Source organism: Neopelma chrysocephalum, unplaced genomic scaffold (assembly GCF_003984885.1).
Source record: "Neopelma chrysocephalum unplaced genomic scaffold, ASM398488v2 Primary Assembly neopelma1_97517, whole genome shotgun sequence".
NCBI classification, from domain to species: Eukaryota; Metazoa; Chordata; class Aves; order Passeriformes; family Pipridae; genus Neopelma; species Neopelma chrysocephalum.
The window spans coordinates 807,855-879,943 of record NW_020926159.1 but is presented as its reverse complement, the minus strand read 5'-3'; the positions used below and the strand labels follow the sequence as shown (position 1 = coordinate 879,943).

The window sequence follows — 72,089 nt, the reverse complement described above, 5'->3', positions numbered from 1 at the left end:
CAAACAATCATTAAACCTCACAACCGCCGTGTGCAGATAAATGAAACCAGCGCAGATATTACCATTTGGTTGACACATTTGTTTTGACATTGTAAAAAAGCGTTGAGAGTTGGGGTTTTTTTTATAAAAGTCTTCCTTTTTTTTTTCTCAGAAACAATAATATGTTCCTGCAAATGCTGCAAAAGATCAAAAGCTGTTCAGATCATATTTACAGTACTAAAAGCACAATGAATGCCCCTGTAAATGACATGTAAATTACCAAGCCATGATTCAACTTCAGTCAGTTTTGCAGATGAATTGAAGGACCTTAATTCCACTTTAGCTTAGAAATCTGATTATTCTACTGCTTGTAAGAAATCAGCTTTAATCCTCTTTTAAATGTCATTCAACAGGTTCTTTCTGCACAAAAGATGTAAATTAATTTCCCTTTACAATATCTTTTCAAATTCATTTTCCTTCCACAGGATATTCTTAGAAATAATTTAAACCTGAGCCATCAAACCAATAACTCTGCTATTCCATATCTGTTCAAGAATAATTGTCAGGATACACATCTTAGCTTTGTGATAGCACAGCTCCATTGACCTGCTCTTTATTCCTACTGATGGAAATTGAGACCAGAATTCGACTCCACAATAACATTTGTAGTTGAATATATATTTAAGAAAACAAAATAATTATCCTAATTCACTGTCATATCCCTAAGCAAGTTGTGTCCACATAAAATTGAACACTTAAACATTTTTGATTTATCACTTTGTTTTATTCCTTCAGTTTTCTGCATTCATGGAGTCCTTCTATGCTATACCGAGACGTTTCTAAATTAAGGACTGTCTTTTTGGCACTTAGCAGTACAGTAGGTCCTAGTTCCTGATTAAAGATATCCTTATCACTGGCAAATGATAATGTTATTTTCTGTTCATGAAGAAAACTAAGTGCTAAAAATCACAGACTGGCTGAGCCACATGTCCAGTGGGTGTAAAATCAACACATGTCCTTTGAGAGTTGTGCTGATTTACACCGATGGTATATCTGGTACCCCAGGTTAGAGTGCTGTTATTTAAGAGAAGTGTCCTAGATCATCCACTTATGGGAAAAAATGCAACTCCACAGACCATGTGGCATTTTAACACTTGTTCCTCCCATTTCTCATCAGAGCATTTGCTCTCCTGGTGGCTAAAAGAAATAAAAGTGAGTTCTTGTTGAACTCCGTGAGGTTCCCATGGGCCCACTCCTCAAGTTCATCCAGGTCTCTCTGGATGGCATCTCATCCTTCAGGAGTGCCAGCTGCACCGCTCAGCTTGGTATCATTGTCAAAATTGCTGTGGAAGTATTTGATTCCTCTGTCTGGGTCATTGATGAAGATATTAAATAACACTGGTCCTAGTATGGACTCCTGAGGGACATCACTTGTCACTGATGTCCCTTGGCACTCTGAGTCATCCTACCCTCTGGATGTGATTGTCTAACCAATTCCTCATCCACTGAACAGTCCATCTATCAAACCTTAGGGAAGGGTGTTTTGGGGGACCATGTCAGACATCTTACAGAACTCCAGGTAGATGAGGTAGAGATCCTTCAGCTGATCTGTCAGCTGTATCACCTTCCTAAAGGAACATTCCTTAATTCCTTTGAGATATTTCCCTGTGGGCTCCTATTCCCTGGCTCATGTCTGTAAGACTTATGTGCTGCAGTGTAGCCAGCATATTTCAGAGCAACAAGCTGAGTGCCCTCAATAGGACCCCATCCTTCTAACATTTGCCTGTCATCCCACAGCTTGTCATGGGCAAACCTGATATTGTTGCCTTGCCCCCTTCACATTTAGTTTAAATAACTACACCTACTGTGCAGTATTTCATTTACTGGTGTAGACCAACCAAGAAAGTCCAAATCTTCCATTGGTTTCCACATTTCACCTTTTCAAGCCATGGAGTGTCCTTATTTTCCAATCAGACCATCAGGTTCATGGTCTTTACATGGGCCTACAGGCAAGCTGTGACATATCAAAGCCTCTCAGAAAAAGTTAAATCAGAACAAATCTTTAAGCAAGCCCTCATGATTCAAAGTTTCATCCTGTATGTTACAATTTTCCCAAAGAAGATGCAAAACTTACAGTTTTTGTATTTTGATTTTGACCTCAAGCTCAAATCAAGGTTTCCATTCTTTCAAGCAACAGACAGTCACTCTGCAAGACTCAGTCTTCACCCTGAGGATCTAATATTGCAGATAGGTAAGATATAAAAATAAAAGAAGAAACAGTTATACCACACTTGCAAAATATGAGGAACACAGCAATAACTTGGTAGGTGATTTGTCCAAGGTGACACAGAAAGTCAATAGAAGATGCAAGGAGTGATCTTCCATACACAGCCCAAAACCTTTCCCAACTCCCACCCCAACCATCCACTGCCCTCTAACCACAGGCAGTGCCTCCTGTGTCACATATTGCAGCAGACATCACAGTGGATTGGAAAATTCTCCCCTTGGTCTGTCAAGCATAAACTTATAAAGTGTTCCTGTGACATGGTTCTAAAGGCTTTGAAAGCATTAAAGAGCCTCTCTGCTAAGGATGTGGTAAGGTCACAACACCAGGAGCTGCTACTGGAGAGACATTTTTCTGCATGACTGACAACAAGCAGCATCCACCTCTGCTGTGTAACAGGTGTAAAAGACTTGCACTGACATTTCTCTTCCTAAAGTCCAGGGGCACCACTTGAAAATATAGTCTAGCAGGAGCTGATAAAATTCAGTGACATAAATCATGATTAGTGTGACAATCCAGCCTGCAGGATAACAATAAATAATGCAAAGAAGATGCAAATGCATTGCATTTTAGCAAGCAGTGACACAACCTTATTGAAAATACCTGCATAGACTTGAGACTGAAAGGAGGTTTCTTACACGGCAGAAGTTTTCCCATTCTAAATGATTGTGTATAAGCATTATTAGCCAAGCCTATCTTTGGCCTCATGCTTTCAGTTTGATATGATGTGACCCGAATATCTGCCCTAATGTAACTCTCTTATCTAGTCCTCATCCAAGCAGTCTCATGGGCAGCTGCGTTTATGCTTTGAATACAAGAAACTATTCTCTGCTTTTGAGCGGGAAAAAAAGCACAACAAGGCACAAAGACTCACACAAAAAATGCTCTTTGTGTCAAGGGCAGGGTGATATTCAGACACCCCCAAAAATTAAATTAGGCTGACAGGTCTAGGAGGTAAAAAACACCCTAAACCAGACAGAGGGGCTCCACAAATAAATAAATATTCATATTAGATTAAAAGAGGCAAAAAATTGTCTTCTGAGACACTGTGTAGGGAATGGCATTCCTTATGCTTCTTATATCATTCAGGAATACAGAAAGACTTCTGGTCAACTCCCAGGAATGCTCCTGTTCCAGAGTTTGAAAGGAGAATGATTTGGCAATCATAGAAAGAATGTTCTCTCTGAATCCAAAACAACTCTGTGCCTAATTAGAGGAGTCTTACCCAGGCCTCACCCCACACCTCACTGCTGTAGAACACTGTATTTTTTAGCTCAGATGGATAACATCTCAGATTAAATCTCAGGGCTGAAATTATATTCCAGATTATTGGCAGATACGTGTGTACTTCGGGGAAGAGGAGGGTGCATTGCAATTTTTGTTCTGTATCTCTACACACAGGCATTGACAATACTTTTATTACATTTTTTGACAGGGCTGGCTGTGTTGCTGTTTCTGGAGATTGCCTGACTCAGGATGGTGGCCAAGAGGAAGTACCATGAGATTAGGTTGTACCTTGCTGAAGTCACAGCAGATGTTCCAGTGAGACCAATCCTAACAGTGATAACTCCATTGATACAATGAAAATAGTTGGTTATGGGTCATTCTGCTTTCTGACACTGCAGAGTAAACAAAGAACTTGATGGATTTTGTCTCAATCCCTTCTTCCTTTTCTGTGAAAGATTCAGCCATTCTTTCTTGAAAATACTAAATGTATGTAACTCCACTGAGGTTTTTTTCTTATGAAGTTAACAGAAATTTATAGCAATACACTCATTCACTTAAATGGGACCAGAATCTCACTCCTAATTATTTTTTTTGTTTGTTTCACCTAAACATTCTAGAATATGAATAAACTCTTGATTTGGAGAACAAACAATTTCAGTGATCTCTCATTACTTGAAGTCTTTTTGATTGCATATAGCTGCAGGAAGCCTGTAGGAAGAATGTCAGTGCAGAAACCTCTACAACTTGAGCAAAGCTTTATGGTCTAACCATCCTTTCTCTGACACTGGTCACAAAAACAGCCAAGTCTCACGAGGGTGTCCTCCTACAGATCTGTTGCCCTCCACATTGAAAAGTTCATAGTAAATCATTTCTGTGCAGCCTTCATTAGATTTATGGCCCCTGTGTCTTTAGTTGGATGAAAACCATTTCTTCTGGAGCCTTGCCAAAATTTTAGCTGCTACACCGAAAGAGGAATTACAAAGGAGCTTCATACCTGTCATGTAGGGAAACTAAGGCTAGAAAAAGGAGATTGCTTGAAACAAAGTCACCATCTCCCATGTCCCAAAACCTATGCAATCCACTAAGTTATTCTGTTTTCCTAAAACAACAGCTCCGTACACCTTCATCATCAAAATCAGAAATAAGCAACAGGCAGTGGGAAGGAATGCCACGCTCCAATTCATGCTGTTTTGTTTTGTTTTACCTTAAAAGTCTCTTTGATATTTTTATACCATCAGACAGCAGACAGTTCTTTTTTTTTTTCTTTTTTTTTTTTTTTTAACTTCTTCCCTCTGGACAAGTAGGATATTAATATTATCCCTGTAACAAGCAGCAGAAGGAATAAAACATCTAGGTAAATACTGCAAGTGAGATTAAAACTCTCTAGCTTTCTGATGTAACCCTGTGACATAGCGTTTCTAGTGAATTAAACCAAATGTACAAGTATTTAACGACTAATCCTTTTAAGTATTTTAATGCCCCAATGAAGATTTCTTATAGGGAGAGGCAAAGCATATGTGGTTTCCGTTAGAGTCTGCCTGCAGGCAGAGGATTGAGCAGATTGGCTTTTTTTTTTTTTTTTTTTTTTTAGCTCTCCCCCCCCCTCTTTTAATTAATTAATATTTCCCTGCTTTTGTTGTTTTTGGCGGGCGGGTGCTGAATGGACAGCTCCCGCCGGCGGGGCTGCAGGGGGGACTCACCCCGCAGCCGGGGGAGGGAGAGGGGAGGGGGGGGCACATCGCAGCCTGCTTCTGGCTGCAAGAAAGAAAAGGGATACTAAACAGGCTTTCTTCCTCCCCTGGGTTACTACAAACAACTAACCTGGCTCAGGGGGGCTCTTTGAAGACAATAAAGAAAAGTAACTTTTCATTTTAGAAGCCCATCCTGCAGGGCAGCAGGTATTAAGGTGATGATAACATTCCATGTATGCATCTAAATATATATATATAAATATAGGCACACACATTTATATAGATTCAGACTAGATAAGGATGAATTTTTATATGATGAGGGGGGTGAAATACTGGCACAGGTTGTCCAGAGAGGTGGTGGATGCCCCATCCCTGGAAACATTCGATGTCAAGTTGAATGGAGCTCTGAGCAACCTGGTCTAGTTGGAGATGCTCCTGCTCATTGCAGGGAGGTTGGACAAGATGGCCTTTAAGGGTCCCTTCCATCCCAAACTGTTCTATGATTCTATGATATACATCTTCTTTTTATGTGTAAAACTTCCCAGCCGTAGGGAATAATATTTTCTCCTCTGTTAATAGCCAGACCAGTGTCATGCACTGCAGGGCAAGAAATCGATGCTCATCACTATAAACAAAATTGATCTCCTGTTTAAGCTAATCTTTAAGAGTTGCAAATTTAGGGTCAGGGTTGAGGTCATATGGAAACCAAATGTTCATATTTCCAGCTGAGGGAAATATATCCCCTTCCTATGCACTTTTGGATGCACAATAGCCAAAACAGGATTCTGGAGGGATATGAATGTGGGTGCAAAGTCTAGACCATGCACTTGTGTCTCTGCAGGCAGGTGGGATTGCTAACAACACCTCAGCATTTCCCAGGGACATGGCAAGGAATTGCATGTGCATAAGGAGTGTGTTTGTATATTTCAAAATAACAGACCAGAGGTTCAACTGATTCAGATGGAAGGTGACTCAATTATTGTGTTGATTTCTCAAAAAACTAAGATATAAAATAGCTGTGAAAATTACTGTAAAATCTCTCTCTTTCACTATCATATATACATAAAAATGCATGATGTATCTGCATGATGTATATATGTGTGATATATGTTTACAGGAAGAAAGAGTCAAGGTCCTTATTGTTGTCACAGATTTGTTTCATTAAGAAAATAGAAAAATGTACAGAAGCATTGTTAGAAATAGCAATTTTCAGTCTTTTTATGATAAATAATATATTCATTTGACCATCATTTAATACATGGCCCATGTCCCTTGCCCCTAAAACATACAAACCAAAGTTATATCCTGGTCTCTGCTAATCTGAATACCAGTTTCTGTTTCCATCCTGAATGAATATTGCTTACTGGTGTTAAATCCACTTCCTTGAAATGTTTTTTAACTCTAGAAATAAGGTTAAGCATTTGTTTCAGCACTTTGCTGATGGTGTCAGAAAGATACAGCCCATTGTCTTTAAACTGCTGAAAATGTTGTACTTCAGTGGCAAACATTTTATTGTATAATCAAAAACTGGTGATTGTCCATGTTTTGTTCACTGGGCTGCAAATAATCATTTCAGAACAGCCAGACAGCACAAACTGAGGGGAATTACTGCTGAAAATCACACTTTGATTCACAGTTCAGAAACTGAGTAATTAGGCTGTCCACAGAACATATATGTACATATATATATATATATACACATATATATATATACACATATATATATGATGGTATTGCCATACAGGAGGGATTGTGGGAAGGAAGGAAGGAAGAAAAGAAGGAAGGAAGGGAGGGAGGAAGGAAGGAAGAAAGGAAGGAAGGAATTTTTCTCACGGTTCTCAAAAATATATATTTTTCAGTTTTCAGACAACATAACTAACATTTTAAATTAAAGACATTTTCTTGGCCAACATTATTACATTCTTATTTTCCCTTTTATTCTTCTTATAACACAAATCCAAATATTTTCTTAGGGCATTTTTCTTTGAGTTTCAGGGAAAGAATTCCATTGATTTAAGGTGATTTTAGGATGAGGTCCCTCATTTAAGAGAGTACTAGTCTTTTACAGCCTCCTTCCTTCTCTAGTATGCTCAGGCCCACAGAGGTCAAAGAGATAACTGGCTTAGACAGGGATTACTGGCTTGAGTCAAGGATGCAGAATGGAGCTCACAGGGAGCTCCAGCAGCACATTCATCATCAATCCTCTGGTAACTAGAGGTTGTGAATGATGCCTCCTCTATCAGAGATCTCATTCCAGAATCAGATCCTGCAGAGAAGATCTTATTTCTGGAAAGACAAAAAAAAAAAAAAAAAGCTCCTTCTGCCAAATGAATTTTAATGCCCAATTTTAAAGTAATAGAAATCCCAAAATCTCTTGCTTTTATGCATGAGCTATTATGATCAATTGGGAAATTAAAATATGTTTTTAAAGCATAAATACCTATTCCCTCGGTGGAATCTTATGTCTCTGAAGTAGCTGGCTTCAGTTTTGGGGATACAGCTTATGCATTTTAATGGCAAATGCCTGAATACTGAACCAATGAAAAATATATAGTGGTTTCTTTACACCTTCCCAGGATTCTTGGGTCAATACAAGTCCCATTTTCAAATATGTTAACAAATATATGTGTTCAGTGAAAATCATATATTACTTAACCCAAATACAGATTTATTTGAGCTATTCAGAGCAATTCCAGGCTCTTGAGAAAAGAATCTCTTTAAAATATTAATAGTATTACACCTAATTTTAAAGTGTTAAGGCTACAAATTCAGTGTAAGGGATAAAAAAATCAATGAAAATATGTATCAATGCAGATATATATATGGGGGAAAAAATGGAAGCAGCCATCAATACATGACTTATAAGCTGAGGACAAAGATATCAGCCTTACCTTTGAATTTACTCTTTTAACTTCGTGACAAAACCTTAATGTTATTTAAACACATAGTAGGGAGCAGGGTTTAATTAGGTAAGGAAACTTGCTCAACATTACTGCCACTGCATAAGTGTGTGAGCACAGTGGAGAACACTCAATAATCCAAAGGACCTGACACTGTATTATTTATTGGAATGTCTGCATTAATTATGGATGACTCTAATATAAGGTACATCTTTAATACATCACAGTCTACAGATGTTTTCATTCTCCACTACCAGAGAGAAGTTTAATGATAAGATTTTGCCTCATACATCGAAAGGCATCCAGAAAATAATATGGATAATATCTTCTTAGCCAGTTCATGATCAGGATTATTTCCTAAAGTCCTAGTTTAGCTAGAACATGTGGAGAGTTTGGTTTAAACTTGCCCTGTGGACTAAAACTGGCAAGAGGAAAAAACATAAATCTTTTAATGAGATGCACTAGGTGACTGCAAAATTTCCAGTTTCATTACCAGTGCTTTCTCCTGAGCAGCAAAATCTAAGGTTGTGATGACAGTTCCCACTGAATTTTAATGGCTTGATGCAAAATCCCCATCACATATGGATCTTTCCTGTTGCCTTGGTTGAGAAAGGATATTATGCTACATCAAAGAGCAGGAATATCCCATAGAGCTTCCTCCTATACTACTTTCTGTGGAAGTAGGCTTCAGAACTTTTCTTTGGTAGCTAGTTTTAAAAAAAGACAGTGAAAGTGTCTTATAAATTTTCTAGAAATCAGATGATTTTGAAGGAAAATATGGAATTCAGAGATTCAAGAGCCAAGTGAAAGTGCTGGAGAATCATTCTCCTAACTCTACATTTTTCCTCTATTCCACTCTTGTCCTGAGGAATGTCCCTGTTGAAATCCACAATATTTTACATGAATTATTAGATCCAGGAGACCTAGGTTCAAATAAGTCCATATCATAAAAATCATAGAATGGTTTGGGTTGGAAGAGACCTTACACATCATCTCATTCCAACCCCCTGCCGTGGGCAGGGACACCTTCCACTAGACCGTGTTGTCAGATCCCCATCCAGCCTGGCCTTGAACACTTCCAGGGATGAAGCATCCACAGCTTCTCTGGGCAACGTGTTCTAGTGCCTCAAGAAATGGAGCAAAAATTTGAATGAGGACTCTGGTTAATTTTCAAGTCACATTTTGGGGCTTTTCACCATCATGTGGTTTTCCAGGATCAGGTTTCATTTTGCTCTAGAGTTAAATTTCTAACCTCATCCCATTTCATGAACAGAGCTGTTTATGTCTGTGTCTCCTTTTAAGTTTCCCAGTGTGGTACTAATAGTGGAAATAACTTGCAGCAACAATATTGCTGGAGAAATTGTAGGTGTAACAGCTAGAAAGTGTGGTCAGAGCAAGAAAACACATGATCACAATTTAAAAAAAAAAAAAGGCATTGTTATCATAGAGAAAGATTCTTTAAGGGACAATTTCTGTCTTTCTTGATATAAACTTGAGGGCACAAAATATTGGTGGGACATCTGTGACTGCTTCCTTTCCCAAAATTTAAAAGCCTCAATGGCTTAGAAGCAAGGAGGAATTGGCTGATGAGCTATTGATGTGAAGGAAGGTAGGGCTTTCACATAGGGGAGAAGTTAGCTTCTAGTTAGGTTTGTAATTATAACCAAACTTCCCTTTTCAGAACAGCAAACCACACAGAATATGAGAAATTTACCAAATCATCAGATAGACAGGAGAAAGAAGGAGATTTTTAAAAGATTCTCCAAAATTATCGTGATTCTGTTTCTCACACCAGTAAATACCTTCAGATAGCATCAGAACCAGAAAAGGATTTAAGGGTAAAAAAAAGGTGACACTTAGAGGTGAGATGGATCAGGTAAAGAGAAAAGAGGTCTGAGAGGATCACCTAATGAAGGGGAGTAAATCCAAGAGATGTGAGAGAAGCCAAGTTGAGCAATGAAAGAACTGTACAAGAGAGCAAGATAAATAAAGTAATAGGACATTCTTCAAGTAAGCAGAAGTCACTGGAAAATAAAAATGACCTCTAAGAGGTGGCAAGAGCAATTGACTGAAGAAGTAGTGTTTGCTTTCCAGAGAAACCTGGAAGGAGGGAGGGAGGCTTTTCATTGTCTCAGTATTTGCAGAGCTGGAGCGAGGACAGCTGCCACAGACAGTCAGCGTGTTACCCCCCTAAGGGATGAGATGGAGATGCCGAAAGAAATTAGGAACATGGCAGGAAAAGGCACTTGCAAAACAGCAGTGTTGTGTGAAGATTGAAAGGGGGGAAGTCCCACAAGGGGGTAGAGTGGAGGCAGCCTGTTTTTCTTGTTGCAGGTGCCTAAAGGAGAGAGAAAAGGCGGGCAGACAGCTTGATAACAAAACAGTGGTGATGAAATAAATGCCTTAAAGCAGGAGTATGTGCACGACCAAGATACACCAGAGGCTGTTGTAAAGGAGGACCAGGTGGAGAGGCCTCTGTGGAGCAGGTACAGCCCTAGGAGCCATGTAGGAAGGGGCCCTAGGCAGCTTCTCCAGGAGGATCTCCACAACTCAACAAGCCTAAGCCAAGACAAGCTGCTTTCTTGGGGTCTGGCTGGAGAGCAAAGACAGATGGGATGGGGGACTCAACAACTCAGGGAGCTGTGGGGAAGCAGCCAGAGAGGGAGAAATGAGATGGCTGCAAGACCAGATGAGTGGAGAGGATAAACATGAGGAGCAGCTCCATGAAAGAAGTAAATCTGTGGTTGTGGGAGAGGGTGCTTGAAGAAGAAAGAGAGAAGTCACATCACCAGGACTCTTATCTCAAGAAATAATAGGCCAGGTACAGGAACTGTGGAGTTCATAGCCCTGTTTGGCCTGGAATAGGCAGCAGCCAGCAGGGGAGAGAGAGTCTGAGGAAGATGAGGACAGGGGGTAGTGAACCAGTCAAATGAATGGAAAGGGATCTCTCACTGACAGGCAGTCAACAGGCCATCCTTGCCAAGTATCTGGAAAGTCTTGTTGCAAAGCAGCGGCCACAAATTCTGCCCTCCTGCTCCTTGCATGGAATGGTATGAATGGCATTCACTCCAAGTGAGCATCGGTCTGTTTTTCATTAAGGCAATATTGACCAATATTGACACCTTTCAAGCCATCTCACCTTTCTCTTTACTCTGAGTGACACCAGGCAGCTGCCCTTAAGTCTTCCTGAAAGCCTCAGCAAAGCAGGAAGCCTTGCTGCCATCAAAGAAATGACTGGAGACACCAGTTATCCTCTTTAATTTTTGACTAGCGTATTTACAGTACTTTAATTGCTTGCAAATGCATTTTTCTCTGTCCCATTATGTTGCCTCTCGGCTGTTGTGGTGAGGCAGAATACAAATTTGCAAGGAGGAGGAAACGTGGCGGTGGGCTTCGAAGCTGTGCTCAAAAGGCAGGGAAAAAAATCTTTTGCAGGACATCTCTTGTCTTGTAACTTGAAGAAAACCACTTTAAAACTCCCCACTTTCATTGCCCATAGCTACACTCTGTGAACTTGAGTGTCAAATCATCCTCCTTGGCAGAGAAAATGCAATACAATGTAATTTGTACTCTCAAAATAATGGTTCTTAAAGGGAAACGAGGAAAAAAGTATCTCGCTCACAGAGAGAGGTTCGCTTGAAAATGCAGGTGAGTAATCTGTGGGTGTATGTGAAGGGAGGAGGGTTATCAACTCCCTCTCTCCCACCTGCAGAAGTCTGGACCTCTCCCAGAGTTTTCCCTGCATGTGAAGTTCAGGGATGGTGATGCTCAGCACAGAGGGGGCCCATGTTTAGGTTCAGCCCTTCTGCCAGAGAAGAGGGAGGAATTCAACAGATCAAGAGAAAAAGGTAAGGCAAAGGATCACAGAATATTCTGAGTTCGAAGGGACCCACAAGGATCACCGAGTCCAACTCCGAAGTTATCAGCTCACACAAGGACATAAACCCACAAGTTTGGCATTATTAGCACCGTGCTCCAACCAATGGAGCTAATCTCGGTATCAATAACAATAGATCTGCAAACAATGGCCAGGACCTACTGACTCACAAAAGTGACCCCAGGGCTGCCTTTGTTTTAGGTCAGATGAGCATTCCCAAAGCTCACAGTCCGCAAATTTTAGGAACCGCAGAGGACAAAGAGGAGGGAAAAGCGTATTGAGCAAAAAACCCTTACTGGCTGCACAAGGAGGACTTCTCTTTCCGTCTTCCTCAGAAAAGAGCATCATAAAGGATGGCACTGCTGGCTCTAGCTGCCCGTGATGGCTTCAACTACTTTCTGGTCTCATTCAGACACAAGAAACCCCAGAAAAAGTCATCAGAAGTTTAGGTCCAACAAAGACCAAGTTTTGGTGACTTTCAGTGGAAGAGAAGGCTCTTAATTAAGAAGCAAATTAAACTATTATTGTGCGACCAGCAAAATGCAGAAGTTAAGGCAGGATGGAGAAATGAGAGGAAAAGATGTGATTTCAGGCTCCTAAACGCTGGGAAACGTTTGTAAGTCAAACAGGAGGTGAGAGAGCTCAATCAGTCTCGGGAGCTGCTTTCATACAGCAGCCAGACGTCAAGCCCAGACTGTCCCTGCAGCAGCACCAGACGCTCTGCACACTTCAGTGAACCATCAGGGGAAGTGAGATGATCCCAGGGAAGAACTTCTTATTTTCTTGTTGTTTTTATTTTTTTTCTCCAAAATCCCCACCTTTCAGAGCAGCCCCGTCCGACTGTTTTTCCAGACTCCTTAAAAACACAAAAACAAACCTAAAACCAACCTCCCTTTCTGTAGCTCAGGAGCAGAAGCAAAACTTTAGGCAAGGGATAAACAACGTGCTCAGCCACAAAGAAACTCAAGGCAAAGTCTGTCTGCTCTGCTCATAGCGCTGGTTGGAAAATCAGAAAGCTCCCAATTAACTTTCCTGAAAGATTTTTCTTTGGGAGCAATTAATAAGTGCTTTGCAGTTTGACTCGCGTTATTAATTGGATTGGGGGGAGTTAAAAGCGCAAACGGTCTATATGATTTTTTTTAGGGTCTGTAAACGAAGCTAACAGATGGAACTGACCAGTAACGTGCATCTGGCAAGCCGGGTTTCTTATAAACTTTCCTCCAAACAAAACCATTTTGGTGGCTTTGTTGTTGTTTGAAGCGAAGTTTGGGCTCCGAGCTGGCTGGTGGCGTGGCGGTGGGTTCGTCTGGGCTGCGTGTGCGTGGGAAGGGAGGATGGAGGGGGAAGGGGTCGGACGGGGGTCGATCTCTTACAAAACCGATCTCTGGCAGCGGGGTGATCTCCTGGAAGCGAGTTGGGAAGGCATCAGCCCTTGCACTGTGCGTGTGCTCCCCCGCAGCGCTCAGTGCTGGGTGACAACCGCACCACGGCACCCACGGGATCCAAAAGAAGGGACGCTGTCCCCAGATCCCTCTCCCACACACGTAGTTTCCTGAAAATAAAATAAATAAACAGGTTCGTAGAGGGACAAGTGTCCTGCGGGGTGATTTGGTGGGAGGCGCTGCTGCCCTGGAGCGCCCTCGGTCACAACAGGGGCTCCGTGCGCTTCGCGCTCCCTCTGCTCGGGTCGCCCTCGTCGTGTCCCCTCGCCGTGTGTGCCCCGTTCATGCACTGAGCCGGGCTTGCCTTGGCCAGGTCGAGGAAAACATTTCCTTCCTCCTCTCCCAAAAAATAAATAATAATACCTACACAGAACTAAAGTTCTAAGGTGTAAATAACTGAAAATCAGCTGAGCTGGGGAGTGCACTGCCCTGGGAGTTTTGGGAGGAGGTTTGTCCTTCCTCTCGAAGGGAAGGGACACCTCTCCCTCCTTCAGGAAAGAGTGCTAACGGTGTCTTAACTTTTTTGGTAGGTCTAAGCCTCCTTGCTCAATGCTGTGTGGCTGTTTCCACTGTGCTCGCCACATTCCAAAGGGGTGTTGGAAAGAGCAGAGTTTGTTCATTTCTAGGACTTTTTTTTCTTTAATTCTTTCAACTATCAAAATCTTGAGACGATCAAACAAAGCCTGAATGTAGAAGAATTCCTAGATTTTCTTTCAAATACACATTGGGGAGAAATATTTTTTATTCCATTAACAGCAGTAGAACTGCAGGAAATCCAAATGAAGAGAAAGAAGCAAGTCCTTCCTTCCTTCCTTCCTTCCTTCCTTCCTTCCTTCCTTCCTTCCTTCCATTCCTTCCTTCCTTCCTTCCTTCCTTCCTTCCTTCCTTCCTTCCTTCCTTCCTTCCTTCCTTCCTTCCCTCCTTCCTTCCCTCCCTTCCTCTTTCCTCCCTTTCCCGATGGGCCGGGCGGGGTGGAGGGTCGGGGGGGAGCCCATCTCCTCAGCAGCGCCCTGGAGAGCTGTGAGGTGTTCCCGCTGCCCCCCCGCCCGCCGGGATACCCGCACTTTCCCATCTCAGACAATGTATTTCCATTCCAGTCGTGTGCCTTTGTCCATTTGTAGGAAGAAAAGAGTGCTGAGTGACAGCTCCTGTTAGCCTGCATGAACAGATACCAATAAACCCTCCCAAAACCTGGACCTTAAAAAAAAAAAAAAAAGAAAAAGGAAAAAAAAAAAAGAGGCAAGAGCGAGGCAGGGAGCCACATGCCTCTTTGCCTCCGGCTTATTATTAAGACACCTTCGCAGCTTAAACGCTTAAACGCGACCCAAATTAAATGGCAATTAAAAGGGAGTTACACCCTCTCCTATCTCCAGGCTTGTCACGGGTGGAAGCTGGCCATCAGCAGAGCCTCCCCGCCGGGAAATGCCATTTGGGCTGGCATCTTCTCGAAGGGTGTGTGAGCCCCCCCTCCGCCCCGAGCTCGCCCGGCAGCGGGCGGGCCCCCCCGGGCGCTCCCCGGGCGGAGCCCGCGGTGGCTGCGGGGCTGGAGAGCCGCTACCTGGGGGCAGAGGGACAGGGGGGCGCCGGGCAGGCGGACGGGACTTATTTCCCCGAGTGGCAACTCCTCGGACCGGTGTCAGTAAATAAATAAATCACGTACCCCCTTCAGCTTTGCAACCCGGGGCTACGCAGCCTCCGTGCGTTCCCATCTCCAAAATATATCGGCACTTGGAAATGTCGAGCCAGTGGTCTTTAGCTCTTGCGTCCCCTTCCTTATTTTTCTTCCCCCTATTACAGATGTGATTCCGTAGATCTATATGTATTTTATGTATAATTCCATATCATATGTCACTGCAGTGATACTTTGTGGTCTCACCCTAGTTTTATGTTTGAAAATGCTATTTAAAGAAGCCTGTAAGATAACATATTAGGCAGCTTTAAAAGCAGGTTGGAGTGTGGGGTGGACTTAAATTCGATGTAAATGAAAGGGTAAAAAAAAACAAAAAACAAACCCCAAACCAAAACAAACCACATAGTTTTCATTTAGGAAAAAAAATACAGTTAAACAGACACACATACAAATGTGCAATCTTAGATTCTGGTCAGTAAAAAGCAGTATAATCAACAGGAAGGAGCACTTACCTATTTAAAAGGATGGTTTAATAATATATATTAATATATATTAGCTTTATGTCTTCCCAATAAAATGTACACAAAATACCCCCTTCGATCAGATTAGTTCCCATATTAGCCTGGGTAAGAAAAAGCATTCTAAAGAGTGGAGGAAAAAATGTATAAAAATGTTGAAAGAACCTACAGTTCCTTATTAGGCGAAGATACAATATTTATTCCTTGTCTCCTGGGATGAAGCTCCTCTATCTATTGTCCTCCCAGTTCTCAGTGCTGATGCTTAATTTTCAAAACTTCTATATTACCAAGGGACCTACGACATCAGCCAAAGAAATACCCAGCAAGTACAAAATCTGATCCAGGGAGCAGCTTTTGTGCAGAGGGAAAATTTTGTTCCTACAGGTTTTTAAGGAGGTGCATGGAAAAGCGAGAGATCTGATCTATGCAGATACATTGCAAATTCTCTCTGTCTGTAGAGATTTTTTCTAAAAAAAATTGGGGAAATACATGAACTTTGGATTTTTCAAATTTTTCCTTTTTTTTTTTTTTTTTTTTTTTTTAAATTTGGAGAGGGGAGTTTTATCCAGAGTTGGGGGTTTTTTCCTCTTTCTTTTTTTTTTTTTTTTTTTTTCGGAGAACCAAAAAATGTCAACTACCTTTCCAGGTCTCGTCCACGATGCAGAGGTATTTTGTGTGTGTGAGTGTGTGTGTGTGCGTGTGTGGATGTGTGTGTGCGTGTGTGTGCATATGTGTGTGTGTATGTGCCTGTGTGGTTGTTTCCATTTTTTTAAAATCCATATTGGACCGTTACATTTAATTATAATCCGGCTTCAGAGATAACTTAAAGAAGTATAGAGAGAAAATTCGTTATGACATCTGTCGCCAGCAAGGGCAACTCATTACCACGTTAAAACCGTTGCCAGAACGAAAATCAGAATAATACCCCTAATAATATAATGAAGTGGAGGGAAATCACCACCAGCTCGCCAGGAATGGGGAGTTCTCGCTAGAAAGCAGGACTCTCCTTTCTTTCGAAACGCAGGGAAAGGAGGGGGGGAATTTTGGATCTGATTCGTTATTTTAAAAAGAAAGAAAAATAGGGGTTCAAAAAAAAAAAAAAGAAGGGAAGGAAGGAAGGAAGAAAGGAAGGCAAACAGGCGGCAAAGCTTTCTCAATGTGTAACGCTGTAACATAGGGACGGGACTTGTGTGTATTCTCGGTAGTTTCCTCTGTTTGATGACTTTTTTTTTGTGTCAGCCCCAGATATTACAGCTGTGATCAGGAGGAGGATGGATAGATGGATGGACAGATAGATAGATAGATAGTTTTTATTTCAGTGCGTGGATTTCTTTCACTTTACTGTATTAAGGGCAGGCTGGGCTGTTTATGATTTTTCGAACAGACCTTTATGGCACCAGCCCAAGGTAGGAAAGGATCTTTTGTTGCTGGGGTTGCCGCTCGCAGGCTTAGACGCTTCTGCAGGGGGAGAAGCTATGCAGGACAGCGTGCTTGGAAGAACCGTACCTGGGGCTTTCAATGACAAACCTCCAGTTTTGGGGTCTTCTTTTCACTTCTTCTTTTCAGATACGTCATGACGGATCAAACAGTTACCGTTTGATGCAGCTTGGATGCCTGGAGTCTGTGGCCAACTCGACCGTCGCCTATTCCTCCTCATCTCCTCTCACTTACTCTACCACGGGCACCGAGTTCGCCTCCCCGTACTTCTCCACTAACCACCAGTACACCCCACTGCACCACCAGTCCTTCCACTACGAGTTCCAACACAGCCACCCGGCAGTCAACCCCGACGCTTACTCCTTGAACTCTCTCCATCACTCCCAGCAATATTACCAGCAGATCCACCATGGAGAACCCACTGATTTTATCAACCTGCACAATGCGCGGGCGCTCAAGTCCTCTTGCTTGGACGAGCAGAGGAGAGAGCTGGGGTGCTTAGATGCTTACCGCCGCCACGACCTGTCTCTTATGAGCCATGGATCCCAATATGGGATGCATCCAGATCAAAGACTCCTGCCAGGACCAAGCCTCGGGCTTGCAGCCTCGGGAGCAGACGATTTGCAGGTAAATAGCATGCGATCTCCTTTCGAGGTACCTTCTTCTCCCCTCCCCCCGCCCTGGACCCCCCTAACTCCCCCTCCCCCCCAGTCTCCCACCCCCATTTTCCTCTGCTCGGAATAGCTCATACAAAGGAGGGACGATTCATCCCAAATCCGATCCAGAGCCCGTCCCCTCCAGATTAGTAGCGACAAGCAAAAAATGTGGAGGGAACAAAACCCAAAACAAAGCAAGTTGTCTTTCTTGGCCAAACAAACAAACAAATTAAACAAAAACAACCTCGCTCCTGCCTTCCACGCGTGGGTTGTGTCTCTGTGATGGCTGAGACCATGGGGCTCATCCGGAGATCTGGGGATGCGTGTGTGCCTGTACCAGCCCTTACCAAAGTCACACAGAATCCAAACAAAACCAAACCAAACCCATCTTCCTGTTTTTCCTAAACTTTTACTTTCTTTCGGCGAACGGAACAATTTGCAGCGACAGAGCAGGAAAATTATTTAAGAAAGGGATGGAGTAAGAAAAGAGGAAAAAAGCAGGGCAGGAAATAAATCTGCTTTCCGACAGACATACAAAGGCAAACCTTCATAGGTATGAGGCAGGAAAGAAATAAACGGGAGCAATTGTTCATCAGAGTCAGGATGATAAAAATCCCTCACAATATCCGATCTAGGCGTTAATGAGGTGAGAGATAAAGCAGATAAAGCTAAATTCACCTATCTATCTAATCATTCGTCTACTCAGCCCTAACCGGCATCTGGATCCATTCTAAAAATTGTATTTCTGTGTATCAAAACCTCAGCTTTATCCGCTCAGAAATCCTTTCATCCGCGCTAAAAATTCATCTCCGCTAAATTAAGCCGGTTGCTTAAATGAAATTGGTTTCCAAAATTGCAAACAACGCCCTCCTGTATCTAACACCCATTTCGAAATGTCCCTCAAATCAAAAGCAAACCTTCCTTCTCCCGACGAGCTGAGGAACTATGGGCTTCCCCATCAGCAGGGCGAGACAAACGGGACCGTGTTTACTGTACTTACTTTTTCCCCAAATCTCGCTCCCAGGAACACAAAGCTGGTTGGTCTTTCCAAACACATGTAGCGGTCAAAGGCTTGGGGAAAAAAAAAAAGCTAAAACAAACTTAGAACAATTCTACCCGAAGTTCGTTAAACTAAGAAGGTTTATTTTCTTCCTTTAAAATCAAATCACGAAAAAAAAATCAAACCCCTCCATTTATCAGAGAAAAGAAATATTTCTCTTTTTTCTTTTTCTTTTTTTTTTCTTTTAAGGGAAGAAAATAGACCCAACAACAAAGAATGTTATCTTTGAGGAGGAAACCTATTTAAATCTAGTTTTCTCCATTGAAATTCACTATATAATTTTATCCTCTCTGGCCATTTTTTGTTTACATTTTTCACAAGGATCTCCTTATGTTACCCCCCTCAAAAAAAAAAAAATCTGCCATTCACTGCTCAACCCAACTAAAACCTATTTACTCCTTTTTATAACCACGTCTGCTGCTGATTTTTTTGTATCTGTACAAATTTTTTTTCTTTGGCAGGCACAAAGCCTTGTATTTTTCAAAAGAGGGGATTAGGAACGTTTGCAAGACAGCAGACAATGCCTAAGTCCCGGGCAAAAAAGCACCATAGTTTATCCAATTTTCGACTTAGTGCCATTCAACTGGTCATTTATGCAATGTCATCCGACCAAACAACATGTTTCCCTTAAAAAAAAAAAGGGAGGGGGGATGGTTAAGCTGCTAGAAGGGCATTCTCTTTTTGTTTATTTAAAGGAGAAGAAAATCAACAGCTTTTCTTTAGAAAATATTAATTTTTCGATCACGCTTTATTATAAACTGAAAGACTTTGAGTTTTGTACCTAATCTTATCTTTATTTTGCCTCCTCCCTCTTTTTCCGAACACAAGAGGGAGTGTGTAGAGGTATCAAAAAGCCTGAGCGGTGAGAAGTTGAAAACATTCATATTTGTCGTTGCGTTTTAGATGATTCAGAGCAAACTTGCACTCTCGCGAATATCACTTCGGGCTTAGTGAAGGGAAAGCATTTTGGTGGCGAGCAGAAACAGGACTGCTCACAAACACTTTTAAACCAAAATTGTGGTCTAACCAGCCTTCCCCTTTCCCCTTAGCCTTTCTTTTTAAAACGTTCATCAGCATATGCCTCATTTCAAATGCAACAAATGTAAATATACTTTTCCCTGCACAGAATTTTAAGTGAATGTCCAATAGTTTCGAGGGCGGTTTAAGTCAGCCTAACAGATGCAAACAGTCTTGGAGCTGGAGTGGCATCTTTCAGTGCCCTAAAAAGATTTTCCATGGGCAACAAAGAAAACTGTCACACCTTTTCCCATCACCGCTTTAATTTATGCTCAGTCGCCAAGTTTTTTTCATATTGATTTCATAATCACTTTAAGGCAGAACACTTAAAATAAAAAAGAGCCTTGAAAAGGAAGGTCTTACAGGGCCAGCGCCAATATGGTGAAAGTGGGGGAGAGAGCCAGGACTGTAAAGATTGTTTTGTAAAGTGGGGTTTTTATTATGCACCGACTCTCTCCGCATTTACTTAACTCTTCACGGGCTGTTGAATAGGTTAACACCCTTAAAGGCCTCTTTCATGTCCAATACCTCGTTTGTTTGTAGAGGAAAATGCGTCTTTAACACATTTCCACTGGGCAAAGATTTAGGTTTGGTTTGTTGTGTTTTTTTAACCCCAACATAAGGAAAAACCCAAAGAAAACCCAACCCTTTCAAGTCTTTTATCACTCCAATAAAAATATTTATTAAGGAGGGCGAAGATCCCCAAATAATCAGCCTTGTAAGAGAAGAATAAAGAAGTGAGATCTCTTCGGATGTGCAGCAGAAGCCCTAGGCAGGTTTTTTGATGGTTCCTCACCCCACGCTCACACATGGGTGCCTGTGTGTGTGTGCACACAGATGCATATTCATCCCCACCTATGTGCGGACACACGCATTGTTACAACACCCTTACGACTCTGTGTAGCCGGCAGAGCCCAATAGGTCATCTGTTGTTTGCGCTCTTTGTCTACTTCTGTGCACACTTTGTAAGTCGGTATATACGTGTCACTAAACATAGATTTGAATTTAGCTGCGTGTCTGTACATAAATATACAGCTAAACATACAAAAATACTATATATAAGTGTATTTTTACCTTTGTGCGTGTAGAGCGGGAATACACGTCTCTCAGGAGTACTTGTTTGTCTCTCTCTGTCCTGCCACGTAATTGCTGGTCTAAGTTTCCAGTTCAGGATAAATTCTTATTTACATGGCAATGAAAGGAAAATTATTCTGCATTTGGAGGGGTAGGGGCTGACGGCACGATGGCGGGGGGATTTCACCAGAGCACTTGAGCTCTCTGAGAGTAACTGGTTTTCCAGTTCACCTTAACTATTGTTCCTGAGCGAGTCGTGTAACAAAGCAAAACCGTGTGATCTCTCTGGGTTTCTGTGTCTTATTTCTTTCTTTCCTTTCTTTCCCTGTTTTCCCCTCATTACTTAAGAGCTCAGTGGAGGCCCAGTGTGGACTTGTACTCAACGGGCAAGGAGGTGTGATAAGAAGAGGTAAGAGGTTACAAATCCTTGCGTCTATCAGCTTTTGCCAAAATACATCCCTCTCCATTTCTCCCTGTCTTTCCCTCCCCCACTGTTTAGCGTAGTTTGGATTTACTGCCGAAATAATGATAATTTGTCAGAAGTACGTCCAAACTCGCTTAGAGCACTTCACATTTCACAGTCCATTTGCACTTTGCAAACGATCTGTTCTTCGGTAGCTCTGGGATACTCCCTCTGAATTCAGAGTTTTCCTGACTCGTTGTATCAATCCCCGTTTAACCGAGATGATCCCTGATAGTTTGAGAAACGTGTTCCCTGGCGCCGGGCTGTTAAATCGGCAGTTTGATCTCGTGTGGGGAAAGGAAGGAGTTTTTTTGGAAATGTCGTTTCAGTAGCGCTACAGACCGGTGTGGAAATCGCTTTTTGAGTGTCACTTCATTTGATAACCATCTGTCAATGTAAATATCGAACGTCAAAGTTAGAGGAGAGGTATGAAACTCGTGTTAAATAAGCGGCTCTGCAGCGTTTGCGAAATCTGAGTGTCCTGGGGAGTTTGTTATTACCGTCGTTTATCCTGAAGAGAAACAACATTAGTCTAAAGGCCTAACGCAGGAACATATTTTCCTAACAAGTTTAAACTCTTCCTCTTATTCCCGATACAAACTGAATAATGCAGTCGGGGAGAGGGTACTCGGCAACTCGGCCTCTCTCAATACGCATTTCCTGTGCTATTATCCCCTTATTCATTACATTCACCGTGAAAAAACGATATTTATGAGATATTTGGGGCGATTGTGGCAGGGAGCTGCTTTCAGCCTTTTCACTTCCCTAGACAAACTTTAGTCCCACTGAAAAAAAGTATTTATTGCTGAAACACCAGTCCCGGTGGGCGGGGATGGGGAGCGGGCTCACACCCTGGGGAGGGGAGGTTTTGGGCTGCTCCGTCCCTACACCGCCTCAGACCAGGCTTTGTGCGAGTGTTGTGCAGGGCGGGCGAAGGGAGCAGAGGGCTGGGGAGGCGGCGGGGCCAGGACCGGGGAGGTGACAGCGCTGTCGCGGTGGTGCTGAAGGGACAGCTCCGTGCGGCCGCCCCGCTCCGCCCCGCACGGCCCCGCCTCGCCCCGGCCCCCCGCTCGGGGACAGGGATGCGGGGACCCGGGGGGGGACACTCCAAATGTGCAGTCCCCTCCCTCGGCGGGACGCTGTGGAGAGGAGCTGCCAATCTCCTGCCCCACTCGTGCTGCCGGTGCCCGCGCCCGCCCCGAGTCCTTGTCTCTCGGATTTCGGAGGGTTTCTAATTATCCCCAGGAAGAAGGATAATTATCCCTAGGAAGGAGGATAATTCTTTCGGGTTTGATCCGAGAGCCGACCTCCGAGAAGCGGGGATCGTTAGCTGAAAGAGAGACAGACACAGTCCCCATCAGCTGGGTTCTGTGCCTGTCGTGTTTGACGGCGGTTCTCATTTCCCAGTTGAAGAGCGGCTCAAAGCTCAGCTCAGCTCAACTCCAGTTTATTCAGCTCTCCAGCTCCTGTTAAGGAGATTCCAATTACCTGTGCAGATGATGGTAGTGGTGTCTCTCCCTTCCCCTCTCTCTTTTTTTAAAGCGATCAAATTATTCAAGGATTTAAAGCTTGATACTAAAAGAAATCCAGCATGAAAATGCAAGGTCTTCTCAACCCTGATTTAAGTGCTGAACTACTCCTGCACTGCTATCTGTTTCTTGGCATATTCAGGGAAGATATCAAAGGCAAGAGTATAAGTTTCAAATGTATATTAAAAATACATAATAAATATTTTGTCCAACTTCAAAAAAAGCGATAGGTGTTAGCAGTAATCAAAACACCCTGTGCCTAAGCGCTGTACAGTATCCCGTATAAATAAATCACACTTCTTTTCTAGTAATACATCAATAAGAATATATTAACTCGAGAGTGGCTTCCCTAATATTTTAAACATCTCGTGTCAGACTTTTTATTTTATTTTTGTCACTAATATATACATATATTTTTTAAAAGGTTGCTTTTGAGTGTTTTAGATGCAGTAGCAGGAGGAAAAGGGGAAAAGGAAGGGGGGGAGGTAGAAAGGGGAAAGAAGAAAAGAGGAAAGAAGGAAGAGAAAGAAGGAAGAGAAACAAAGAAGGAAGGGAAAGAAAGAGAAAAAGGGAGAAAGAAAAAGAGAGGGAGAGAGAAAGAGAGAAAGAAAGAAAAAAAGAAAGAAAAAAGAAAGAAAGAAAGAAAGAAAGAAAGAAAGAAAGAAGGAAAGAAAGACAAAAAACTTCTCAGATACTTTCCCAGAGGAACACACCATACCCTAGTCCTCTACAAAAAAAACCCCATCCCTAAAAAGTGTCATGGTTTGCAGTCCTGGTGTTAATACTGATGGAAATGACAAACATCCCAAACACTGCTCTTCCCTGCTTCCATCTCGGTCTACCATTGCACGTATCAGCTGCTTTCGAGATTGTTTAGTGCAGTGATTTGGTGTTTGCTTTTAATGAGGCTCGGAAAGTAAAAGATTTTTGCAAGGCTTAGGTGCTGGCGAGCTAATTACTAGCTAGAGAAAATATTTGCCACCGATTCCAGGGCAGAGATCCCCATGCTATCACTTTCAGTTAATGGTGTGCAGGATTTAGCCCGGAGCTTCCCTGCTCTAACCATCAGAACCAATAATCTTTACTTTTCCTACTGCTCGTGTATCGATAGCTTCTCTAGCCTCAGGCAGCGGCTTTGATATGTTAATATTTCTGAGTACCAAATTCTGCAGAGATCATATTAATGTTGTACATACAGAGTGGAGCTTTGCCTTAAAGTTGAATATTCAGATCGCTCGTTTCAAAAGAAATCACTTGAAGAAATGAAGCTTCTATTTACAGGAGTCGTCTGTGTTTTTTAATCATTAAAAAAAATCCCTCCCCTCTTATACTTTCCTATTAATCGTCTCAGGCTTTTATTACATACCATTCCCTTTTAATTCCTCTCTAGGTTGCCATTTTAAAAGCAGAATAACCTGATTCCTGTTTGATTTTTCTCTCTCTTTCTTTCTCTTTTTGATTTTTTTTCTTTTTCAGGGGGTTGGGAGGGCGGGAGGACCTACACGCTTCTTTTTGAAATGCCCTCCAAGCCCCCTTCCACACCCATCCCTTCCCCATTCCTCGGACATGAAGTGTATGCAGGCTTGGTGTCCTCACCTCCATATATTTGGATTAAAAAGACAACACGGTGACATTTGGCCTGCATCGTTTTATGAAATCGAGATGGCAAACTCCAAAAAAAGCTCTTGTTTCGCTTTGTGATCATCCATCGTTCCTGCCCCAGGCTAATTTCAGAAGCTTAAATACTGCTATCGCCTCTGGGCCATGAAGAGAGAAGGGCCAACCTATCGGCAATAGCTCTTTTTCGATTGCCCTTGGCAACATAAAATACAAACTACTTTGAATCAAAACATTTTTGGGGAATTAATATGATCTGAACTCTGCACGTTTTAAGAGATCTTGAGTTTGTCAAATCGCTTAGAGGTGACTGACATCCGAATGCATTAGTGTCTGGCTAGGAACAACCCTCAGATCTTATTTGATTAGAAAAAAAATATAAAATAAAATAAAAAATACAAGAGGAAAAAGAAGAAGAAAAAAGAAAGAAATAAAATAACCACCCTCTTCTTAAATGCTCAAGCATCAGTCACCATAAAGTCTACCAATAAAATCCAGGGAAAGACGCTCCCCTTTCTTCCCTCTCCCTTTTATGCACTTAGTAGTGGCATCACCTCTCATTTGAAAGGCACTCGTTGAGTCTTGATCCTCTCCCTCATTCTAATTTTAATTTTTGACACTCCAAACTACCGTCTAATGACTCAGTCATTAAGGATGAGGCTTTGGGCAGAAGGTTGGAGGAGGCGGGTGAAGGCAGGGGCTGAGGGCTTTGCACCCCGCCCCAGGAGAATCTTCTCCCCTGCTATTTTGTGTGTGGAAACGAAAGGGGAAAAAATAAGGTGCTGGCGTGTTACCACCTCCTCAGGCATCCCGGGATGAAAGAATCGGCAGCGGGGACACAGAATCATAGAACCATAGAATAATTCAGATTGGAAAAGACCTTTAGACATCCTCCTTCATCTTGCTATCCCCTGCTGTGGCAAACCGAGTCACCTGGCCAGTCCTGTCCCTCTCTAGCCCCAGAAAAGTGCCCAAGGACCCCCATCAGCCCCCCGCCCCCTCCGCCCGTGTCCCGACCGTGTCCCGGCCCAGGTGTCCCTGCCCACCGGCAGCTCCAGGGGCTGGAGCGGTGCTGGTGCTGCGGGTGGGGATCCCCGCCGTGGACCCTGCCCTTAAACCCAGCTTTGAGCCACTGCGGGTAGAGCAGTCCACCTCCTTGTCTTCCCTTTGTTGTCCCTTTCCTTCCCCTTTCCCGGCTCTTCTGAACGTTACAAGAGCTTCGGGACTCCTGTAATAGCCCATCATTGTGTTGAGATCTTAGCGCGCTGTCATTAGCGCTGTTGTCTTCTTCTTTTCTCTTCTTTTCTATTCCAAGGACCAATTTAAATCGCATTAAAATCCTAAATAGCTGGCTTAATTAATGGCTTTCGCGGCTCCAGCTGAGATAATCTCCATCCGACTAAAGCCAAATCGTTCGGCAACTTCCAGCTCGCCAGGAGTTTGGGGACGGGGGAGGCTGAGCAGAGGGTTTGAGTGGGCTCTGCCCGGACACCGAGCGCTCCGCCGGGCCGGGAGGGAGCGGAGCCTCCGTTCCTGTCACCAGCCAGGGAGAAGTTTGGTGAAGAGAGAAGGCTGGGTTTTGAGAGCTTTTTTTGTTTGCTTCCCTGATGGTTTGTTTTATTTTGTTTTGATTTTCCAGTGGGGTGTTGTTTGTTTGAGGGTTGAGTTTTATTTTTTTGTTTGTTTGTTTGTTTGTTTGTTTATTTGTTTTCCCTGCTGATCTGCAAAGGGATATTTTCTGTCTGTGGACAGAGAGATGATGGAAAGCCCCCGGGTAGGGATCTCACCCTCTTTGGAGCTCTGTGCTCCTCCACTCTCCTGCTGGGGTTGAAGTTGTGTATTTTATCTTTTCTGTGTCACTTTGCTCTGTTCCAAGCTGCGAGGTGTCATGATTTGCACAGTCCCAGCTTGGCTTGCCTCAGTGGAGATTTTGGAGCCACACACACACGGGATGTTCCACACAGAGCTGCCCTTGGGATCCCACAGCCTCAGGCACACACACAGGGAGCAAAGTGTGTAGAAGCACATGACAAGTGGACACACAACATACACACAACACACAGAGACACGACACACAGCCAGCCAGTGCCTCCTGAGAGAAGGAGACAACATCTCTCACTTTGCCCTGCACAGACCCCACTCGTGGGACACCACGGACAGAACCTCAAACCTTTCCCACACCCTCACACACACAACCCACACCTCGGGCAGGCTCCCCAAGCCTTCATCCTGCAGGAACCACCAGCACAGGGTCACGGATGCTGTCCAACAGTGCTCAGCAATTTTCCCAAGCCACTAGTGCAGAGAGGGCCGGGAGAGCCATTGGAAAGTGCTGATTAGTTCTTATGGCTTGTGTACAGAAAAGAAGAATGAAACAGATTTCTTGCCTTTTGGCTCTGGTTTGGACCTTGTCCTTCAGCCCAGGAGCTGTAGAAGTTCTCCTGTGTCAGTGCTGACACATCTTGATGATGGACGGCTGGTTCTGGGTTCATGAGATCTTCTTACATGTTCATACAACCTTTAGAGTTGAGTTCCTGTAACAATCCTCCTTATTTGTATTATTCTGTTTTCAACCTCCCAAGCTATTTTTAAAATATTATTTAAACTTAAAACTCTTATCACTCTTAATAACCTTAAAAACACGGTGTAGGTAAGAGACTGGTCTTAAAAACTGCTGACAATACCCTCGCTTTTACTGAATCTTTTGGTTTCTATTTAACAACACCCCCATACTTTGTGCATGCAGGTATGTCTTTGTTTTCTTGGCATGAATGTTGTAGTGAGGGACATCTCAGAATTGTTTCTGTTCATGGAACAAACCGGTTTTTGTGACTAGTTACATGATGCAAAGTTTATTAACTTAAAAGAATAACTGGGGGGGAAAAAAGCAGCACTTGGTATTTTTTCTGACAAATGTAGATGAGTTGTAGAATTTTGAATATTTAGCTCCTGATAATAATGACTGGGTCATGTGAGGATAATTTGGAGAATATCTTAAATTGTTTATAGACCTTTGAGAACTGAACATGGTATTAAATACTACTGATAAACTCTGCACTGTTTACTGCTTCCTTAGATTTACTGTGTGCTAGGGAAAAAATGTTAAGGAGATGTAGATTCTAATGCCTTCATTTTGTAAGAAATTGCCAGAATTTCAGAACAGGGTGGAAAGTGTACTGTAAACTGAAGACTCTCACAAACAACACCTGTAGATATAAATAATAGACTAACAAAAAGCATAACATGCTATTAATATTTTATATAAGATTAATCTCTCGACATTCAGTCACGCTTATACTTAATAATATACACAAGTACACAAACGCATATATCCTGAAAAACAAAATAAGCAGTGCTTCTGCACTGTTGTCATCAGTATATTATGATGTTTGCTTACATGAGTGCATGATATTTACAGGTGAATATCTTGGAGAAAAGGGCTGCTATTGAATGAATATAAAACACTCATCATATTGTACCTGTTATGATTAGCAAATAAGCAATGACTTTGCAGAGTGTAAGGATGTATCTATACAAAATTATAGACACACAGTTTTAAAAAATTTTTCTATTTGAAGAACCATCTAGTGACATCAACTGATATTTCTCTCATTACAAATAAAACAAAAACATTGTTTGTGAAAAGCATAAAAATATGTCAGAATATGAGTTTTATCAATGAAAGGATGCACAGATATTTCACTGTGACGGTGTCAGGGAGCCTTACATTTTAGCAGGTGCCCAAGTGCATAAGTAAATCAGAATAAATCACCACTCTCCAGCCACCCTGTTGTCCTCTTCATCCACACAAAGGGAACCTGCAACTAAAACAGTCCAAGCTCTCTTTGATTTGTGGGTTATTGGGATTTTCATTGTGTTGACAAGACTGTGGGGTCAGAATTTGGCTCTGTTGTTCTCGCTGCTGTCACCTACACAACCCATCATCAGCTCGTGGGAGCACTTTGTACTGACGTGCTATTTGATGGGGAGACAGGAATAAGGAAGGGAAAATACTCTCCCAATGTTTGCTCTGACTACCTTTTTCAGTATCACATGGTCTAACTTTTGCTTATTCTTGGCTTGGCAAACAAAGCCAAAGCGCAGTTCACACGAAGGAGTTTGTTGTGTTGAGCATTAAACAGTCAAAGGGAAAAGGGTTGGGCCCCAAAAGTTATCCAGCAATTATGAACTTAGTCTTTTGTTATTTCTCTCCCTTGGATCCCTTCGAAAATCATCATAGGTTGGAATCACAGAATATTTTGGGTTAGAAGGGACCTTTAAAGGTCATCTAGTCCAACACCCTGTAATAGGAATATCTTCAGCTAGATCAGGTTATATATGATCCCCTGAGGTGATTTGGTGATTCGGTACATGGCAGTTTGGGGTCTTTCACCCTGATGTGGTAGGCTGCACAAAGCATAGCTCTTCCTCACCCATCTTTTTCCTTGAGACCAATCATATTTATTAAAATCAACATGAAGATGAAAGATTAGAGGGTAAAACTCTGTCATGAAGAAAGAATTAATTGAGTAGAGTTGGATGAAAGGAGCCCAAATGAAGGGTTTGTGTGCCTGAAAGCTTCCCTTCTTTCTTTTTTTTTCCTAATCTATCAGTTGCAATATAAAATATATTCTCCCTTCATCTAAATCTTGTCTTTCCTGTGTTTTCAGGCCTCTGTGGCTGTAAGAACACAACCATCACCATTTACAGTCATCTCTAACATAGTATCTTATGGCAACAGATGAAGTCAGACCAGACCATGTAATCACTTCCCTATGGGAATAAACAGTTGTCCTTAAAAGAGTCTTCTTAACATTCACAGGCCTATTTCACGTGGTACTCAGAGCACAAAATTGCTGAGGCAATTTGCTGGATGATCCTACCAGTTATCCCTCTGTCTGCCTGCTCTAATTTCTTTCTCCCAGCTTTGCCATAGGACCAATGTTGTGGGTAACCAGTCAGCGAGCAGTGGCCACAGTTTTCCCTTCTCCATGCATGCTGGTGGGCACATTACTTTGCTGTTTGTGTGTGTGTGGCTCTTCCTTTGATGAGCTGAGGGGGTTTTATGTATCCTGGCACCAGAAGTTAGTCCGTAAAGATTTTTAAAGCCAGTAAAAGCTGTTAAGAGGAATAGAGATCTCCAAGTTGAACTTCTAGACTCACAAAAGACAGTATTTCCATTCTATTTGTCAGGACATTTTTTTTTGTTTCTTTGGCTTGTATCTGTTAGCATCCCACCACTCAAATACCCTGATGGGACAAAACTGGCTCAACAATTAAATGAGAATTGATTTTTCCAACAGCAGCTACAGTGGCGCTGGGTTGACGGGAAAAAAAGCTGGTCGTTGCCACTGCTGTTTAGTGTAACTTCAAACATATCTCATCATCTTCATGTTGAGCTGCACTGCTTCAGAAAATCATTTTTCCACTCTAACACGTGATCAGAATATGGGGGAAAGGAATACACCAGAGCATGTGTGTTTAGCACGAAACCTAATCCTTTATCTGTCTGTGTGGTTGCCCTTCTCCTTTCCTTTTTCCTTTCCATCAGCCCTACGTGCCTCTTTCTGTTTACCACGTGGTGTAAAGGCCAAGACTTCATCCATATCCTCTCCAAGGTGGAGTTTGTGGTACAGGATATTTGTGCCTTCAAAAACACACACAGTTTGTGACAAAGAGCTCCGTCTAGAAAGCACTACACCACTCTCTGTTGCTGTGTCAATGAATAATTAATACAGTGAAATAATTATATGCAATAGATTTTGCCTTTTTGTAATTTACAACTTGTTTGCCATGTTTCTGGAAAGCAAATGACCTGGACTTGTTGTTTTCTTTTACTTTTAACCGACACCTGGCTTACCTGGAATTGCTTTGTTTGAGGTCACGTTGCTCAGGCATGATTTTTTAAAATATTTCAGACTGTAAGCAACTTTCTACTAAATAGAAAAGAGAAGTGTTCCAGTAAATTCTGGTTAAGGTAGGAGCAGCTGCAGGTAACAGGTTTTTGGATTAAAGGAACAATTATTTATCTGGCATAAAGGGTGCACATATTGGCTTAACCTGGCAAGAAGATAAACTTTAATATGACACTGATTTCAGTACAGTCTCACTCATTGTAAAATCTACAGACTTCCTGAAGTAAACAAATATGTACACAGTGCCACTGTTTTCTTGACACATATATACATACACGTGTGTACATGTATTGTGTGGCAGATGCCAAACAAACAGATCTACTCAGTGTTAACGCTCTTCACAAATGTACCTGACAGACCAGAAGTTTGAAAACGTTGCTTGAAAATATTTACAGGTTTCTGGGGAAAAAAAAATCCACTCCCCCACCCCCCCAAAACACCAAAACAACACAAACTCTAAATTATTTCAGGCATGTGGCACCAGATTTTTGTATTTGAGCATATGAGCTCATTAATTGCAGCTTTGAGCTGTGTAAAAATGTGCATCAGTGCCCTTGATGTGTGTATATGTTTGGTGATGCACGATTTGTCTCTATATCCTGTTTGAGAAGTGGACACTAATATCTGCCCTGTAACATAATTAGAAAAGTCATAAAATACCCTGCTGTAGTGAGTCAGGATCTCATCCATCTGGGATTGATACCAAGAGATGTTCTTTTCTGGTGTTGCTGTCAGCACAAATGTTTAAATATACCTTCAAGAGCTGAAATATTTGGAAAGAAATTCTGTTTGCCTTATGTAAGCAAGCAATGGTCTGCTTTTAATGAAGTTTCATCCTTCAGTCTGTCTCTATGGGAAGTGGAACGGAGTCACCTTAATTTTAAGAGGGATTGCATGTGGAAGAAGATAAAGGTGTAGGATCTTGTCTAAAGTGATCTTTTTTCTTTTCTTTCTTTTTCTGTTCTATTCTATTCTCATTACATAATTTGGATTATAAACTAAATTTTTTAAGCATAAAAAAGTGAGATCTTGCAGTGAAAAGAGATTAAGGTGTTTGCAGGAAAGAGGAAAATATCATGGTAGTTTAAAAAATACAGTATGTTTCCTTTAAATATGAATGATAAGCACAGCTTAATTTTGCTCTAAGAAGGTCTCTATATCACCGTCCTCACATAAACCACCTGAACTCCTTGTAGTAGTGCATTGAATTATATGATATTTTATATCACTGTCATATGCAGCTCATTCTTTTTTTCTCATCTTTTCCCCAGGGAAGAATTGCGCATGCAGTGCTAAGATTTATTTCTTCCACAGAATTTTTTCTTGTAGTCAGGTTGGAGAAGGCAGGTCAAAGAAAAGTGTTTTGCACTTGGTGATGAAATATGTGTTAGTCCTTAAGATTATTTCTTTTTCCCTGGGAGTTTGTTCTACTCTCTTGGATCAGTTGCAGAGAAAGTTCTCTCTCTCTCCCCCTCTCTCTCTTTCTTTCTCTCTCATATTAACTTTAAGTTAAAAGCTCAGTTTTGCCTGAGGAGTTATTGATCATAGTCTTGACTGAAAGATTTGGTGATCATTCAGCACTTTTAGACCCAGGGCAAGTAATTGCCACTCTCAAGAAATAAACAATTCCAGAAGTAACCTTAGATAAACTGGTGTAGCTCAATAGATTTCAATCGTTAATATCAGCTGAGGATTTGACCTAACTTTGGAAGGAATTTATGAGAGTTCAAAGGTGTGCAAAGCTGTTCTTGCTGCAAATCACTGCAAACCTACAGTGTTCTTGCATCTTCATAATCTTAAATACTGCTGTGAGAATTAAAATTAACATTTCTCATTAGAACCAACGTCCTAAATTTTTCACCAGCTGTGTTTTTGAAACCATGAGTGATACTTAAATATGTTTCAATCTGATTTTGTTAATCATACTAGACAGAATAGACCTTAGTGACAATAGGTACTTTTTACTGAACATGAAATCAAATTATATCAAATAGCCATAATGACATACTTTGACTTTAAAGTTTGTGAGATTTAACAATTCACTCTTCCCACACTGAAATATCAACCCATTCATCTTTCTCAAAACAACAATACTATAAAAAAGCAAACCACAAACACTACAGAAAACCAAACCACACACCCCCTAAGAGAAACCAAACCCAAACAAAACCAACCACAAGAAAACAACAGAATTGTTCTTCACGATTGCGTTTGCCAAAACACGGAATATGAGGTTTCCTCTGCTCTAATATTTCTTTTTTTTTTGTAGGTGGCACTTGTGTGGTAAATCCCACAGACCTGTTCTGCTCTGTCCCCGGTCGCTTGTCTCTCCTCAGCTCCACTTCCAAGTACAAAGTGACCATTGCAGAGGTGAAGAGGCGCCTTTCACCCCCAGAATGCCTCAACGCCTCCCTCCTGGGAGGGATTTTGAGAAGGTAAGTTGAAGGTGAGAGTAGCAAGTCCTAGACAGTGCTGTCATTTCTGTAATATTATTTTCTACAAAGAGGCTTTTTTCTCTTTCCCTGCTTGGATAGGTGGTCATATTTGGGGCAAACAGGAGGGGATGGATTGGGAGGGAACACTGGGAAGTTTTCAATAAATTAGAAAGTTTAAATTTTTCATCAAACTGATTTTTTTTTTACCCCCTCAGTTCAGTTGTTCACAGACATGGGAAGGTGTTTCTTTGCCTTGTTTTGAATGGAAAAAATGTGTGGAAAAATGTGTGGAAAATTTCACCAGAGCTACAAATCTGACTTCTTGCTGAGAAACCACCTCAAAGCAAATTGTTTTACCAAGTGTAGGTACAGCCCTCATTCAATTAAAACCTAAAATATGGAGGTGTAAGGATGCCTTTTTTCTTCCCTTCTCCTTGACGTGTCTTTTGAGCACAGAAAAGACAGAATAGGCTGGTTTGACTTTTCTCGTTGTGAGATACTGGAGGAGAAGCAAGTAATTAGGTGCAGTTTTGCCTCTGACCCTTGGCTGACCAGAGCAGACACCTGCAGAGAGCAGGAGAGAAATGAGGAGAGAGGCAGACTGTGCCTCACATTGCAAGTGGCAAACAAGGAGGCAGCTGTAATTCAGGCCGGCATATCTGAGTCGCGGTGTCCCCGAGGCGTCAGCTCAGATGGCATGAGCTACTTGAATACCCTTTGATCAAAACTAGCTGGAAAGTCATGGGCTATTTCACTGCTGTCACTGAGGGCCACACTGATCCTCGCACTTATACTGAAAGTCATTTTAACCAACCTGCAGTATTCTGAGAGATGTGGGCATTCAGGAGCTGTCTCGAGCCATCCTGGAGAATAATGACTATAGATCACAACATTTTTTCAGGGCACAAGCCCCATTTAACTGCCTCTGTAGGCACTGAAATCCAAAATCTACATCCACAAAAACTTTCCTCTTCTTTTTGTTTGACACTGGAGAAACCTCCAGTGAATATTCACTTTCAATACTCACACTGCAGACCTCATCACTACACTGCAAGCTATTGAGAATTCAAGGACATGGATTTGAATGCAGGGGTTCATTTCTCTCTTCTGTTGAAATGCTAGAATGTTCCCCATAACTTTTTGACCCAAACTAAATATCCCCTCTCCCAAATCAACCCTGGCCGTGGTTCAGCAGTTAGCAAAAGGCAGGGACCAGTCCCAGCCAGCAACTTGGATGTGCTAATTCTGTTTTATGAAGCAGAGAGTATAACTGAACAGATTTGGTCAGGTTATAACTGAGGGTTTCACAGCTAAAGAATAGGCTCAAACACCCTGTATTTGACCAGCAAACATATAGCAAAACCAAATCTCATTGATGATTTGCCTGAGACCTGGCAGGGCTGGTTTTGCATCCTGTCAGCAGCCACTGGCTACGTATTTTCCCAAATAGTTTGCCTTCGGAATAAAATGTTCTTCAGAAAAAAGTCTTCTCAGAAGACATCTCCTGACAAGCATCATGGCCAGAGTTGTGGTATTTCTTAATGGGTAAAACCAGATATCCAAACAGTGATATTCCAAGTTTGGTTCCTTCCTCTGCCTGAAGCAACTTTAACCTGCACCTCAAAACATCTGGTTAGTTGTGCTAAATACTCACCAATTGTTTTTTCTAAGCTGATGGCCCCCCAGTCTCATTTGGGGTTAATTATTTGTTGTAGAAAAGCAAAGGTATAACTGTGGTGATGACTCTTATCTAGTGGACAAGTCATTCATTTGGGATGGGAGATATCTGGGTTCCAGTCACTGCTTTCTTCACTATTTAAGCATTTTAACATCAGTTATTTGCTGGCAGCTGGCTGCTGCATCCTGTAAAAAACACAGGTTAAAATTCCCTCAGGCTGAGGAAGAAATCATACCTATTTCTGCTGCATAAGTGAATATGTCTCAAATGCTTCAAACACTGAGGTGCTGCAGAAAAGCAGCACCTGGATGCACCAGGAACCACTTTGTGAGAAAAAAGGCACGGGTGTTTGGGATAGGGGCATAAATAACCAATGATGGCTGAGATTTTAGCTTCAGCATTTCCTGTTGCCTTATCCTTTTTCCTTGTAAGATTTGGGCTTTGTAGACAACATTTTTAAGTACCTAGGTCTCTACATAAATTATTGAGGGATAGTTAGATGTGGGTTCCACACAGACATCTACATTTAAGTAGCTCTCTGTCTTCTTTTAATGGTCAGATGAGCCAGACAAGTAAAGTCCACTCATGCTGGATATCTATTTAATGTAATTCTAGAAGGTCATGTTTCTCTCTAGTTTGTCTTTGAAACCTGGCTTGACTAAATCAGATATAAGCATTTGCACCGTCAATATTTATGTTTAGTAATTGTAATCCCAGGCTCTGTGCCCAAATCAGGATACTGAGCTCCACCAGGTGGAAAGCTGTCTGAAGATCTGATGCCCCCGTGACAGGCATTAAAATGTTTAACTCTGTCAAAGAACAAATGTCAAAGACTCACACAGGGCAAGCAGGACATTAAGAATACAGTTCTGAAACATTTTCCACCGATGTCACTGTCTCAGGCATTACCCCACACATTTGTCAACAAAGTGTGTACAATTTCTGGAATTATATTAACATGGGAAAAAGGTGCAGAATAATGAAAAGTGTCTCTCTTTCCTGCTGTTCTCTCATGATAGAGCGAAATCTAAGAATGGAGGACGCTGCTTGAGAGAAAAATTAGACAGACTGGGACTGAATTTGCCTGCAGGAAGAAGAAAAGCAGCAAATGTCACACTCTTGACTTCCTTGGTAGAAGGTAAGGCTTCTAATGTTGCAATACAGTATAATCATAATTTAAATGTTTCATTGTATCCAACTCTTTTCAGCCACTGTGTTAAATCCCATAATCTGTATTTTGTATACAGAGGAGAACTGACTTGCCTAAAGCCACAGACAGAATGAGTGACAAAATGGAAGTTCATTGTGAGATATCTTGGCCCCCAGCAAGTGTCTCGGTCCTGCAGTTTCCTCAGCATTGATCTGTGCTTTTTGTGCTGGGATCTGACTTACAAATCGATGATCCAAGTGTTTTTGTGAGAGAGATTAATGTCTTATACCAACTCTATAAGTAGGTTTGTTTATCCTCCTCTTTTTTTTTTTAACTTCTGAATTTCCTGGAGCTGATCCAAGAATGTGATGATTTTTTTTCCTCCCATAAGAAAGCACAATATTTAGACAAGCCTTTCCCCCCCCACACACAAATGAATGAAATCTGTTTTCAGATAAACTCTAGACAGGCCCAGGAGATACTTTCTTGGCCTTTATTTGTTGTTTAAATACCATTCACCAAATACTGCCAGGCTTTTCAAACCTCCAGCTGGGAGATGCAGGTTCAAACCCCTCAGGCAAAGGGAAGAAACTCTACCTGCACCTCTTCTATTCTGGGTGAATCCACTAAGTAACCAGTTTGTTGTCTGGCTGCAAATACCAGCTCTGGGAATTTCAGATCCCTCCTCCTTGATGTTGAGAGAACTCAACTCATCCTAAAGGTCAATGCCTTCTACAGTCATACCCTGAAAGATCCATACAGATCTGGGCAAGTAGGCTGAGGTCTCAGCACATATTACCACAGAATTAGAGAATTAATTAAAGGTTGAGGCTGGAAGGAACTTCTGGTCATCTCCTAGTCCAGTCCTCTTGCTCAAAGCAGGGTCAGTTAGAAGAGGCTGTTCAGGACCTTGTCTACTGAGTCTTTTTGTTATCTCAAAGGATGTTCAAGGCAGAAATAGTGTTGAATCCTCAACACTGGAGGTTTTTCAGTGTCTCTGACAAGGGACTGAGGTTTTCAGGGCCCACTGAGCACAAGGAACTACAATGGGGCTGCTTTGAAATACAGGTGCATCCATAACACACCTGCTTGCAATAAAGGGAAAGCCATAATGGATTTACAATCTTAGAAAAGGTACCAGGTTAGAGGACCAAGCGTTGTTCTGACCCTCACAGTTCTTCAGGCACCTCGAGTCAGGAAAGAATAAACACAGCTATGATTTTTATTAGTGAACAGAGCAATGGCTTTAAGCTGAAAGAGGGTAGATTTGGAAATTAGGAGGAAATTCTTTACTGCGAGTGTGGTGAGGCCCTGGCACAGTTTGCCTGGAGAAGCTGTGACTGCCCCACCCTAGGAACTGTTCAAGGCCAGATTGGATGGGGCTTGGAGCAACCTGGGAGAGTGGAAGAGGGTTGGAACTAGACGGTCTTTAGGGTCCCTTCCAACCCAAACCATTCTATGATTCTGTGGCCAGTTATTCATCAGAAGGGACTGAAGGTGAGGTAGCCCTCTTCCAACTGCTGACCTGGGATTGGTGGCAAAGTTCCTTTACTGTAAGTCAGGATTAAATTCCTGTTTCCCAGGAATGGAGCTGTGCTCCCCTCCCTGTCCTTTATTCAAAGCCAGTAGCAAACCTGTTATCGAGCCTGTGGTGTTGCTTTTGTTCTCGGGCTGCCTTTACTGTGAGTCCTAAAGATAAATACTGAGGTGGCTGAGCTCACTTTGACAGAGACCTTTTTGCCTGGATATGCTAATAATGAATTTTATCTACTGGAATTTTTGGGAATGGCACCACCAGGTGTGTTTATATTCCAACAGAAAACAAAACAAAGCTCATTTTCTGTTTGTGTAACCAATCCTGGGTCAAACTTGTCAGTGTTTATTGAATTCTTTTTTGTATAAGCTGTTCCCCCTTTGGATATGCAGATACTCCTTCCAAGGGTAACTGAATTATATCACGGTTTTTGCAAAGAAACCCATCCCTCAATGGTTCCTGCTGCTGGAAGAGGCAGAAATGGAAGGACAGAGGTTTATTCTGTGGTTTAGAGAACCCATTAAGAAAGCATCATTAGCTTTTTCTGTGTGATTTCAATACAGAAATTGAAATAATAATTGATTGGTCTTATTAAATCCTAGACTGTGTGAATATCTCATAAGGATGCAGGATTGTGTCACTCTTGATTATTTTAGATGGTTCTAAGTTTATTACTATTAAATGTCTTCACAGTCTTCAGTATATTAAGGCCTTTAATATCTATGAAAGGTGGGAGTGTGCTCAACCTCAAATATCTGTTTGATGTTAGAAAAGACAAAATTAGCTGTATGGTGAATAGGCATATTGACCAAAACCATCTCAAAATCTCTGGCATGACTAATGTTTCTTTTCCTCTAAAACAGACTAAAATAATTGATTTTTGGGGAATACTGCTAAGTGACTTTATGAAAATGAATTTGTGTCCTTTTGTTTTCTGCAAATGTATTTCTTTTGGAGTTCAGCATTGCTGCTGGATGTTTACTCTTATTCTTGTTTTGGTCAGGTTGTATCTTTAGTGTCTTTGGTAGGGACTTCTGGAGCCCAAAGTAGGAATTGTTTGACAGATCAGCTCTGCTCTTTTTGTCATCCACATAAATCAGTACAATGGGTGGGAAGATGGACAGGGAGAATGAAGTCAGTATTGCAGGACTCTCCTCAGCAGAGTGGGACAAATCCTTGTGCAACCTGTAGGCGAGGGATGCCCTCTAGTGCCTGGATTAGGTGCAGGGAAAGGTCATTTTTCTTACCAGCTCCAAAAGAAACATTCCTACATCTTGGCTAATGCAATCAAGGCTCCTTCACTAAATACTAGTATTGCCAAGGCTGAGCCTTACTGCTGGTTCAAAAGAGTCAAAAGCCACTCCAATGGCAGTAAGGAAGGATGTGAAAAGAGGAGAGATGTCTCCTTCTCTTTGGACACACCACTTCTAAGGCAGAGACATAGCATAAATGTGATTGCAGATGCAGGTAAAAGAAATGCATGAATGATTTTAAAGCCATCAGACAAAAAAATAATAATAAAAAATTTATAATAACTTACGAAAATATCTATAGTTTGTTTTCCTGTCAAACCTAATTAAGACACTAAATTTCCTAGACACAGAATAAATGGCATTCCTCATTTGGGGACCAAAACTCTGGAGAAAAATAGGTCAGTGGTTACTTTTTTCATCCTGCTCTCAACTGTCACGCTTCTCCCCCACCAGCCTTTGTCTAAATACCCTTCCACTTGTTCCTCCTCCCTTCTCACCCTACAAATAGAATAAACTTTCCTTCCACCTCCCGCCTGTCCCTCCTCCCCCTGAGTAACGTTTCTGCTGGGTAGAGCATCCGGAGGAGGCAAAGCCGAGGGGAGAGTGGGAGGTTCAGACGCCGAGTGTCCCCCTCCCGGGACACAGCTCCTGCCTTCACTCCGCATAGGAGCATCTCTCACTCTTGCAGGACCCAGGGGACCCTCACGCTGCTCCTTGCACCTGCCCACAGAAACATTTCAAGGTACTCGTCTGGTCTCTCCACTGAGGGTTTCCAGAGCTGTCTCTGCCAGTTCTGCTCCAGCAACTGTCCCTTTCCATCATGGAAAGCTCTCGGGTCAGTTGTCAAACTGCAGAGCAGAGGCAGCGCTGCCGGGAGCTGCAAAGCCGAGTGCTGGGTTTAAGGAGAGTCCACGATCCCCAACTGCTCTTTGTCTCTGCAGGGAGGAAGAGCTGGGGATGTTACACACAGGGGAATTTGATTTTTAGACTGGATTTTCAGATTGAAATGAGGCAACTAACTGTAAAAGTCAGGGATTTTAGAGGTTTCTACCTTTTAGTGTGACTCCTGCCCTGATGTCAATAACGAGGCAGAAGGCAGCAAATCTAAGGCAAAAGAGGTCAGTTCATCCACATTTCCAACATTTGCACATTCTCCTCTAAAATAAATGTTTGTCCAAATTATGATGTAGAAAAAGAAAGAATATATTCTATGGCAATTTGCTTTCCCCCACCAAGCAGATTTATACCCTACTATACAGTAATCCAAGGGACCTTTAGTCACAAAAAAATAAATATATCACAGTCCACTTCTAAATATCAAGTCATCACTGGGTCCTGGTTCAAAATTACATCTTTGCTCAACACAGAGGTATGATAAATCGTGTTCTGCAGAGTGTTTTCATGTCCAAATTTTTTATTTTTATTTTTATTTAGAATTTAAAGATGTAATTTAGGATGTCTACTCCTTATGGCATATAGAAGTGTATGCTTATATAAATAAATATACATAGCTCTAATGCGTAATTGTGGTATACATCAGCTTTCTATTTCCAGTAAAAATATTTTTAATTTCTATTTAAAATATTTTTAATTATTATTTCACCAAAAAAAGTGCTATATCTGTATATACATTTTTACCTGTATATATCCACAGTAGATTAGTGATTTCGTTTCTTCCTCTTCATGATTTTTTCTCTTCATATACCATTAGCATTCAATCACAATCCCTGCTGCAGACAAATTTCATACTTTTGAATAATTTTCTCAGATCATCAAAACAGTTTAGTATAATTTTCTCATCTCTACTAAATAATATAAACCATCTTTGTAAATATAAGTTTGAATGACAATTCACATTTTCTTTCCCCTTTTTTTAACAGTAAATGAAAACATACAAATTTACATCACTTTGTTGTTGATTGTGTTAAATAAATGCCTCCATTTCATCACATAAAGTTTTGGTCTCTAGAAGAAACTAAGACTTTTCCAATGGCTAAATATTTAAATTCTTTGCTGTCTACATTCCTTGTGTTGTTACTGGGTCTGACTGGGACCACGACAGAGCTGTCTGGAGAATTGTAATTCCACCTGCTGACAGGTCCAAAAGGGTTTGACTTTATCTTCCTTCCATGCTGGAAGAAAGAGAAACCTATCAAGTATTTTAATGGAATTTGGTTGAAAACAAAAACCTGGTGCTCTTCTACAATTGATTTACTCTTCAAGTCTTTATTTGAATAAGAGTAAAAGCAGAGCAGATATAGAAATTTTGAAGCACCTCTACAGGAATTTCATAGCTACGGCTTAAATATGTACTCTTTCTCATCTGTGAAAAAGTCTGGGACAGACGTTTTAAACACAAAGGTGGCAGTCAGCTCTATGTCTGTTCATTCTGATTCACTTTTAACATATCACTGAAATCCATTTTGTTTTCACTGAAAATTACTTTTCTGGAAGCTGTAAACTAAGCGGAAACCATTTCTGCTTTCAACTCAGTGAGAGTGGTTGCTTGTTAACTGATTCTTTTTAGGCATGCTGGAAATCATGTTTTAAAAAATCCAAATGAAGCAGATGATTTTGATTATAATCTTCATTTTTTGCTGTAGAGTTGGTTACAGCTGCAAAGGTTGTTGTTGGTTGATATCAGCAAACAGGTTGCCTGGAAGTGGTGCAGGTATTTTGCTACTACCTGAATTCAGCTGGGTCAGACAAACACACAGCAAAGTGTTGGTTTATGGAATCAAAACATGTTTTTCTCTTAAAAACTCCAGTGGTAGAAGGGGAGACAACAAAATCTGAAAAGAGGGAAAATGGAGTTGGAATAAAGGTCAGTGAATGTGGTTCCTTATTTTTGTTGCTGTCCCTGGCACAGGACCACTGTTTCCATGGAAGTTCTCATCTTCCTTATCTTGGCCAGGTCTGTGCAGAGCACACCCAGCCTTGCTGGGGATGGGATTTGCCTCACCATCTCCATTGCAGTTCTATCTGTCCTTTCATGTCAGATTGTAGCAAACAGGGAGAAATCAGCACTGGGGAATTAATGATTAAATTAAATTAATAATTAAACACTTGATTAGGTTGCTCAGAAAAGCTGTGGAATCTCCATAGTTGGAAATATTCCAGATTAGGCTTGAAAACGAATAACCTAATCTAAGCCATGCTTCCAGTAGAAGGTGATCTCCTGAGTTCCCTTCTAATCTAGATTTTTCCATAATTCCTCTGATTTCCTTTTGCCTTCTATTCTAATATAGGACTATACATGCTTCAAATGCTAGTTTGTCTCCATTGATTTGGAAGTATTAGGTCAGACATCAATACTTACAGTTAATCAGATGAATTTCACATGTTCTCAAAGGGAGGAGTTACAGATCCTTCATCCCTCCGAACTGCTCACCTGGAGCATCAACATGATCTTCAAAGAGCCAGGGTCCAATGTCACTTCTCCTGATGGCAATCGAACACACAACTCTGAAAGAAATAAAAATAGGATAAACCCTCACAACACCTGAACTCCAGATCTGTTCTGGAGCAGATCTCCGCTTGTCACTCATGCAGATGTGCTTCAGCATATGCTTCTGGTAGCTGACCTATTTCTTCTTATTCAGTGAGATGAGAGCAAGTGTCATCTGGAAGTGCCTATTTCCCACCAGGGAAAGACTAATTTGGGCACAGATGTTCACAATCCAGGCAGCTGCTTTTGATCAGATAAATCCCACGCCAGGATTGTCAGACTCCCAGTGTGCAGGTCAGTGTTCAGTAAACCCTAAAATAAAGTTCTGGTTTCTCTAAGGTAGTAAAGAGAGTCAGGTTCTTCCAGAGGCATTTGGCAGCCAGTATGGAGCTGGGTTATGGTGTCCCCGTCTCTGTAGTGAGCTAGAGAGATGCTCAGTGTCACAGATTTCTCACAGAGCCTAATGGAGCCAGTTACTTCTTTTCCCTTGATTTAACCATCTATAAAATAGCAACTGTCTTCTTCATTGTCCTCCCTGTTTGTTTTGCCTGGTCTATTTTGTTTGCAATCTTTTTGGAAACAGGTTCATTTCTTGTGTTCTACTCTGGGGTCTACTGATCTTTAGTGTGGGGCCCTAGTATTGTCCTGTTGTCTCAACCCCTAAGCAAATATATGTATGTTATCCCTATGGCTCTCTCCTGGTGCAGAGGGCCAGAGTTCCATTAGACACTGGGAAGTGATGCACCAAAGGCTGACTCAGCTCTTCAGAGTTATTTATTCCTACCTCCCACTCCTTTCCATACCTTAAATATCAGTGATGAACTGGGCTTACAAAACTGGAGCAGTTGCCCACTACTCACTGGTGGGAAGGGAAGGAGCTAAACGTAAGTGTCTTGGCTAGTATTTTCTCATGAAAGTATTATCCTTCCTTCTCATGAGAGGAATATCCTTCCTATCTTCTGGCTGGCACCATCTGATGACTAAGCACGAACAGGCCAAATGGGCTGGAATGTGTAACTGAGTTGAGAATGGCTGTCTACAGAAGTGATTTGCTATTGTTGGTTTGTTTGTTTAAAGAGTGAAGTAAATCTGTGACAATAATAATAGTAATAATAATAATAACAACCCTAAAAACTGACTGACCCCTTTTGTTTGGCCACAGGGGAAGCACTACATTTGGCCAGAGATTTCGGCTACACCTGTGAAACAGAGTTCCCTGCCAAGGCAGTGGGAGAGCACATTGCCAGGCAGCACATGGAACAGAAAGAGCAGACAGCGAGGAAAAAGATGATCCTAGCGACAAAGTAAGGAGGGGGAACGAGAAAAGAAATCTGTCTGTCACTTCTCCATGTTGGATCTGGGGGCTGGAGGAGGGAGGGGTGGGAGTATGGAGCTGGGAGTGTGGTGACTGCTATCACAACAGTGCTCAGTGACGGAGTGAGAGCAACCCTCGCCAGAGATACTGAAAGAGGGACCTTATTTACTACAGGGAGGCTTTGGTGGCTGTGCTCTCTTTGCCTGTGGTTAAGGGGGCACGTAAAACTTCTCAGATGCTTTGGTTTAGATGAGAGGAGGGGATATTACATGGCAAGATCTGTAGGAAGTCTGACAGACTTTGTCTCCTGTTTGCATGTCAGCACGAGATCTAAGCTCCTACCGAAGTACTGGTTACCATCAGATAATTATCATTAGTCTGCTGAGGGAGTGTTGGTTTTTAGAGGGATAGATCCTCTCTGGATGGAAATTGCAAGAGCTCCCCTGAAGTCAAAGGCACTGGAACAATGTACAACAGCAGGGGAGCTTTGCTAAAGACATTAAAGACACAAAGAGACACCAGACATCACTCTAAACAAGCCACTCGCCTCCCTGGAGCAGTAACAACATGTTAGGATAACATTTCATCTAGGTTAATTAGCCTTGATGAGGGAGGAATTAGCCTTCATGAGCCATGGGAAACAGGGATAAATAGCCTGCATGGAACAGTGTAGACCTACCCTAGGTGTGTGGTATGACCACATGGGGTAACCTTGAACACATTCACACCCTCCCTGTGTTTGCTGCAGTGTTACATGTGAGGCTGAAGTAGAGCTGAGGCCACAAATCCAAGCCCTCAAATCATCACCTCAGTGCTGGAAATGTCTGGAAATCATCCAGACTGTGATACATCCAGCAGAGAGGAATCACCCTGCAGTAGGGAAGAGGGCTGACCAGCAACAAGATTGTCCTCTGTATCCCAATGTCCTTCTGTTTTGCCAAGACTCCTGGCCTTGATGTATCCCTTTGTACCCAGAGCTCTTTGCCCGGATGATGATCCAGACACAAGATGCACAAAAACATCCTGGGCTTGTGAATCCGTGTGATCCTTCCCTGGGGTGATAAAAGGATCCCCATGTGATTCAGGGGGCATTTTCTGGTAGTGAAGGCTGTGAGACACCTTATGTATCATGTTCCTAATTTGTTTGTACACTAAAAGGAATAATATAAGTGGAATATGATCTCATTCTGACCTCCATCCACATTTGTTATAAGGGCTCAAGGGGTTTCAGAGGCGTGAGAATAAACCAGCTGGCAAGAAGCAGGAAGTTGTGTCTCCCCATTTCTGTGTAGCCCACTAAAAACCTGCCCCCTAAGTGTGTAAGAGCTGATTGTACTGCTGGGCAGCACAGCCTAAACAAGACTGAAGACTGCAAGTTGCCCCAGCTGAAGGATTTGACCCATCTATGAAACACCACTCAACCATAATGATGCAAATCTTCCCCATTTTTTCCTTGCTCTAGTGAGAGATCACATTGCCGTGAGTTGCAATAATCAGTGGCTCACTGTTATGTCCTGTCCCCAAAGGCTGTCAGGTTGAGGGGCATCCAAGAGTCTCACTACCCTTTCTCACCACTCCAATACCTGCTTTCTCACCCTCTTTACTGCTGAAATGGAGAGTCATGGGCCCTCATTACCCCTCACCACCATGAACTTTGGGCTTGTAGGCCGTTATCCTGCGCTTGTAAGGAACAAAATTACTTTTCCCCCCTCCTTTCAGTTAAAAGCACCAGCAAATTGAGCAGAGAGATCTGTCGATAATACGAAGGCCACATCCTACCGCAGTCGGTCTCTAGTAACAGGGACAGGCGGGTCAATGTGTGTGCTACTACTGCCCTCTCCTGCCTGCAAGGAGAACAGTGATTCCCAGCCCGGTCTTGTCCAGGTGTTACAGGAGAAACAGGTCCATGACATCATGGCATTTTCCAGCCATGCTTCCACATATCTGATACAAGGTACTCCAGACAATCATCAGGAGTTTAAATTGCTCACTAGCCATACCTAAGCTTTAGTTTTGCAGTTTCATTAATTCCACAACTTCCCTGACTCACAACCTTGTGAGTTATAACACCAAAAATAGTGGTGGATTGTTATGCTGCCACCAAAACCAACACAGAAATCCCAGGGTGGTAAAATCTCTCAGGGCAAGCTTTGCCTATGGAAAGAACTGAAGTGCCACTGCCTGTGTGTGTTGCTGTTGTCCACTGTATCACGGAGCCAGAAGCCCATAGAAGTGCCTTTGGTGAGATCTTTCCCATGTGGGGTATTGAGGAAAAATAAAGTTATTTCCACAGTTCCTAGAATATAGGTGAAATTCCTTTCTGGATTTAAACATCCAGCTTCAGTGGCTCGATTCAGTTGCCCAAACACAAGCACCCAATTGCCATTTGAGTTGAACTGGGTTATCCAGCTTGGTTACCCACTGCTGCTCCAGGAGCACACAGGTCTCTTTTTGTTACTGTGTTGTATTGCCAGTTATTATGGATGTCTTGGGTTTTTGTGTGTGTACCTAAACAGAGCCCTTAATGTCTACAATGATGAAGTCTCTGGTGCCCAGTAGGAGCTCTCAGGCCTCCTTGTCATCAAGGGCATCTACACCTTGTACTCAAGCAATCCGCCCACCCTGAATGGAAGTAGTTCAGCTGCCATGCTCAGAATGGTGGCCCAGGGGCTAGTGAAGGCTAAAGGTTGCTGCTTCAGGTGCCAACAGCCCTCTTTAACACATGGAGGCCACTGAGCTTAAGACAATACTTTCTTCACAGCACAGTCCTCCACATGAGGCAGAGGCAGGGATACACACACATTTACACAGACCAAAACAGAATACTGTGAATAATGATTTTATTGTGGAGTTGATTACAACCAACACAGAATAGTTGATATCTGACTCACGACACTCCTATGATATCTGGTCCTTGGGTGCCTGGAAACTCTGCCAGGAATAAATCAGACTCAAGAGTTCACATTTGCCCCACTCTTGTACTCAACACAAGGCATTTTCTTTGGTCACTGATAGGGATCATGGACTGGATGGGCTCTTGTTCTGACCCAGTACAGAATTTTTTATCTTTTGCTGGCCTTACTGGATCATCTGACCATGTATCACAAATCATTAGATGTCTCCCCTGCAGGAGTGGCCAGGACTTATTGTAATTAATCTGTTCCCCCTAGGGCAGCACAATCATCTTTCTTTGCTTTTTCAAAGTCACAGTCCAGCTCAGCAAATAACTGTCAGCCCCTCTCCCTGTCACTACCCCAGGTGATGTTTTATTGGTAGTGGAGGCTCTGAGACACCACTTTGCCTAGAAATCCCCTTGAAAAAAAAAAAGTAGGTTACTGCCTTTTACAGGTTTTCATGTATAATAAAAAAGTTTTTTCTTTTCTTTCTATCTGCCAACATTCAGTAAAGACTTTTGACACATGAAGATAGAAGGGAACTTAATTGCACACTTGGTTCTGACACTTTTCTTTGTCAAAATAAAAGAACTTTTAAGATGAACTTTCTCAACAGGTAGAAAGTAAAGGTTGGAGGAAGGAGAGAAGAGCAGTGCTGACAGGGCCGACTGGGGATAGTAGATTGTTTAGAAGCCAAAATGACTGACTGTTTTCAGTTGTTGAAAGGAACTGTTTTTCCTCTAAGGACCTGATTCATTAAAACTGTATGCTGCATTTACATACATTTCTGCTGAATACCTCTCTTTGTCTGAAAGGCTAAGATGATGCTGTCTTTTCAAGCAGTCAATGTCTGGGTCCATACAGATGACAAGCATTTGCAGAAATCAGGCTTGGATGGGGTCCAGCAGCACAGCAGGAAATAGGTTTCTGCATCTCCTCTCCTCTTAGTCAAGAGAGAGCTGTAGGATTCAAGGTCTGTATCCCCAACTTGTACAACAGTGATATAGTGAAGGGTAAAACAAGTTTAGTATAATTTTCTTGCTGGTAACTCAGCAATGAAGGACCTTCTAAAGACCAAGAAGCTGAGTTTACTGACTTCTTCTTCCATTATACCCCTGTCCCAAAAGACAAGACTTACAATGAAGAAACCAAACTTTATCTAGGACCAGATGTGCAATGAGTCTTCTAACAGAAATCACAGACCACAATGGTGCTCTTCAGTATTAGAAACTGGCCCCAGGCACAAGGATTCCATCTATGCTAACAAAGTAAACCACACACACACAGACTTATCAGATTTCAATTGTCCATGTAATTAAAATGTTAGAATGGCTCATTGAATTCTCCCAAACATCTTCTGGGCATGTTCTAGACCCCACAACAGGGTCTATTCTCAGGAAGCCACAGGGTTTAGGAGACTAGAGGAGCACAACTACGCTGACGTTATCAGATGATGACAAATTGCTTGCAGGAATGAGGATGACCCCTGGCACTCTGTACTTCACTGGGTGGCACTGTTAACTAGGTTAAATGTAGTCACTGTGACCAGTATTAGGTCAATCCAAGCAGTATCAGGCAACCTAACTGAGTGTCCTGATCATCTGGAGGTGATCATGCCCTCCTGCCCCCCTATCAATGCCTATATTTCCAATACAGGCAATGGAGAACTAATTTGGAGAGGTCACTTTTCCTTTTTTAATTAACTGTATCATAAACCAAGTGAAAGTTAATGATGTCTAGTCATCTATGGTCGAGATAATATTCTGCTGAGCATAAATGGAGCTGATTTCATTTCTTTTTTTAAGAGTATATTGGTAGAATATTCCTAAGCTAATTTGCAAACTGACCCAATGCAACAACATCACAGGAATGAAAAGGCCTTATTCTCAGGTCTTTCCTAGTGTTAGGTCCTATATTGAGGAATCCCAGGAGATAAATTTAACCCTCAGGTGCTGAGGCATCCTGAGAAGCCTGAGGGAAGGCTTGAGAGGGAGAGGGAAGACAATAAGACCATCCATCCTTTACAGAGAAGCTGGGCTTCAATGCTGGTGGGAGACTAGACAAGACAGAGCTTGAATTCCCACTACAAGAGGTCTTTCCTTCAGAACTCCTACTGCTCAATTTACCTTAAGGGTTGGGGGTCAAGAATGCAAATCCAAAATATCCAGGACTTCGACTTGCAGATGAACTGGTGCACACAAGCAAATGTACAAGTGTTGGTGCATTTACACAAAGTAAATAATAAAGCAATTCACACATTTCAGGCATTTTCTAATGCTAGTCCAATATTTTCTTAAACTATAAGCCTTGCTCCAAATGTAGGTGAGCTAAGCCAGGCTTAACACTTCCAAACTGGGGCTAGTTCAGGAGAAAAATCACATTTTAAAATGTCAGAGTTAATATGTTTCCAGAGGGGAACTATTCCTGTTCAAGAGATTCTGTATGTTGTTTGCTCTGAGCATTTGGGGCAGGGAAGCAAGAGATGGATTTGCTTGCCCTTAGTTTCTATAACAGTACTTCTGCCAAGGAATTCTGTTATGAATGAGATCACTCAGGATAAGGTGACAATGTTATGGGAATCAGCTCTAAGGAAAGGATTACACCTGTCTTATTTAAGGATTTCTATTTTTCCATATAGACAAATATGTAAAGAATTCCAAGACCTTCTAAGTCAAGACAGATCACCCCTCGGATCCTCCAGACCGACTCCAATATTAGACCTTGACATCCAGAGACATTTAACACATTTCAGGTATGATTTTGAAAGAGGACCTAAATTAACTAAAATCTATAATTTTGATAAAGACTGCATGTGATGTTTTGATAGCATTTGTTCCCTTACCTAGAAGACATCCAAATAAACAATTAACATCCATAATCCCTGTTATCTGTACCTATAAAAAGTGCAGGTTTGCCCAGCAATGTAGTTCAAGCTCACTGCACTCAACCTGCTTCTAGGACCACAGTCTGAGTAGAGTAATTTTCTACATCTACTGGCCAAATACCCTCATCTGGCCAGAAAGTTGTCTTGCTCTGGGTGTGACCCAAGTCACAGGTCACAAGTGGATGGTCCAGAAGTGTAGAAACTCAAGTTCAGAGCCAATATAAATTAATCAAAGTAGAAATAAAAGGAGGGACAGGCTGCATCCTCCACAATTACCTAAATAGTTCCAGAACCTCTTCTATGCCACTGAGACCATTTGACATCATCTTACCATGACCATACTATTAACCCTTTGGCTTCTGAATCAGACTGGTCTCAAAGTATATTACTGACTAAAATAGTTTTACTGCAATAATTCGCTAATTTACTAAGCAACACCACGGAAAAGTCTGGGAGAGTGAAAGCTGGCTCAAACTAAAAAGCCAGAGATTGCTACTATATTTAGCCTCAGCTCCCGGGCCTGTGCCCTAGAAATATTTAATGTACTGGTTTAAACAGCCTAAGAAGCTGTTATGAAGACAAAGACCCATGGTACGTGCACATCAACTCCAAATTTCATCAGAATTTTATCCAAGTTATGGATAAAAGTGTGTAGATGTTTTGGGATCAGAAAGATTTATTAGCCCAGGAGTTGCAGTGCAATTTCCTGTTTTTTGCTTTAGGCAATGTGTTAGATACAGTGAAGAGTGAGGTGGGAACTTCCAGAGGGCCACTTTGAAATAGGGGTCATCTAAGATATTTATCAAAGATAAGTTTGATGAAACATCCTAGAGGTGCTCCCATCTTTGCTCAGACCACAGAGGGGAATACACAACTAGATGAGGCTACAGAATTTTGGGTTTTTTCATTAATTAACTGATATATGAAAAAATCATCATGTAAAGGATTGTTCCAGAGGGTTGTTTACAGAATATAACACCAAGCAGATTTTATAGTCCTATATAGTCCTATAAAGACTGTTGTATATTCTCTGGCACAGCCAGCTGAGCCACTCTTTTTCATTGGCTGGACAGACAACTTCTGTGTCCCAATATCCCAACATCTGCTAGTTATTAAGATTCTGATAGAGCATGAGGCACCCAGCAGCCAGATACTAATGTTTAAACTAATGTTTAGTCCCTCAGACTTTTAATCAAATCCAAAATACCCACCATCCCAGTTCTTCCGTCTATCTGTTGGGGTGTGGGGAGAGGCAAAGGTAATTCCTGGTCCACAAATGCACACATTCCTGTTTGTTCTTACATATCTGTGCATCCTATGCATATAAAAACATACCCAGACTACCCCACTCCTATTCTCATGCACATGCACACACATACCACTTGGATGTATGTATACTTACTTTCCTTCATGTATACACACTCCAAAACACCTGACTACACTTGCACACCAAGGGAAAAACACTAATTTATGCAGAATACTCATAGAGGGATTTTAATGGGCTACCTAAGCTTGTGGAAAAAAAAATAATTCCCTGTAACATCCACATAGAGTACATGTGATATAAGGTAGCTAAACCCCAGGGATTCCTGTGTTTAAAAAAGAAATAGCAGTCAGGATAAAATGCTGAATGCTTCAGCTGCTAAAGCTGTCAACTGGTACAGCTGCCATCCTTCTTTCTCTGCTGCACTTCAGTAGGTAGGAGTACAAAGCTTCTGCAGGCAGCTCCTGGATCATTCAATCCTTTCTTTCAGTCTGCTGTGGGCACTAAGTGTTGGACTGAAGATGGGCACCTGGACAAGTACAGGTCTTGATCCTACACAGACACTTCCCTGGATTTAAATCAGTCTTCTCTAATTGTGCTTGTGGAATGATGAGTGTTGACAGGTCCACACACTGAGCTCAGACCATATTCCTTTTCCATCTAGTGCAGAGATGTTGAGGTCAGATCAACTCTTGACCCAGACCTCTAAGTCTACTCTCCTACATGCAGGTGCCTCCATTTCAGCCAGCTGTGGATCTTCTGCCATGGTCTCTGGGCATCTCAGGCCTGTATGGTCTGGGAGATCTGCATTACAATTAAGCAGATCTAACATAGACACCTACATCAGTGTGGCTTAAATTTCCCTCTAAACTCTACTGACTGAACAGTCTGGTCTAGATCTCCAGCTGAGTGGGAGCTTATCCAACCACACTAGACACTTATACTGTAAACAGCTGAATATAGTGTAGGCAAAAAAATCATTATTCCCATCCCCTAAATCCAGCAATCTTCACTCTTAGGTCATCCCAACCCCTTCTGCCACAATTTGTCTTCCTGAGACTACATATCATAGAACCATAGAATCATAGAATGGTTTGAGTTGGAAGGGACATTAAAGCTCATTTTGCTCCAACCCCCTGCCATGGGCAGGGACACCTTCCACTAGACCAGATTTCTCCAAGCCCCATCCAACTGGGCCTTGAACAATTCCAGGGATGGGGCATCCACAGGATGCTCCAAATATCACAGAAGGCATTTAAGTCTGTTTTAAATGCCAGAGAAGGTGTGAGGATGTGATTCACCATGTTTTCCAGGACCATTACCTATTTTCTGTGTCAGGTTTCCAACACTGACTGGTGACAAATCACCTGGTTTCTCTGTATTTCTCTGAGGGATGACCCTCAAACTCACCCAACCTGTGTCACAGGAAATTGGACCTGATCAGTTGGGGATGAGAGAAGAGGAAGAAATTCATGGTACCCCAACACACAGAGAAAGCTTGATTGTCTTAATAAGTGGCTGGTCCTGATTATACATATGAAATTAATGTTATTTATGACCAAAATGCCCAAGAGTTGTTGGTGTTCTACAAATAGGTCTATAGCAGAGGAGACATAGGTCTGAAGCAGTGACTCCATACAGTCATCATAAATTTTATAGCATATATATGTTAGATATTATCTATCTATATACTTGTTCAATAGTGAATTTTTCATCTTCATTTATACCCTTATACCTTTATTCCAGAACTCTCTTTTTTTTTCCCCAGTAAATTCTCTGTTTCTGTGCTGTAGAATTCTCTACATGGGTATGGGACCAAAATTTTTTATTTGGCAAGGATAAGTCAAAACCTTTCTCTGGAATCTCTGATAAGGTTTTGTGAAGGTTTTTAGTGTAAAAATAATATGTTTTTCAACCACTATCAAATATGAGCTGATTTTTGATCATGAGAAAGCTCGTATGGTTTCCTGCTGTTCATTCAGATTTAATACAAGAAGAGGTTCAGAAATTTTGCCTTGTAAATCATAACAAAGGCGACAAAGAACCAAGATGATGATAAGTTGGTATTTTTTACTTTTATGTATGTGCCTATGCCATATCAAAAATGTTCAAAGTTTAGATGGGGCTTGGAGCAACCTGGTGTAGTGGAAGATATCCCTGTCCATGGCAGGGGGTTGGAACTAGGTGATCTCTAAGGTCTCTTCCAACCCATGCCATTTTATGATTCTATGACATGACGCCAGAAAGACAAAGAGATTTTTTTATGACCATAAAAATTCAGAGGAATCACACAAATCTCTATTATTAAAATAAGTACTAAGATAGTGAAAGACTTTTTGAAGAGCTATAACATCTGATCCATACAGTGGAATCTGATCCAGCACTACTATCTTGGGGTGAAAGGGAGTTTTCTTTAGGAATAAATTACCCTACAGCTTTTGAGCGTGGAGTTATGTGCTCCACTGGCTTCTGATGTTACTCAGTGTTAATTATTAAGACCAGAGTTCACAGACTGGCACAGGTCAGTTTGAAGCAGTTTTTCCTGTTTCCTCTGTTTTAAATCTTCAAGCCCACACTTCTCTCTGAAGTTTTTCTGCTGAGTCCGAATTCACCAAGATCTGTAAACATGTGTCCAACCTGAAGTACAGGATAGTCCCCGTGAAGGGATCAGAAGTGCTGGGCTTGCTCAAACTCCAAACTCAAAGTTCACATAAAGCATAAAACAGGGGAAATCTTCAAAGGAGCTGCCAGTGAGCCTGAAAACTGCTGAATTTTGCACAACTTTATGCAAAAAAAAGAGGCTTCTCTACACCCTTGGTACAAGTGTTTGTGCAGCTGCTCTCTGAGATGTCCATCCAACCTGAATTCAGAAAACTCAATTCTCCATGAAGTATGATTTTCCAATATTGTTTGATCAGGAGCAGACAAATCTGTAGAGCCTTAAATTCATAGCAGCAATTGTTGTGCACTACCTGAGCCAGGGCTGTATTATGTTTGCTTCATTCAACATTTCTCCCTCTTCAATATATTTTGGAGGATATTACTGCAGAGAAGTTATATTGACAACTTCAGTTATCAATGTGCTGTTGAAGTTATATTGATAACTTCAAATAACCTCAAATATATTAGTATTAGCAAATAAAAGTAGTGCCAGGGCACAGGCACTTGCTACCCGTGCTGCTCTTTATTTGCAGAATTTCTGGGGGTTTTTTGCCTGGTCTAACTAACACTGTCTCAAACCATTCCTGAGCACAGTGGTGCATATAATGTCACTAATATATGTGTAAATTGAGATTTCATGGAAGCACCAACCCTTATTACAGCCCAGTCAGGTGCCTTACCTGTGCTATAAATTTAGATTTAAAGAAGTCCAGTCTTATCAGAGCTGGATCATAAACCTCATGGGCTAAGTGTTGGGACAGCTTAGATTTCTAAGTATTACATAAGTGTGTATGTAATGCTTAGAAGACGTGATATGTTTTAGGGCTGCCCAAGCTGTCTTTCAACTCTTCTGTGAGCTGAAAGGGTTGGAAGAGACCTTAAAGATCATTTAGTTCCAACTCCCTGCCAGAGACAGGGACACCTTCCACTAGACTGGGTTGCTCAGAGACCCATCCAGCCTGGCCTTGAACACCTTGAACAAAATTAATCCTGTGGGTTGTATCTGGCCTGAAAGTCATCACTTGAGTTATCCCATACCTAGTTTTCGAGGACAGAATAAGGACTAAGCCACAGGGCAAACAAAATCCTGGAAAAATTAATTTCTGTTACTAAGTGCTGAGACTTTTTGTCCAGATACATGAGCATCTCGTTGTCCTCTAAAGGCTCCCCTCTAATGCCTGTAAAGGCATTTATGAGTTTGTTACAGAAGAGAGCAAAGTCAGCATATCAGTATTAGAAAAGAAATCCAAATTTTCCATAGCTTTAATGATAAGTACCTATTTTTCTCACCATTTGCTTCCAAAGTGGAGTGAGCAACAGGAAAGGGAGAGTTTATGTACTCTCACTTTGCTAATGAAGCTAAAGGTGACTAAAGACATTCCCTAGCTTCAGTTTCAGAACCTTAGGGTGACTCACCTGATTGGTGAATCTGGAGATCTAGGGTCACTTTAGGTGTAAAAGGACATCCTGTCTCACATTCATCTACTACTCCCTCAGTCCAAGGGTATTTTGTGAGTCCTGCATCACATCTACCAACCTTATAGATAACTTTAAACATCTCATGGCATCTCTGGCTACATGGATTAACTTGTGTGTTCACTTTCCAACCCTCCTCTTGAAGCTGTTCCCCTTTGCAGCATGAAGTTTAAGGCTGGACAGAGAATGAGAGCCCTTGAGTATCATTATATCATATTGTAGTATTTTAACTATCGTAATGTAGTGGCTTCTGCATCAAAACAAAGCTGGAGTTCTGCATCTACGATCCTATTTTATTCATGTCACACTTAAATCTATTGATAAAATACCAAACCAGACTTCAGTTTGTACATTCTCTCTTCTATTCCACTGTTATATCTGAGATTCCTCCAGAAACCTGAAAGTCACATTGACATGTGTCTTCATGTCTTTGCCTTCATAACCTGCCCTTGCACCAGAACAGATCTGAGAGGTTTTTTTAAATTTTTGGCAGAATTTTAGTTCCCCAAAATCTCATGTAAACTAGAGTTACCAGAAAACCCACCAAAAGTGATCCACGTTCTGTGCTGGAAAGCCAAAAACCTTTCAAAGAGAAGACTTGCTGAGATCATACTCAAGAGATCTGTGTTTGTGTCTTGGTTGGTACATACAGGCTCCTTGACCTTGTTAATCATCCTCTTAGTCTCACTTTCTTCACTTCTAAAATTGGGTATAGACATTTCTTCTACATCTGCTTTTGGGACACTTGTGTCTATAAGAATCTGGGGTGCTAGGAAATTTCAGAAATCCTACTAATGCCATCCATCATATAGGGAAAAATGAACACCCACCGATTACTGAAGCTGTATTTGATCCTTTAACTTCAAGGTTACATTTCATCAAGATGCAAAATCACACCCAGATCTTCTATTTTATATATAAAAGATAAAGACAGTAAAACAGCAAAGAGAAAACTACTTTCTTGCAAGTGACATTTCTTTCAGTGCAATGACTTAATAAAAAGAGACAAAAAAACATAATAGGTTCGGAATACTAAAGTTGGGTAATGAAAGCAATCAGCATCCTCACAGATTACTCTGTGTTCTGATTCATATCCAACTGATATGAAATACCCTTTCCATGAAACTGTTTGAGACAGGAGTTTTGTCTCTTAGCTCCTCACTGAGCCTGGAGCTGTCAGCCTCCTGCCAGAGCCTGGCATCGCACTGACGAGGTGACACAGCAAGTGACAGACAAGAAACTGGAGTCACAGACTTCGGGAGCAGCGAGAAAGTAACATCCTTCCTTCTGAAGGGAAGAAGGGAGCAATGAAATGGGTTTTGAAGCTCAATGTGTTTTTTAAATTGTAACAAGGAGCCAAGCCCAAAGCCTTACCTGCCTGTAAAGATGTTCTCACCCCCTTTTATATATTTATAAACGTTCTTGCTTTTTTTACGCTTCTTTGCTTATCAGAGGGTAGAGGAGCTGCTGTCATAATTCCAGTCATCTCGATTAGTAGCAGCCTTCTGTTTGGAGGCACGGACTGGAAGAAGCCCGATGCACAGCGGAGTTTGTGGTGAGACACCTCTGGTGCCCTCTAGAGTTCCCTGATTTCAGGAGCTCTCTCAAACAGACTTTGGATTTAGCTGAGGCAAAACACTGGTGTCAAGTGCTGAGGCACTAGGAAACAACAAATTGATTCTTTCTTTTCTCTCTCTCTTTTTTTTTGTTTAATTTTATTTTTATTTCTTTTCTTTGTCTCTTTATTCACCACAAGTATTAGTGTGCCTTCCTCTGGGATTTTTCCCTCACTCCCTTTCCAAGGGATTCCTTCTTTGATCTTTCCATAGCGAGATCTCAATCACCTTCTCCTACTTTGCCCATGAACAAAATCCTTTTGGAAGGATGTGAATTTCTAATATTGCTTATGATTTTTATCATGAGTTTTATGATACCATTAAAGCCACAATTTGAGTCAAGAAAACAGATGAAAATCTGTTTTCTTTATCCACTTCATTAACAAATTAACAAATAAGTTCCATAATCATGGGGGAAAAAAACAAATATACTGTCATCAAGATGTCCTTGATTTATTCTTCAGTCCAGCAGTTCATATTTCTTGAAACATTTAAGGAACTCTCACATTTACCAAAATAAGGAATCTTTGGTCTACAGCTTAGAAACACTACAGAATACTGGATGTTTCAGATATGTCTTGGATGTTTCAGATGTTGTCTACACAATCCTTCTAGTGTGGAAAATCAGTCCCAAGGTCAAAAATACACGGAAATTTGGAAATAGGGAGCATCAGCTCTAGCTCTCTCTTCTTACTTTCTCTGTTGCTTTTACACATGGTAAAAGGAGGTCCATCTGCTTAGGAGGACAAGTGTTAATACACTTGCTTGGTTATAAACAGAAAAAAAAGATGAGGGCCTACTTTGAAGGCAACTTCTGTATGTGTTGTTTGCCACTCTGATCTATAAACTACTTATTCCTGTAATATATACTGGCCACATTCCAACTTTACTTTGAATATCAGTCTAAGTTAGGCCTAGTGACCTTCTGAAGGAAAATTATCACTTTCACAGGACAGATCTTGAAATCAACAGAAGCACCTCAAAGTCAATATACTCAGCTCTATCTTCAAATGTTACTTGTATTAGGGAGAGATACAAACATTTTACCATTTCCTTTACAGCCATCAAAAGTCTTATTAGACCTTACTATCTGTCATCTGCTGTGAATTGTTGAATTTGGATAATCACTAAGCAGTTTCCACATTCAAAGTTCTGAGAAAGTCTGACCAATAAGTTCAAGCTTGCTTTGTCTTCATTATCATTGTTTTAAAGCTCTTATTTATTTTAAATGAGGGTGTAAACATTCAGTGCAGATGGCCCTTACCCCCCCACTGAGAGGGAAGCTGTTTCTTCTGCTGCCTGTCGGAGCTTCAGCAGCCTGGGGTGTGGAGGAGTCCTTGAGGTGGTTGCCAAACAAGACTCCAAGCCTTCAGGCACACTTGGATCTTTTCACTTTTAAGTAAGGCCATCATTAAAACATGAGCAGACATAATTGCATCATAGCACTGGGCAGAATTGCAGGTCTGGATGTCCTTAAGCATCAGGATTCATAATATGTTGGCCTGATACCCATTGCCTTCTTCCTGCAGCTCTCCAGTACCAGACTCAGAAATTTCAGCCTTGCCTATTAGAACAATAAAGTTGGTTTATAGGAGCTGTAATGGGATGCACTACAAAGCTGAGAATACCCAGAAGACTCCGTTATGAAACCACCATGTTTAATTTTAGACTTATAAACCCAAAAGAAATTATTATAATGAAAGCAACTCCTTTCATAGGTGTGAAGCACACCAAAAATGAACCAATTTCAGGGTGAGCTCAATTAGCCTGGAAAGTCAGACAGCTAAATTTGACTTTCAGGAAACACATTTGAATGCTTTGCCATTAATCTTCCGTCTGTCATGTCTGATTTAAATGTAAAATCAGATTTTATCCCCATCTTGAAACTTACTTTCATCAGCAAAGGGAAATTATCCAGCTTTCTTAGATTTTTCAAAGACTTTAACTTGCAGAGAAATAAAGTCCACCAAAATTAGAGCAAGGGGAATTACTGATAGAAATGTAAGATAAAGTAGAAGATAATATCTCTTGGCCTTTTTATGCTCATTACCTAAAGTGAAGCTAATAAAATACACCCTCACAGGAGCTTGGCAAGAAGGGGTGGTCAGAAATTTGGTATAGAATGGTTTCTCTTAATAAGCTTCATGGGAAAATTAATAGGCTTTGCATATCCCCATCTGTGGAGAAGCATATACTCATCAGGAACTGAAAGTAGAGTTGCCATGAGACTCTACAGCATCATTTCACTAAAAAAGAGTTGGCTTTTTAATAAGAAATACAATGTCACACTGTATATGACATATATAATGATTACTGGTATTTAAGAGGCTAAACTGGAAAGAAGATCCCATAAAATCCTTTTTTTCTATGAGCACTAGTTTTCAAACCAAAAGTTTCATATTCTGCTCAGGATAAAGGAGCCATATCTAAGTGTTTCTGTGTAAGCTGGATGTCTAAACTTCCCATGTAGTCAGTGAGGACCTAGGACAAGATACAGCTGAGCCTTTTTAGAAGCTATCAGGTATTCCATCAGTCCACTGCTGCTTTAAAAGGGTGCTGTTCTCCTATAAACCCTCTGCATTATTACCTGTTCACCTGACATAGATATCTCTGTACCACAGAGCATCTCAAATATCACCCGACTCACATTTTTATTCAGCTTGACGGGGCCCTCAGTGTAGCCAGAAGGATGGTGCAGCTCATCCTGAAGGAGGCACATCCATTTAAGGGGCTAAATCATTCTCCAGACTTCTCTGACTGTACTGAATGAAGTCCCAGGGCTCAGTTCAGTTGCATAAACGATGGGAGATGCACAGGGGTGACCTGCCAGTGTCAAAACACCTAAAAGCAAGGTGGATTTCAGCCCTATATCCTATTTAGCAAATCTGTGCAGATATTCCAGATGTCATGGGACATCTCAAATCACTGTAGATTCTTGTAGATAAGAAACTATCTAAAGTCCCCTTTGCTGGAGTTTAGGCACCATTGATGTAAATACCTACAAATTGGTACCTACACTTACATACCTTAAATTTTTGTCCTATTCTGATATTTTCCACAGTCTTTTTCAACATTTCAGAACATTAAAGTTTGTTCTGACCCCTACAGATTATTTCTGAAGCAATCCCTGTAAGTTTTCAAGGTAGCATTCCCACTTTACTCTTCAGGATGCATTGAGCTATCAAATGAACACAGTATTATTACTTTTGTTCACAAATTGAAAGACTTAAAGACGGAAGACCAGAAAGTTTCTTTTCAATTTAATCCTTTGATAAACTTACTATTTGCTTTACCTTGTTGATCTCTACATCTCCCTGAAAGGAGGTTGTAGCCAGGTGGGGGTCAGTCTTTTCTCCCAGATAACAAGGGATAAGAGGGAACAACCTCAAGTGGTGCCAGCAGAGGTGTAGATTGGATATTTGGAAAAATTTCTTCACTGAAAGGGTGATCAGTCATTGGAAAAGGCTGCCTAGGGAAGTGGTAAAATCACCATCCCTCAAAGTGTTCAAAAATATGTAGATGTGTTGCTGAGGGACGTGGTTTAGTGGTGGCTTGGCACTTGGTGGTTTAGTTCTGGGTTCATGGTTGGGCTTAATGATCTTAGAGGTCTTTTCCAACCTAAAGGATTTTGTGATTATATGATTTGCGTCTACTGGAAACAAATTATTTCAGATACTACCTACTTCTAAAATAAATAAACTAATTTCTTTTGCATGCAAGATTATAAATATTTTTTTATATGTCTTGGTATAGTCAGTTCCCCAAATCAAGACCCGGAAGATCACACAAGCAGTGTAAAAATCTTTTAAGCTCCATCACGTTTTCATTTCTCTGGACTTAGGAAGACTAGAAAAGATGATAAAATACAACACAAAATCTTGAAATCAGCTGACTCTTAAAGCAATTTGAAAGCTCTTAAAATACTCTTATATGTATGTTTCTTCTGGTCTAGTTTTTACTACTGTCAAAAACATGACTTACAATGGTGATGATGATTTTGATTTTTCTGGTGTGCCAGGCATTTCTAAAAAGAAAATAAAATTAAACTGAGGTATGTTTATCTCTTTTTTATGCTAAATTATAAAGATCCAAATATTGCTACAAGTCCAGGCTTTAAGTCCAAAATTCATTTGGTATTATTAATTGATGTCTGCAAAATACTCCTTGTAAATATTTAATTATCATTTTCCTCTCATTAATAACTGGGGTAAACATAAATTCCTGCTTTGAAAAATGCCTGGAGACTGATGGATAAACATTCTAAATTCAAGTTATTTGTTAATAGCCTTTTAGAGACCTTTTATAAAAGGCTGTGCCACTCCCAATCTGAAATGGGGAGATACTTCCAAATTAAGCTCTCATTTTGGTTAGGATTCACATATCTTTGGTGTCTTTCCTAGGATATCAGCTTTCCTAGCAAACAGGTTTCCCATGTCTAGCAGACAGAAAGGTCACCCTAAAATAATTCCAGCATCCTGGCAGTTGTCCGTGTCCTGTAAAACCTCTTTCCCCTTGGTCCCCACTTTTGCACTTTTTTCTAAAAGTGCTGGAAAGACTGAAAATCCAAAGAGCGGAGGAGACAGGTTGTTACTGAAGTGAAATGTTCCTGTTTCTGGCCCACACATGAATTAAATTAAATTAAACCCTACATTAAATCAGGGTTTTCTGGTGTGGTGCCTGAGACACCCAGAGAGTTACTGTAACGAAAAAGTCTTAATTAGCATGGGATGGGAAATAGTTGGGGTTTTTTTGTCAGAATCACTGTGATGTGGATTTATTTTTCCCCCTCACACAAACAAATATAAAGTATTGATTACTCAAAACTGTCCACGAACTCAAAAATCAGCTTTTGTTCCTTTCTTTCTTCCCTGAGCAGAATTAGAATAACTGAAATCACTTTTAAAACTTCAATGGTGTTTCTAATTTTGAAATAATTTTACATTTATGTTTCTAAATTAAAACTAAAAATCAGAAGGATTTGGGTAGGGTTTTTAATTTTTTTCATTTACCACTTGTCAAAATGAGTCATTATAACAATGGCAATAGCTTGGTTGCCCATAGTAAGACGTGTAATAAAACTTGAGTTTCTGTGGCCCTTCCATGATCATCTTATACTGTACACATAATATTTACGCAAATGGGATTGAATTCAGTTGCCTAAAAACTGGTCTCTAGCGTAATTTCTGATATCCTGAGGTAGGTGAGACATCCTGCAGTGCTGCATCCAGCTCTGGGGTCCCCAGCACAAGAAAGACATCACCCTGTTGGAGCAAGTCCAGAGGACTCCACAAAGATGGTTAGAGGGATGGAGCCCCTCTGCTGTGAGGAAAGGCTGAGAGAGTTGGGGTTGTTCAGAAGAGAAGAGAAGACTCCAAGGAGACCCTAGAGCCCCTTACAGTACTTAAAAAGGCTCTAAGAGAGCTGGAGAGGGACTTTGGACAAGGACCTGGAGTGACAGTACAAGGGGGAATGGCTTCCCACTGCCAGAAGGCAGGGTTAGATGGGATATTGGGAAGAAATTCTTCCTTGTGAGGGTGGTGAGATCCTGGCACAGGTTTCCCAGAGAAGCTGCAGCTGCCCTGTCCCTGGAAGTGTTCAAAGCCAGGTTGGATGGGGCTCAGAGCAACCTGGTCTAGCGGAAGGTGTCCCTGCCCATGTCAGGGGATGGAACTGGATGGGCTTTAACTGTGATTCTGTGATCCTCACAGAGACAATATCCAAGAGACAGGACATGTGGGAAACTTGAACACTTCTGGATATGCAGGTAGAAGCCAGGCTGAATGCCCAAAACATCTCAAGTCACTGCAGATACACGTGTGTGCACTGAAATCCTTCTCTAAACTGAGATGAGATTAGCCTACAATAGCTGTGCCTGGCAACTGCATTAACACTTCATTTCAGTACCTATTAAGTGAAGAACACCAATAAAATTCAGCTACTTTGCAGTGCAGGAACAACGATAAAAACTCAATGTTATCTTGAAAAAAAAAACCCTTATTTCAATGAAAGGTGCAACAGGATAAATCTATACCAATAAATTCAACACTACCAGGCCAGCATTGTTGGAACTGGGTTATTCCTGCTATTAATCTGTTAGGATGGTCCATAAATTCAGCCTGGCTAAACTAACCCTGTGTGACACATTTTCTGGTCATTGCTTGGGTCAGGGTCTACTCCCAAGAGGCAGTTCAGATTTCACTCTGTTGGATACTCCAAGAGCTTAACAGCATGGGTATGACCAAACCATGCCAGTTGTGCTGGGGGTTGGAGATTGTATCCTTGGCATTGCTGAATTTCCTGGTACAGATTCAGTCACACCTCCACGTATGGTCAGGTCATGTTCGAGAGCTATAGAATCATAAAAATTGGAAAAACACCTCCAAGATCATCAAGTCAACCAAGTTTGATCTAGAATTGTGAATTAATCACACAGAACTCCTTTTATTTGTGTGAGAAAGGGGGAGCCAGACTTTCTGGGGCTGGAAATTTATCAGTGTTGGAGAGCCAAGGGCACAGATCCTCTCTTGGCTCTTCTGAAGTCAACAACCCAGTGTCAGTCTGCAGCAGCCGAGGGTCTGTCCCACGGTGTTTCAGAACTGAGGCTCCTTCCAAAACCCACCTTTGAAGCTGTATGCAGTCTGCTCTTTGGCTCTACTCCTTTCTTTTCTGTTTCTCCCACAGGTAATAAATAGTTTAGGGAGCAAATCTTGAATTTCACTGTAGCAAAATGAGTGTACTGTAAACTCCTCGATGAGCGCATTGATATTTATGCGCGTGTGTGTATTTCTTTTTCTTTTTTTGTTTCCTCTCTCTCCTTCCCATTTGCAGTTTGATCACTCATGGTTTTGGAACTCCTGCAATATGTGCTGCCCTAAGCACTTTCCAAACTGTTCTCAGTGAAATGCTGAACTACTTGGAAAAGCACACGTCGCACAAAAACGGAGGAGCGGCGGAATCCGGCCAAGGACACGCCAACTCGGAGAAAGCCCCCCTGCGGAAAACTTCAGAGGCTGCTGTGAAAGAGGGCAAAACAGAAAAGACAGACTAGCTACATCAAACAGAATCTATTTCGAGAGAGTCTTGCTGCTGATATTTTTTTTAAATATATATATCATTGAGGGCAATTTATCTCCAGTGGACCAAATCCCAAAAAAGAAAAAAAAAAAAAAGGGGGTGGGGGGGAGAAAGGAAAAAAAAAGGAAAAAATCAAAAAAAGAAAATAAAAAAAGAGAAAGATTAAAACAGAGAGAAAGAGAGCGTGAGAGAGGAAAGTATTCAACCCTAAGAACAGCAGTGTACAGTAATTGTGTGATGAAATTGTCACTTTTTTAAAGTTTATGTTGCTCTAAACTGCTTTTTTGTGCACGTAGTATTTGATTGTTCTGAATGATACACTAACACTGTTTTTTATAAGCACTTCTGGACTTGGCTGAGGTGGCACACGAAATTTGAAGCACTTTCTTCTCCGGCTGCAGAGTTAGGGTCAGTGCATCAGTGGTGGGACACACAGTTCCAGCATCCTGACTTTGCTTGCAGGCTGGACAGATTGGAAGAAGGGCTTCCTCTGATCCATCGGAAATGCCTGATCTGCTCACCATTGGGAAAACAATATGGAAACCTGGCAAAAAAAGGAATTCTTGGGTCACGGGACAAATGAACTGTTCTGTGTTGGGGGCTGCTCATCCCCACATGGGAATGTACAACAAAGCTGCGCTGGAATGAGGCCAGAACCTGTTGGGGATCTGTCCTGGCCATTCAAGCAGCAGCTGAGGCGTCTCTTGTGAAAAGAGCATGGCAGACTAAAAGAAAAACAAACCTTGCTAGTTTCAGTGAGAGCCCTGATCCCTCTGTGAACTTCACTTTAAATGACAGCACGGGCTTCTGTCCCCTATTTTCTCAGTCCCTGGTCCCACAGCACTCTGCCACACCTGGGTCTCTGTTCAACACGATCAGTGCAGGCAATTGGAGTCACCTTTTGTGTTGCCTTGATTTTATGATGCTTTCTTTTCCTCAACAGCTTGTTTCTGCAGCTTTATTGTCTTTATAAATCTAGCTGAGGTGCAGAGGTCTAATAGAATCCAGTCACTGAAAATAAAATAAAAACAGAATGACTAATAAGACAGATTGGCTTAGTCCACAACAGCTTAGCGGTAATAACCTTGCTAATGTGCTTTTAAAATATTCCTTTACCACCTACCACTCATCCTCACACAGAAAACATGGGACTCATAGTTTAAGCTCAAAACTCTTTGAGTCAAGGGACTTTTTCCAGTCACATTCTAACTCCTTCTTCAACAAGACCTTTATTCCATTCCTTTTCTTGTTTCTCTGACACCACTTTATTGAGAAAAATAGGAAGGAATGGCATTACAGGGAGAGCTTAATGTTTTCCATCTATACTCTATTTAAGATCAGCAGAACCAGACCTTTTCTTCCAAGGGACAGTTCAAGTCTTTCTTGGTAGGAATGGTAGGAAATAATATAGTTGTCCACATGCAAAAGTTTAGAGCCATTTGTGATGTTTTAGGCATCTAAGACAGCCAGAGTTTTGCCAGATATGACATGAAACCTATAGGAGAACTGGACTCAACTAGAGGAGGAGCTGGAGGATCCCAGAGACAGCACTAGATAACTACAGGTGTGCACTTGACTTGCATGCCAAGCGTTTAGGACAGATAGAAGGGATCATCTGGAATAACAGATGAATAACGGATAACAGTTGGAATGTAACAGTGGCATTTTGCATTGTACCTCACCACAAATGGTCTAATCATCCTCCTCTCCCTAAAATCAGTGGAGAGAGAAAGGCACTTATAATACCCAGAGTATCTCACCTCAGGGTGGTGAGGAATGCCCTGAAAGGATGTACTTTCCTCAAGTAGGTATATATATGTATAAAGGAAGCCAGGAAAGGACAAAAGCTCTCTACATTTTAGCTGTCTAGAAGTTAGCACAAGTTACACCTTGGAGCATCAGCTTTAGACTAAACCATGGACTGTAACAAATATCCAAGGGTGTTTACAGCCAGGATGTGAGGAGTCAAGCTCGATTAACCAGGTCATTCTCACCTTCCAAATGTATGGAAGGAAGTTTATAGTGCTTATGGCATGATGCTGTTCCTCTGGAGGTCAGTAAGGACATTGCCATCTCTGCAGGAAAACATCATAGAAAATAAGGAGTCCCTGTTTGCTTATACAAGGAAATCTGGGAAAAAAATCCTATGCTTTTGCCCAAATTTGTCCTTGCTCATGGTAGGTAGGCTTAGATACCTACTGTAGTGCTATCCAGGCACCATCCATGCATTAAAGGTATATCTCCATTAAGGCTTATCTCCATTAAAGGTGTATCTCCACGGGACTCCATCTCCTTAACACACTAAGATCAGATAAGTGCCTCAAAAAACTTAAACTTTAGAGAATGAATTTTTCACTCCAGCGCTTCTGGAGAAATGCTAAAATCAAATGATGATCCTCAGCGGTGTCTTCAGCAGAAACATTGTAGAGCTGTCCTGGAACATGAAATACTTGAGTGTGAAAGTAGGTAACCATGATTAAAAGTGAAAAGGAAACTCATTCTGCTTTTTCTATTGCCCAAACTGAGGGATTAAAAAGGGGACTATGTCAGATATGCAGATTTGTCACATGAAAATTTGCTGTAAAACAATTTAATTGTGAACCTCTACTTCTAGGTGTGGATAAATTTAAATTAGATTTTGATGGAGGGAAAAAAATATAAGAAAAAAGTTTTTAATATCCTTTTCAGTTTTCTCCACCAAAAATATCAACCTTCTGGAGAAGGAGGAAAGACTGGTTGGACAGATTAATCTGTGAAACTGTTGGGAAAGAAGCATTTTATTACCATCAAATTAAAATTTCTGATACTAGAAATAATATGCATACAGCATTATTTGAAATATTTGCCTCTTCAGGATATGGTCCAAAGTCCCAACAATAATTTATTTCAAGACTTACGTCTTTTGCTGTTACATAATCACTATGAACCTCTGCTCTGCAGGCAACAAATTATTTTTGACCTGGATTACCCTTTGATCTATTAATATTAATATTAAATCTGAGCACTCTTCAAGCCCCAGAACTTCTACTCTTTGACTTAGTGACCTCTATATATTTTTGGTAAGGTTCAATATAAATCTGATTCAACCTGATTGAACTGCTATGTATTCTTACCATTAAGAAGCTACCTGTATTTACATCCCAAACTTTCTGGTTTTTCTCATAGCACATTTTAAAAGCAAAATTCTTTTAAAATGTAGCTCCAAGTCTGCTGACATTCACAGGCTCTCTGTTTTTTAGTTTTAATTGCACTCAACAATTTTATTAAGAGAAAAATTATTATTACTGCCTTTTCTGCTGAACTATCAGAAAAGTTTGGTGTCAAAATGCCTTTAGTTTTTGAAATTGGGACTTTCAGTGTGGTTTTGAGCAATGAGTTCACTGATTTTCCTGTTAAAATCTCAGCCTAGATTTTCATCAATTTATATTCCCATGTTGTCCACATGCCCAAGTTCCCATGTTATGGTTTTGGGGTTATTTTTATTATTTTCCTAGTCCTTGTCTCTGTGGAAGTCTTTCTATCTCAAAATACATTCATGAATTAGATTAGCCTGCAGGAAGGGCACGATTTGAAGTTGGTGGGTACTCACTGGTGGCAAATTCAACTGTATTTGTACCATTTTGACTTGGAAATTATCTGACCCGAAAAAGAAAAAACAAAGTCTTCCTTTAAGAGATCATGGAAGTGTTTATTCAATGTCAAAACCACCAAAGGAGTACAGAAAAGTATCCAAAGTTCTATGGCTAGGACAATGAATCATTATGATTTTCGAACTCCAAAAATTGATTCATATCCCAAGTTCTGTCTGAGTTGGATCCTGCTGTACTTCAGCCCATTGCTCAGCTCTGTATGAATTACATCTTTCTCACCATCAATCTCAAAACATTTTAAGTAGTTCCCTGAACTTACTCCTTATCCTAATCCCTGACACATTGACTCAAAAAGTCCAGATCCTGATACTTGGATTTATTAGCAAATTACTCATGGAGTAAACAGAGTGATAACCACACACCTATTTTTGTAGAGCAAGGTGTTACTCACTGTGAGTACAAACAGTTCATGTGCTGACTAAGATTAGAAGGTAAGTCTGGCAGAGCAGGAGGAACATTCCCACCCCCAGCCTCTGCCCTAAGATTTAATTCTCTGTGCACACAGTCCTCCTTTAGTATCATTACATGTCAGACGTGGAGTAAAGGCAGAGTTTTATCAGATGATGAGAACTGGAACAGAGTTCATGTGGCCTGTAAAGGGGAGTGAACCACAGACATGCAGCGATGACCCTGCCACCTACAACTGAAGACTGTCAAGAGTTTTGTCCTTCATGCTGCCACCTCTAACCCTAACTCCTTCTGGGTGTCATTCTGTTGCCTTGGAGAACTGGCACAAGGGGTGAATTTGGACCTTTCATTTACTTCTTTTTTAAAGATAAGCTCCAACATTCGTTGGGAAAAGACTTCAGCTCTCCAAATCAACATGGAATCTGCTCTTTTTGAAGCTTCTCTGTAACTTTTCCTAAAACCAGAAAAATCTGCTCCAAAGCAGGCACAATGTATAGTCCTTCCAAATCCTGGACCTCTGTGTAAATACTTCCCCAGCTCATCTCTTCCTTTCAACATGACTCAGTGGCACAGGTGCAGCTCACAGTTTTGCAGCCAGGCTCCTGAAGGGCTGTTTATTGTCCCAAGAGCCAATTTCTCTAACTACTACTTTTTGTTTGTTTGTTTGTTTGTTTGTTTCCTAATACCAACAAGCAGTTTTGGTCTTAGATATCTTAGGTGTCCAAAAGGGCTGCTGGTGAATTCCAAGGTCATTTGACTTCTGTTTATCCTTTGGAGAAATAGTTCTGCTGCTTTAATTCTTTATTTTAAGGACGAGAAGAAACAGCATTAATAGAAGACACAAGCCTGCAACACAATGAAGAATCAATAAACATAATTATACAGGAACTGTATTTATAAAAATATCCTTTGCCTCTGTCCTCATTACAAGTTGGACAGGAATTCACATACAGCTGTGTGGGGAATGGGGGAGGAAGATATAGTCATTTTCCTTTGCCAGGTGACAGTCATTTGGAGAGGTCTGATCTTTTTTATTGCTATTCTTTTCTTTATTTTGTACAATTAATTCTGTTCTGTACAGCAGCTGTTGTGATTGTATTTAAATGTGAGTGCGCACTTGGTCACCAACAAACAATGTCCTATTTATTAGTTTGGGGTTTTGGTTTGGTTTGGTTTGGTTTGGTTTTTTTCCTTCCACTTAATTTAAGTTAATTTATACTTCAGTGGTGAAAACATAATCTTTTATATTTCTATTTCCTATACAAGCTACCTGTTTTACATGAGTCTATGAGGATAATGACCACATTTGATCAAGCATTTCACGGCAATAAAATCTATGTTGATTTAATCCTGATTTATCTGGTGCTTCAAAACAGTTTCCATCTCTGAATAAGTCTGGTTCCCAACTAGGAACCAGATCTATTACATTGCAGGACCTAGAACTGCCATCCAACAGGTAAGACATACAAAGCAGAGAAGCAACAATAATATTATTCCCATATTATAGCAAAGAAATCAGTTTATTCAGAGATTAAAGTTGGGATTTATCCCACCTAAATGTGGCTGGATTAAATAGTTATCTCATCTAGAATCTCTTAACCAGATGTAATGCATGTGTGTAAAGAGAAATATCTAATGCAAGGCAATTTGTGTTGTCCTAAAGCAGGAATTCAAGATGACTGGGATGATTTATATTAGATTAGTGGTAGATCAGGTTAGATAAAAGTAGTAGGAATCCTCATATCTATTAACTCACAATGGAAGCAACCTAGAAAGCTTGCTAACCCTTGATATTTAGTATTTAGATGCCCTCAGAGATGCCTTGCCCATGATTGCATGGAAAGTCTGTGACATCAAATTCATATCTCCATCATATCAAACTAATTATTTAATTTTCTCCCTGAAAACTTCCAGCATTTCCTTTTCAAGTCCAACTTCAGCCAAGGGTTTTGGCTAATTGCCACTGCTCCCACTCCAGATTTTGATTCCAGTGTTGTGGCAAAAGGTTAGATCCTTCCCAGGCAGAAACAAGAGCTAAGAAAATAGCCCTTATGTGTAAATAGTATCCTCTTTTAGGTATAACTTAAAGCAACTCCAGCTCAGAGGTTTAACCAAACTTTCCAAAACAAATGGATCTGAAAATTTTAACAAAAAAAAAAGTGCAAAAAATATATGATTCTTAAAAGCAATTTTCTAGACATAACCAGTTCCAAAACTGTTTGGGACTCTGATGGCAACCCTTTATTCTGTGTTATTTCAGTGCTTTCTGAGTAATTCTAGGCAACAACACACCAAGGACAAAGCTACAGTGGCAGAAATTTCAGAAGGGTTTCAGGTGCAAAAGGAAATGGGTTGGGAGGAAGTTCCCACATATTTAAACTTGTTTTATCCAACCCCCCTGCCCCATTCCCTAAAAAGAAATGAACTCTTGATAATTAATATCACCCCTCTAACCTTCAGGGAAGTACAATTTCCCAGTGTGACAGTGAATTGCTCTGATCAATTCTGTATGTGCTCTTCTCCAAAGTCAGAGGAAACACAACTATGACAAATTCCTCAGTATTTTAAATGCAGTCACATGAGAGGCTGCCTCTCCTATCTCTCTTCACTTTGGTGTGTAAATTTTCCACTCACTCCATTAAAACAAAAAGGAGACAATCCTGTTGAGACTTGCAGAGGTGCAGTGCCAAAATACATGTCAAAGTACACAAGCAGCCTCTAACCTGTAGACACTGCAACATACAGGCAGATGAAAAGGAGAAAAGTAACAGGAAAAAATTAATCTCTGTCAGATTTTATGTGCAAACTGCATAAAGAGAGCTTGGGAAAATTTGCATTCAAAGTGAGTGACCAGGCAAAAGAAAAGATCAAATCTATAGAATACTGAGTGTCCTGAACTACTGGAATTAACAGAATTGTTGAAATTTGTATAGAATAACGGTAACGTTATTCTATGATTCAATAGCAGAGCTCTCACTTATGTTATAAAGGCTGGGTGCTCATATTTTGCTGAAAAGTACAGTCTAGTTTCTAGGTAGGCACCAAAAGCCTAAACTAACAAAATTTAACATCTTAACTGCTATTCAGGCTCACCTTTCCATTGAAAGTCATGAATAAGAAATTAATGGGAACCGAGCCTTAATGGAAAGGGCACCATGCTCTGGGCAAAGTTTATGTTGTGGGTTTTTTTAATGGAAAGATATTTGAATTAGTGATATATAAATGCAGTTCCTGAAGCACCTCAAAATGTCAAGATTTGGAGGATAGCCCTGTCTAACCTGTCTGGCTTCCCACTGATTCTCCAGAAGGATTGAGGTTTTACAGCTTCACTTTATCTGTCAATCCCTTGTGCATGTTTTGAATTCTCAAGGAAACCTGAAATTGTGCTAAACATCATCTCTCAGTGGTAATAAATGTACAGTACAGTCTCTACATGCTGTCTACAGGAGTAACATTTTGGTTCAGTGGCCTGCACACAGGAGCTGGGGTTGTTCAGGTTGTTTTCAGGAGAAAAGGAGGCTGAGAGGAGATCTAATTGCTCTCTACAACTACCTGAAAGGAGGTTGTAGTGAGGTGGGTGTCTATCTCTCCTTCCAGGAAATAAGTGATAGGATGAGAGGAAATAGCCTCAAGTGGCATCAGTGGAGGTTAGATTGGATACTAGAAAATATTTCATCACTGAAAGGGTGGTCAGGCACTGGAACAGATTGCCCAGGGAAGTGGTGGAGTGACCATCCCTGGAAGTGTTCAAAAAATGCATGAATATGACACTTGAGGACATTGTTTAGTGGTGAACGTGGTGGTGGTGCTGGGTTGATGGTTGGATTTGATAATCATGAGGGTCTTTTCCAGCCTTAACAGTTCAATGAATCTGTGATATAAAGTCTTACACACATGTAGTGGCAAGAGGATGAGTCCCATTACTGTTCTCACCTGGAGCTATCTGGTTTTCACATGTGCTTTTTTTTATTAATGAATGTATTTAACACAAATATTAATGAGCCACTCTGGGCCATCATTATGGCCAGCTAAATGAAGGTGTTATCAAAGCACTGAGCCTTTGCCAATTAATATGCAGTGTGAAGCCACAAATAAAACTACACAGAAAATTAGGACTGGTCAATAGAGAGCATATTAGTGGAACTGGATGCTCTGTGAATAAACTGCTGGAAGGCTGCCAAGATGTTATCTCCTTATTTGTCAAATTTGGATCTGGGAAATGAGTGGGAAAGCTTTCCCTTGAAAATTACCTATGAAAATAACACAGCCAATTGTGAAAATAACAATGAAAAGTGAGCAAACAACCCTTTATCCACCAAACAAAAATCTTGCACAGTGAGCTAGGGAAAGGTGTATGAGGACAATAGCTTAAAGAATACTGATTTTGAATCAGGTAGAAAGAGATTATGTTGGTGTTTCTCTCCCTTTACACCTATCAATTAAAAGCAAAACTAGAAATGCTGTGTGGCAAAACCACTTTTGAAAACTGCATCAGGAGAATGAGATGCTTGTGGTGGCACCGAGAAAAAAATCTTCCCTGTCTGATTAAGGAGCCAAGTACGCTGTGGCAGCAGAAGTTTCTGTGAACCCACTCTTGTCATTTTGTAACAACTTAATAGAGAGATACCACTGGGTTTTGCCTATTTTCATTATTACCACACCTTTAGTTTTTAACTCCCTTTAATCTGCCTTTCACTGAGCCCTTAACCAAAACCACAGCTTTGTGCAGGTCTCTAATTTTAGATATGGAAGTCAGGTATGAGTTTAGACCAGTTGGTTGGAGCAACTCCATTGACTGGAGAGGAAGCCTAGTTTGACTAAATGCCTAACTTTTCAGTAGAAAGGAACTAAAAAGGCACACTAAACTCACCTTCAGTTAAAATTAAATGAGAGAAACTTCTAATTACCATTAGCTCAGCTCAGAACTGAACTGGTGCCGTTGAAGAAAGAGTTGCAGCAAGTTAACTGTAGTCCATCCTGTCCTCTAGTTTTTCAGGTTCAATTCATCCAACAGACTGGAGATTGTTTTCAGC

General features: G+C 41.2%; 1 protein-coding gene across 4 annotated transcripts; it reads left to right on the top strand.

Annotated features, from left to right (window-relative positions):
• Nucleotides 1-16,164: 16,164 nt before the first annotated feature.
• Nucleotides 16,165-63,065, top strand: TFAP2D (transcription factor AP-2 delta). Of its 4 annotated transcripts, none has more exons than XM_027672690.1 (8): nucleotides 16,165-16,214; nucleotides 17,115-17,612; nucleotides 21,141-21,201; nucleotides 32,586-32,751; nucleotides 35,449-35,567; nucleotides 42,977-43,118; nucleotides 48,662-48,775; nucleotides 62,753-63,065. In XM_027672690.1, the coding sequence occupies exons 1-8, from the start codon at nucleotides 16,176-16,178 to the stop codon at nucleotides 62,970-62,972; spliced, it is 1,359 nt and encodes a 452-aa protein (XP_027528491.1). In that variant the 5' UTR covers nucleotides 16,165-16,175; the 3' UTR covers nucleotides 62,973-63,065. The 4 variants fall into 4 exon arrangements, with proteins under 4 accessions (XP_027528491.1, XP_027528493.1, XP_027528492.1 ...); XM_027672692.1 differs by lacking the exon at nucleotides 16,165-16,214 and adding an exon at nucleotides 16,660-16,749; XM_027672691.1 differs by lacking the exon at nucleotides 16,165-16,214 and adding an exon at nucleotides 16,698-16,954.
• The last annotated feature ends 9,024 nt before the right edge of the window (nucleotides 63,066-72,089 follow it).

Excerpts from the sequence above, each read along its gene's own strand:
- TFAP2D (XM_027672689.1), top strand. The coding sequence starts at position 17,067 with ATGACAAACCTCCAGTTTTGGGGTCTTCTTTTCACTTCTTCTTTTCAG. Across the intron at positions 17,613-21,140 it reads CGGGAGCAGACGATTTGCAG|AGCTCAGTGGAGGCCCAGTG; the intron begins GTAAATAGCATG and ends TCATTACTTAAG. Across the intron at positions 32,752-35,448 it reads CTGGGAGGGATTTTGAGAAG|AGCGAAATCTAAGAATGGAG; the intron begins GTAAGTTGAAGG and ends CTCTCATGATAG.